General features: G+C 47.3%; 4 protein-coding genes and 1 pseudogene across 6 annotated transcripts; 3 read left to right on the top strand and 2 right to left on the bottom strand.

The window, feature by feature from the left end:
• The first annotated feature begins 12,607 nt into the window (after nt 1-12,607).
• LOC120671339 (UDP-glycosyltransferase 89B2-like) lies at nt 12,608-14,381 on the top strand. The gene has a single exon (XM_039951639.1). The coding sequence runs from the start codon at nt 12,738-12,740 to the stop codon at nt 14,244-14,246; it is 1,509 nt and encodes a 502-aa protein (XP_039807573.1). The 5' UTR covers nt 12,608-12,737; the 3' UTR covers nt 14,247-14,381.
• Nucleotides 14,382-14,653: 272 nt separating this feature from the next.
• LOC120671340 (UDP-glycosyltransferase 89B2-like) lies at nt 14,654-16,360 on the bottom strand. Its single transcript, XM_039951640.1, has one exon. The coding sequence runs from the start codon at nt 16,285-16,287 to the stop codon at nt 14,845-14,847; it is 1,443 nt and encodes a 480-aa protein (XP_039807574.1). The 5' UTR covers nt 16,288-16,360; the 3' UTR covers nt 14,654-14,844.
• A 15,887-nt stretch (nt 16,361-32,247) lies between these two features.
• Nucleotides 32,248-35,440, top strand: LOC120670525 (annotated as a pseudogene).
• Nucleotides 35,441-38,731: 3,291 nt separating this feature from the next.
• On the top strand, nt 38,732-42,658 carry LOC120669587 (calcium/calmodulin-regulated receptor-like kinase 2). Of its 2 annotated transcripts, none has more exons than XM_039949378.1 (8): nt 38,732-39,007; nt 39,258-39,712; nt 39,950-40,103; nt 40,689-40,815; nt 40,998-41,083; nt 41,169-41,240; nt 41,480-41,683; nt 42,043-42,658. In XM_039949378.1, the coding sequence occupies exons 2-8, from the start codon at nt 39,360-39,362 to the stop codon at nt 42,358-42,360; spliced, it is 1,314 nt and encodes a 437-aa protein (XP_039805312.1). In that variant the 5' UTR covers nt 38,732-39,007; nt 39,258-39,359; the 3' UTR covers nt 42,361-42,658. The 2 variants fall into 2 exon arrangements, with proteins under 2 accessions (XP_039805312.1, XP_039805311.1); XM_039949377.1 differs by having other exon boundaries at nt 38,736-39,007; nt 39,160-39,712.
• Nucleotides 42,659-43,245: 587 nt separating this feature from the next.
• Nucleotides 43,246-47,217, bottom strand: LOC120669586 (phosphatidylinositol 4-kinase gamma 5-like). Of its 2 annotated transcripts, XM_039949375.1 has the most exons (3): nt 46,971-47,217; nt 46,679-46,790; nt 43,246-45,871 (listed from the first exon to the last, which is right to left on the bottom strand). In XM_039949375.1, the coding sequence occupies exon 3, from the start codon at nt 45,609-45,611 to the stop codon at nt 43,647-43,649; it is 1,965 nt and encodes a 654-aa protein (XP_039805309.1). In that variant the 5' UTR covers nt 45,612-45,871; nt 46,679-46,790; nt 46,971-47,217; the 3' UTR covers nt 43,246-43,646. The 2 variants fall into 2 exon arrangements, with proteins under 2 accessions (XP_039805309.1, XP_039805310.1); XM_039949376.1 differs by lacking the exon at nt 46,679-46,790.
• Between the last annotated feature and the right edge of the window lie 23,860 nt (nt 47,218-71,077).

Here is a 71,077-nt window from a genome sequence, read left to right as displayed (position 1 = left end):
TCTGAGTGTAAGCTCTCATGAAACCCCTGCATCTGAGCCATCATGGGCTGGAGCATCTGCTGCTGCATGTTCTGAAAGTTGAGGTTCATCTGATTCTGCATCTGACTAGCCAACCCTGTAATCTGAGAGGACATGCTCTCCTGCATGGATGCAAAGTATGAGTCAAGGTAGCCAGCTGGAGGGGCCCACTGCTGTTTTGCTAGAGGATGCAGTGGTGGCATGGCATGCTGAGCTGCAGCTGCTCCCATGTGAGCATCATCATCACTATCATCTTACCCCTGTGCTTCAGCATCCATATCATCTCCAGGGAAGGGAGTCAAAGGCCTCAAGAGAAAAGCATTGTCATTCTTGAATGGCCTGAAAGGTGTGTGCTTGCTTTCACATATCCCTCTGAAGCTAGTCTTAACCTTGATGATGGACATAATATATGGAGCAAAATATAAGTTCATTTCCATGTTTAGCCTCAAATCTGCAAGCTGATCCATGATAAGAGCAATGACATTGATTCTGTTTCCATTCATGATATGAGATATCACATTCCAATAGTGCCCTCTAATTTTATCCTTGTTGCCACTCTTAGGTATGAATGTGACTCTAACAATCTTATTGATCACTGCAGGATGATGCCTCAGACCCTGAGTGCCCCCAAAGCTTCTAGCAATTCCAAGATGTGCAGGCCCATAGAACATGGGGTAGTCATTCTCATCTAGTGCGTTTTCTAACACAACATTCATACTTTGCTCACTATTGATGAAATTATAATCCAATTGATTTGCTTCAGCAAACTGTGCAAATGTAGCACCATAGGTTCTTTTGCCAGTTGTCCACCTAAATATTTCCTCAACCATGTTAATCTCTAGAGTGGCATAGAACTGGCGTATCACTGTTTCATTCCAATCACACCTATGCTGCAGAAAATTAGCTATTCCCATTTGCTGAAATCTATCCACTAGATCAGACATGACTTGATGTTGTCTCATATAGCCTAGGTCAATGGTCTGATGTTTGAATACATTTTTCTTAACTAGATGACCAAAGTAAACATCTTTTTATACCTCGGTTTTGAAGAAGAGAATGTTGGTGTCACGAGGCAAGCTGAACTGATCCACTGCTCTTGCATTTGCATAGCTCTCTGCAGTCCACTGTCGGCTAGGTAGATCTAGCCCCATCAAATCTGTAACATCATTGTCAACCCCCTCAGTATCTTCCTCTGAAGACTCATCACCAACATCTCCCACTGAAGATGCAGCAGCCATATCACTGACATTTGGAGCATAGTCCACATCATCCGAGTCATCACTGTCTCTTTGTCTTTTAGAAGTCATTGCCTTCTTGATTTTAGTAGCTGTGGCCTTGATGATCTTCCGGAGTGGCCTGAGTTCAAGATTTAACCATAAGAACAATTACTAAAGTAATAGGATCAATCCATAATGATATAAGTCAATTCAGCATTTCTGAAAAATCTGAGACAAGCGGACCGTCCGCACTTTTAAACACGGACCGTCCGCGGTTCATGAACTACCACGGTGGACCGTCTGCGTCCAGCAGGCGGACTGTCCGCGACCCATCTGTTATGAGCAGGAACACAAAATCGCCCTCATCTTTGATTCACCCATATTTTGAGTTTCGATTCAAATCCACCAACCAAATTTTAACTATTGCATCTCCTCATCACTAAGAATAAGAACCCCAAAGTATTTTCAAGAAACCATGGTCCAAAAATAGATCGGAGCATCTAACCCTAACTCTTTCCAATAAAGAAATCCAAAAACAAGAGTTAGGGATTCATCGAAATACCGAGAGGACATGATGCACAATCTTGAGAAGAGTCCGGGGATGCTCTCGGACCGTCCGGGAACCACTCCAAAAAGGCTTGACCTTGTTGTCTCCCCCACGTGCTTGAGAGAGAAAGAGAGAGAGCCTTTTGGAGGATATGTGCGGTTTGGTGGGGGAGAGTGACAGGGACACCCCTTATAAATCAAGTCTGGCCGACCCCACCTTTCTGTCCATTCGCGGACTGTCCGCGATAATCTGGCGGACCGTCCGCCTTTTAATTTTTACACTGCCAACTGACTGAAACTGCCTCTGGTAAAATCTGCCCAGCACAGGCGGACTGTCCGCAATGAATTTCTGCGGTTGACAACTTCTCTGCAGAGCCTCTAGTGGACAATCCTCATGAACGGCGGACTGTCCGCCCCATACCTGCGGACTGTCCGCAGTACCAAATTTTAGTCAGCCCAGAAATTTGTCAATTTTCTCAAATCCAACTCCAATTTGGGATCATTGCTCATATAAAAATTCGAAAATAACTCGAGTAAAATCATGAAAACTCATAAATGGCTCAAAAATACCTCAAAAAATCAGAAAAATGAAACAACTAGTGCATGAAAGAACCATATGCCACATGTGCTAGTTTTCAAGCCACATTTGAGAAGTCAATGATATTTAACTCATTTCTTAACTTGCAAAACCGAGATTCATCCAAAGGCTTGGTAAATATATCGGCTAATTGATCATCCGTGCCAATACCATCAATCTTGATATCACCCTTGTTCACATGATCTCTAAGAAAATGATGGCGGATATCAATATGCTTGGTTCTTGAATGTTGAACCGGATTAGAGGCAATCTTCACGGCACTTTCATTATCACACAACAAGAGAATTTCATCAAATTTCACACCATAATCTAGAAGAGTTTGCTTCATCCATAATAATTGTGCACAACAACTTCCGGCCGAGATATATTCCGCTTCGGCGGTTGAAAGAGCCACGGAATTTTGCTTCTTTGATGACCAAGATACAAGAGATCTTCCAAGAAATTGACAACCACCGGAGGTGCTCTTCCTATCAACCTTGCACCCCGCATAATCCGAATCCGAGAATCCAACCAAATCAAAATGAGCACCCTTGGGATACCATAAGCCAATATTAGGAGAATATTTCAAGTATCTCAAGATCCTTTTGACGGCAGTCAAATGACATTCTCTAGGTGCGGCTTGAAATCGTGCACACATGCAAACACTAAACATGATGTCGGGCCTAGATGCGGTCAAATAAAGCAAACTACCAATCATAGAACGATAAAGCTTTTGGTCAACCGGGTTACCTCCCTCATCTAGGTCGAGATGCCCATTTGTGGCCATAGGAGTCTTGATTGGTTTTGCATCTTCCATACCAAATTTCTTCAAGATATCCTTCACATATTTTGGTTGACACACAAAGGTGCCTTCCTTGAGTTGCTTGATTTGAAGTCCAAGAAAGAAACTCAATTCACCAGTCATGGACATCTCAAATTCCCTAGACATTTTTTCACCAAATTCCTCACAAAAACTTGGGTTAGTTGAACCAAAGATAATATCATCAACAAAAATTTGACAAACAAACAAATCTTTACCAATATCTTTAGTGAACAAAGTAGTGTCAACCTTACCAATTTTGAAGCCCTTAGAGATAAGAAAATCCCTCAATCTTTCATACCAAGCTCGTGGAGCTTGCTTAAGACCATAAAGAGCTTTAGAGAGCTTATATACATGATTTGGCTTCTTGGGATCTTCAAAACTGGGAGGTTGCTCAACAAAAATAAGTTCACTAATCTTGCCATTCAAGAAAGCACTTTTTACATCCATTTGAAAAAGTTTTATATTGTGAGAGCAAGCATAAGCTAATAAAATTCTAATAGCTTCTAATCTAGCAACGGGAGCAAAAGTTTCACCGAAATCCAAACCTTCGACTTGAGTGAAGCCTTGAGCGACCAATCTTGCCTTGTTTCTCACAACCATTCCATCTTCATTTTGCTTGTTTCTAAAGACCCATTTAGTGCCAATAACATTATAATTCTTGGGCCTCTCAACTAAATCCCAAACTTGATTCCGGGTGAAATTATTTAATTCTTCATGCATAGCATTCACCCAATCCGGATATCTCAAAGCTTCATCTACACGGTTAGGTTCAAGAAAAGATACAAAAGAATAATGTTCACAAAATGAAGCAATGCGAGATCGAGTTTGGACACCCTTACTAATATCACCCATGATTTGATCCACCGGATGATCTTTTGCAAGAACATGATGAATTCTTTGAGGAATAATGGGTTCTTGAGTTGATGAAGAAGGTGCACTAGATGAACCAACTTGATCTTGTACTTGAGAATCATCATTACTTGAATCTTGTACAATTTGTTGTGCTTGATTATTTGAGATAGAAGTTGAAGGATTAACTCTAATAGAGATAGAAGGACCCTCTTCATCTTCATCTTCTTCTCTTGATCTAACATCACCAATTGACATATTTTTCATTGCATTTCTCAAACCATCATTTCTCACATCATCAAGATTTTCTTGTTCATTATGAGAACCATTTGTTTCATCAAACTCAACATCATATGCTTCTTCAACAATGCCATGTGTTTTGTTGTAGACCTGATAAGCCTTGCTATTAGATGAATATCCAAGAAGAAAACCCTCATCACATTTGCTTTGAAACTTTGATAACCGAGTTCCCTTCTTGAGAATATAGCATTTGCAACCAAACACTCTAAAATATGATATATTTGGCTTCCTTCCAATGAGCAACTCATATGGGGTCTTGTTATGAAATCTATGGCAATACAATCTATTAGAGGCATGACAAGCCGTGTTGATTGCTTCGGCCCAAAAACTATCCGAAACATTATACTCGGAGAGCATTGATCTTGCCATATCAATCAAGGTTCTATTTTTCCTCTCAACAAGACCATTTTGTTTCGGAGTGTACTTGGTTGAGAATTCATGCTTGATTCCTTTCTCATCACACCATTTCTCAACTCTTGTGTTTCTAAACTCACTTCCATTGTCACTCCTCACTTTCTTCACTTTGAGCTCAAATTCATTTTCGGCCCTTATAAAGAATTTCTTGAATGTGTCATATGTATCGGCCTTGTCATGAAGAAAGAAAACCCATGTATATCTTGAGTAATCATCCACTACCACAAGACAATAGCAATTTCCACCAATACTTCTATATGTTGTAGGACCAAATAAATCCATATGCAATAATTCCAATGGTCTCTCGGATGACATGATACTCTTAGTGGGATGAGTATTTGCAACTTGCTTTCCGGCTTGACATGCACTACAAAGCTTATCTTTATCAAACTTCACATTCTTCAAGCCAACTATTAAATCATACTTCAAAAGTCGGTTGAGTTGCTTCATGCCAACATGACCAAGCCTTCTATGCCATAACCAACCCAAAGATGATTGAGTGAATAAGCAAGTGGACAAGTTTGCCTCTTTAGTAGCAAAATCCACAAGATATACATCCTAATGTCTAAATCCCGTAAAGATGTGATCTTTTCCATCCAAATAGTCACTACAACATCATCTTTAGTGAAACTACACTTATATCCAAAATCACAAAGTTGAGTGACCGCTAAGAGATTAAACTTGAGAGAATCAACCAACAATACATTTGAAAGAGAATGATTGCTTGAGATAGGAATTGTACCAACTCCTTTGACTTTGCCCCGGCTATTGTCACCAAAGATGATGTCACTATAGCCACCCACATTCTCATCTAGAGAGGAAAACATCATTTGATCTCCGGTCATGTGTTGAGTGCATCCACTATCAAGCACCCAATGTCTTCCTCCGGACTTGTAATTCACCTACAAAGAGGAAGTAACTCTTTTAGGTACCCAAACTTTCTTGGGTCCTTGAACGTTAGTGACCACATTAGTGACCAAGACTTTTGGCACCCAAATGACATTCTTTTTAGCACCATTTATAGGTATCCCAACAAATTTTGCACTAACATTGCCATTTGAATTTTTCATAAGCATGTAACTTGAATCAAAAGATATGACTTTCTTGTTGGTGCAATTCTTCTCAACATGGCCAACCTTCTTGCATTTTTCACAATATGGCTTGCCACTACTCTTCACAAAGGTAGTTTTGGTTTGCACAAAAGCATTCTTCCCTTTCTTAGGAATATATCCAAACCCTTGCTTGTTCAAGGTGAACTTTTGGCTTGCCCAACAATGATTAAACTTTGCTCTACTATCATAGTATTTTCTCAAATCATTAGTCAAGCAAGTAACCTCTTTCTTTAACAAATCATTTTCCATAATGAGAGATTTATTGTAAGATGAGTTATCAATTTTGGTGCACAAAGAACTAGTAGAGCTAGAGCCATAAGATTTATCATCAATTAAATCACAACTAACACCAATGCTCAATGTTGCTTTTCTTTCATGACTAAGCAAGGTATTGTGAGCTTCCTCAAGCTTCTCATGAGTTTCTTTGAGATTCTCATGAGAAGTCTTTAGCTTCTCATAGGAATCTTGAAGAGAAGTAAACTTCAACTTCAAGTCCTTCAACTTAGCCTTTTCCTTTGTCATGAATTCATCGGCATCATTAAGTATTTCAACAAGATCATCATATGAAAGTTCATCAAGTTCACCATCTTGTTGTACCTTTGCACCACCCTTTGCCATAAGACAATGTGGTGTAGAGAAGAGTGATGGAGCCTCCTTGATGGCGATCCCGGCAACTCCCTTGGATGGCTTGTCATCATCATCATCATCATCATCGGAGCTTGCATCGGAATCCCATTCAACAAAATATGCTTGACCATTCTTTTTCTTCTTGATGAACTTCTTCTTCTTCTTTTCATCATTTTTCTTGTCCTTTTTCTTGTTTGGACAATTTACAATGATATGACCTACTTCACAACAATTGAAGCAAGTCTTGTCCACAAAAGGATTTTTTCTTGATGATTGACCTCTCTTGCCAAAGTTCTTCTTGCTCATCATTCTATTGAATCTCTTGACAAAAAGAGCCATCTCCTCATCCGATTCTTCTTCTAGGCACCCACTTTCTTCTTCATTTTTGCTATCTTGAGCTTTGAATGCCACACTTTTCTTTTTCACATCAATTTCTCCACCATGAGCTTCATCTTGAGATTTCTTGAACATGTCATTGGTGAGAATTTCTCCCAATATTTGTGTGGGAGTTGCGGTCTTCACATTTGACCTTACAAGTAAGGTCACAATTGTGTCATATCTTTCCGGAAGACATCTAAGAAACTTGTGGTTGAAATCCCCATCCGGTACCTCAAGTCCAAGTCCCTTGAGGTCATTCACAATGTCATTTAGCCGGTTGAACATCTCGGCTATACTCTCATCCTTCTTCATGGTGAATTCACTAAAATTCCCTTTGAGCAAATATAACTTGGCCTCCTTCACAGTTGATGTGCCCTCATGAATTTCCATGAGCTTCTTCCATATGTCATTTGCATTTGTGAGGCTCTTGACTCTATTAAATTCATTCACATCAAGAGCACTAAAGAGCACATTAACCCCTTGATCATTTAGTGTCTCATTTTCCTCATCTAGGGGTGTCAAACTCTTTGGGTCCAAAATGACATATCCATCACTTACTACTCTCCATAGCTTTCTACTCATGGCTTTGAGATGAGCCGACATCCTAGTCTTTCAATAATCATAATTATTCCCATCAAAGAATGGTGGCTTCCCAATATGAATCCCATGATCACTAGTCATTGTTCTACTCCAAGATGGTTAAATCCGCAATTAATGTAGTACTTAGCTCTGATACCACTTGTAGGATCAAGAACACCGACTAGAGGGGGGGTGAATAGGCGGTTTAAAATCTAAAGCCAACAACACTAGAGAAATTTAATTAGTAACAAAGGAAAGCCCTATGTCATGTTATTTCTATCTCTAGATGGGTTTGCAACCTAGGGTGACAAGAGACAAATCAAGCTCTAGTAAAATAAATTGCTCAAAGTAAAAGCAAGTATTAAAGTGAGCAAGAGAAGTAACCAAGCTTGACACAAGAGATTATCCCGTGGTGTCGATGACTTGCCGGTCACCCCTAATCCACGTTGAGGTGGATTCCAAGAATCAACCGCTCCTCTATCAAGAACCTCTTGATCTTGAGCCGGCTAGAATCAAGGAACCGCTCCACACCTCGATTCCACTAGAGTTGCTCTTCACCACTCCGGTGAGGTGAGCAAAAAACCTCTCACAACCGAAATCGGGGCTCCTCAACAATCTCCTTGAAGGAGCTCCACGAAATCCACTTCTCCAAGCCGTCTAGGGAGCGGCAACTCCCAAGAGTAACAAGTTGATGACATTTGCTTGAAGTTTCCCTAATGCCACAAAGCTCAAACTCTTGATGCAATGCACTAGGAAGCTCTCACACTCTCAAGAATGCAATCTCTAAGCAAGTGTGTGTGAGAGAGGGATGCCTTAGCTCTAAGAAGTCAAGTATGCTGTCCAAATGGCCAAGAGAGTCACCCAATGGCCGGGCATTGGGTATATATATAGACATCCCTCCAAAAACTAGCCGTTACACTCTTTTCTGCGAAATCGCGGACCGTCCGCAGTTCAAAAACCGGACTGTCTGCCGTTATAAACCAGTGAGTCAGAGTGCATTTAATGCGTGTCAGAACTAGCCGTTAAGCCCTGGCGGACCGTCCGCGCCCCAGGGGCGGACCGTCCGCAGTTAAGAGTTCCACACCACCAGAGACTAACATCGTCTCTGGAACAACTTTGAGATTAGCCTGCGGACCGTCCGCGCCTCAGGAGCGGACTGTCCGCAGTTTAACTTTTCAGCCCAAACCAGAGAAACAACCTCTCTGGTACAAATTTGAAATTAGCTGGCGGACCGTCCGCGCCCCATGGCCGGACTGTCCGCCGTTCAACTTTGAAGCCCACACCAGAGAGACACCCTTTTCTGGTAAAAAAAATACAGTAGCGGACCGTCCGCCCATCTGGGCCGGATTGTCCGCCAGCCCACCAGAGCCTCTGCAAGCTCTCTGGAACGGTCGCGGACTGTCCGCCCCTCTGGGCCGGACTGTCCGCCAGCCCACCAGAGCCTCTGCAAGCTCTCTGGAACAGGCGCGGACTGTCCGCCCCTCTGTTGCGGACTGTCCGCCGTTACTCAGTCAGCTCTCGAACTTAGTCTATTTCAAATCTTTTCAAAACGCCGTTAGCCCTCATGCATGCAACTAGACATTTTGAGCAAAATGGCACTAAAGACCCGTCAAGCATGAGTACACAACCCCTCTTGATAGTACAGCTATCTATCCAACAAATCCGGTCACTTTTCATCCACTAAACGCCTTGTGACCGGTAAAATGCAAAAGCCCTATTTTATACCTTTGCCTTGAGCCCGAGCTTTGCTCATCATCTCCAAAACTCCATACGTTCACAACCAAATCTCTTTCATCCGTGGATCAACCTATACTCATCATCTCGAATGAAATCGTTAATCCACAAACCGTTGTCATTAATTACCAAAACTCGAATTAGGGGCCTAGATGCTTTCACTGTGCCAGCACGAAAAACGCCGAGGCCGGCTGAAAGGAGTGCCGATGCCGGCTGAAAAAGACGCTGGACGGCCACCTCAGTGAAGCAACCAAGCAGGGCGACGTTTATAGCCTTGGACGAGCGCCCCCACGGAGGAAACTTCACACATTCGAGGACCGAAATCCTCTATAGGGGTGACGCTCACCCTTACACCCTCGATCATCCTCTCCGCGAAGGAGAAGGAGACTTCATTACTCTTTACAAACAAAGATTACAAAGGGTTACTGGCTCAAAGCCGTCGAAAAGTACAAACACATTGCGACCTGCGTGGCAATTTTCCCTGTCTTGGGGAGGAGCGAGCGCCGATGAAGAGCACCAAGTCCTTGGCTGACATCACGACCAGGCTGCTCGGGCTTGCGAGGAGCAGCTCCCAGACCGCACAGGTCCGGCGGGATGCCCTCCTCGCAGGCTTTCTTCTAGCGTCTCCTCCATCGAAGACCTTGCGGGGGGTCAAGCTGGCAGACAGCACCCTCTGCACCATCTCCCCGGGAGCGACGTTGTCGCCAAGAGGGACGATGCGAAGAACGGCCACCAAACCTGGCGCCGACACCGTGGTCAGGCATCTCAACGCCCCTTCAGGCTGAGGGACATCGCAGAAGCAGGACCCCTCGGGCCCAGTGTTCTTCTGCTAATCCCACTGAAGCCGATGGATGGTGAGCACGCCCTCTCCAGCTTTCCCCCGCCGCTCGCAAGCATTCTTCTAGCACCAAAGCCTAAAGAAGGCAGGCCACCCCGCCCGGGGGACGACCGTGAAAGGCAAAGGGAAAAATTACTAGACTTAGGTGATGCTAGAAGTAAGAGCAGGGAAGTTGGAGAGGAAAGGGAGTCCCACGATCCCTATTTATAGCTGCATCGGGCGCCAAGCTTTAAGCCTGTCGCAAGGGGAAGGCTTGGACCGCCCGTGACGGTGCGACACGCCACGAGCAAAAGATGCCCTCAGTTACCGTGCCGAGACGTGACCAAACAACACAAAGCCGAGCCCCTGGACGCTGAGCAGCCCAGCATCGACGCTGGCCGACTGCCCTCGAACGGCGCGTCATAAGGCGACCAGGGAAAGCAGGGCTAAGGCCCTGAACGCGGGATAGCGCGGCAATAGCACCAGCTGCAGGGCAGCAGGCGCCATCATGGCCCTGGCCTGCTCAGCGTGCTGACGCGACTCGCCACCCGAATAAGACAAGAAGGCGCGGGAGCGCCTCGGAGCGCTTCTTCCAAGCGCACTACCCCGACCGATGAGTTGTCGCATCCACCAGGCCAGCATCCGGATGCATCTGGCGGAAGCACAACACCGATCGATCACATCAAAGGGTAAATTCGCCGAAATACCCTTTGGCCGAATCCTCTGACTCGACCAAAGGCTCGGGGGCTACTGTCGGGTAACATGATTAGGGGCACCCTAATCATGGGACTAAAATCGCCCTAAAAACGAACGCATGCTGGGCAACCGGGCCCACGAAGCCCTACAGCTTCCATCCAAGCTAGAAGAAAGAAAATGACTCAAAGAAGCCCAACATGCGGCCCGCGTACTCAGTGCGGCCCGTCCGCACCTCCCTCAAACCCGCAGGATGATCTCCGCCTCGCTCGAGGGCTCCCCGCCGAAGCCCTCGACCGCGCCTCTGCCTCGCTCGAGGGTAGCGAGCCTGCCCTCGAGAAAGCGGATCGCCTACGCCCTAAGGAGCTGGGCAGCCGGACCCCTGGGGTCCGCCTCCGTCCCACCGGACCAACGGTACCGGACCCGCATCCCGCTCTGGTACGGGCCTGGTGTCACCACGTGTCCCAGATATGGAAATGCTCGGCACCTGTGGCCAAGGACCTGGACCCCCGCAGATGGGTCCGGGACCCCCACGTACCTATCCGGACCCCCGTAAGCTCTCGGCTCAGCTAGCTGCTCGGGAGGGGTCCGGAGCCGCCACGTGTCACGCGGGCACAAGCCTTAAAGCTGGAAGCTCCCTCACCCTCCCGTATTAAGTGCGAGTGGTTGAGGCGTGCTCTTCTGACGCTGGGGAAGGCCACCCCTCGGCAGAAAGGACAAACGGCCCTTCCGCTCAACCGCCCGCCGTACGAAGGCATTAAATGACAACCACTCCTCCACAGTGCCCGGGTCAGACGACGTCAGGCCGCCACTCCTCACAGTGGTAGTGACCGGAGTCCCGTCCGCCAACTCCGGTCACTGCTCCCCGGCGCTGTGGCGGCACTGTGGGAACCTGCGACGCAGTGCAAGACGTGCTCGGCACTGCTCCAGCTACTATGCTGCCTACTCCCCGTACCTCCTTCGTACTTTCCCTTCCGCGGAACCCCTGAATGGCATGGGCACGACTCTCGGAAGCGACTCCGGCCTTGACCAGGAGAAGACCCTGGCCTGCAGGACCCTCGAAACGCCGCCACGCCGCCCGCTGGAGCCGCCAGGACGCCGGCGTGATCTCTGCAAGACCAAGGACGATGCCCAGGATGACAGCCACGCCCAGCGCCATACCCCATAGTGTACTTCCCACAGTGCTCGAACACTGCACCCCCGCGATTCGGGGAAAAGACGACGGCTTTCATGCCCCCTGTGCATGTACACCGTCCCTTCTTCTGTTTATAAAAGGAGGAGGCGGGCGTTCCCTGAGGAGGGTCGGCTCATTCGGTAGGACGCAACGCTTCGCACTACTAGCAGAGCACGCACGCTCGTCTGAACTCCGATATTGTCACTTGCTTCAATCAACTCCTCCTCTAACAGAGACTTGAGAGTTTCCCTCCCTCTTTCGCCTCGCCTGTACCCCCTACTACAGGCACCTCCGGTGCAAGATAGTACAGTGCTCTCGCACACCCCTTTGCTGGACGTACGGCCCCACGGCCGGAACCAGGATAAACCCGCGCGTTACTGTATTGCCTCTTGCATCAACATCTGGGACGAAGAACACGCAGCATCATCACTAGTTGGGTCCGGACCGCCGGGTCAGGACACCGACAAGACGAATCTAATGAGTCTAATTAATTCATCATTAGAGCATGTTTACTGTAACATTATTGTAGCAATTTAGTGCATAATCACATCCTAATTATGCTCATTAGATTTGTCTCGCGATTCAGTCTATTTGTGTAATGTGATTTATTTTTCGACTACATTTAGTACCCTATACAAATGATTTACAAAAAAAATTTATTTTGATTTTATGGATCTAAACAAAGTCAAATAGGATTCATCTTCACCCGCCATTGTTGAAAACTGAGGCAGAGCAACAATTCATCTTCTTGTCACCTGTCTGCAGTGGACCTGCGTCCGCTCACTTGCCAATTGCCAACAGAAATTGGAACCAACTGAATGCTTCACGAGTCGGTCGCCTGGTCACCGGTCATAGTCCACACTGCACCTAGTGTCCGCCATGGCGGCGACAGCGCCCACCGTTCGCCCCACCACGCCGGCAGAGCCGCACGTCCTGGTTGTCCCGTACCCGGCGCAGGGCCACATGATCCCGCTCCTCGACCTGGCTGGCCTCCTCGCGTCCCGCGGCGGCATCCGCCTCACCGTCGTCGCCACGCCCGCCACTGCCCCGCTCATCGCGCCGCTCCTGGCCGCGCACCGCGACGGCGCCGTCCGCGCGCTCGTCCTCCCGTTCCCGTCCCACCCGGCCCTCCCCGCGGGCGTCGAGTGCGCCAGGGACGCGCCGCCCACGCTCTTCGCCGCGCTCATCGTCGCCCTCGCGGGGCTCCGCGGCCCGCTCGCCTCCTGGATCCGCGAGCGATCGGGCACCCCGGACCGCGTGGTCGCCGTGCTCGCTGACCACTCCTGCGGGTGGGCGCAGCCGCTCGCGGCCGAGCTCGGCGTCGCGGGGATCGTGTTCTCGCCATCCGGAGTGTACGGCTCCGCCGTGCTCCACTCGCTGTTCCACCGGGCGCCGAGGCGAGAGGACGAGGGCGACGACGAGAGCCCGATCGGCTTCCCGGATCTTCCCGGCGCCCCGGCGTACCCGTGGCAGCAGCTCTCGCTGCTGTACCGGACGTACAAGCAGGGCGACGAGGTCTCGGAGGCGGTGCGGCAGAACTTCCTCTGGAACCTGGAAGGGTCGTCGGCGTTCGTCTCCAACACGTTCCGGCGGCTCGAGGAGCGCTACCTCCGCGCGCCGCTCCCGGATCTGGGCCTGAGGCGCGTGCACGCGGTCGGGCCGGTGGCGCCGGAGCCCGATGCCGCGGGCGGGCGCGGGGGGGAGACGGCCGTGTCCGCAGCCGACCTGTGCGCCTGGCTCGACATGTTTCCGGAGGACGGCTCCGTCGTGTACGTCAGTTTCGGGAGCATGGCCGTCCTGCAGCCGCCCCACGCAGCGGCGCTGGCCGACGCGCTGGAGCGGACCGGGGTGGCGTTCGTGTGGGCGGCCGGGACGACGGCGCCGCTTCCGGACGGATTCGAGGAGCGTGTCGCGGCGGCGGGCGGCAGGGGCAGGGTGATCCGGGGGTGGGCGCCTCAGGTGGCAGCCCTGCGGCACCGCGCGGTGGGGTGGTTCGTGACCCACTGCGGGTGGAACTCGGTGCTGGAGGCCGCGGCGGCCGGAGTGGCGATGCTCACGTGGCCGATGACGGCGGACCAGTTCGTGAACGCGCGGCTGCTCGTGGACGAGCTTGGAGCCGCCGTGCCCGTGAGCTGGGGCGGGCTCAGTGCCGTACCGGCAGCGGACGACGTCGCGCAGGTGCTGGAAGCTGCCGTCGGCGGGAACGGTGGCCGGCAACGGGGCGACGTGGTGGCAAGGGCGAAGGAGCTCGCCGCTGAGGCCGCGGCGGCGGTGCGCGAAGGCGGGGACTCGTGGCGGGAGGTGGAGGAGCTGGTGCGGAAGCTGCGCGAGCTCGCGAGCGAGCCAGCAAACAAGAGGATCTCAGACTCTTTAAGCACCTCAATTTGATTCGAGCGATCCATGCGTAGTAATAAGAACTTCATTCGCTGTACTCAGATTCTTGCTATGAAATTTCAGTTGCTTTAGGCAACGACATGGAATGGTGGAATAAACTTGTGGCACACAGATGCATTTGAAGCTGAACTAAGGAACCTAAATTCGTGACAAGAATGCTCAGCTGCAGAGAAATATCGATCTAGCAGAGCGATGGGGCAATCAGTGTAAACACGATGGCCAGGGCGAAACCTGCTAATCATATCCGCTTGTTTCATTCAAAAGCAGGTTTCAGCAAAGCAAAAGCGAAGAATAATCAGAGAATAACTAAGACATGGAAAAATGTTATCGTCTTAGTATTGAGCTGAATACAAACAACCATCAAACAGATACAAACATGTACATCCAGAGCAGTCCAAGGATCATCAAGGCAAATAGGATTTCAATATGTTCTGAATACTGAGTTCAACCGAACTGAATTGCAGCAGCAGGGTACACAAGGAGTTTGTTAAACATGATTCAGCAGTAAAAAGATTATTTGCTGAACTTATTTGTTTTCTTGTTTGTCTTGCGCAGAGAGTTCGAGCTTGACCTTCGATCATGGTGCCTTGTCTTATCCCAAGCTTCCAAGTTCCCGTAGCTCCTCCACCAGCCCATCCAGCTCCCGCCGCGAGCTGCCGCCTTCTCCCACCGCCTCCGCCACCATCAAAGCGAGCTCCTTGGCGCGCGCCCTCATGCCGGCGCCAGCCTCCCCGAGGACCTCGGTCAATGCGCGCGCGAGGTCCTCCGCGTCCGGTACAACCCCGAAGCCGCCCCAGCTCGCGGCCACGGCCACGCACGCCTCCTCCACGACCAGCCGCGCGTTGAAGAACTGGTCGGCGGCCATCGGCCACGCCAGCATCGGCACCCCGGCGGCGCTGGACTCCATGACCGAGTTCCACCCGCAGTGGGTCACGAAGCAGCCCACCGCGCGGTGCCGGAGCGCGGCCACCTGCGGCGCCCACCCGCGGAGCACCAGCCCCGTGCCGGCCGCGGCCGCGCGCTCCTCGAACTCGTCCGGGAGCGTGGTCGCCGCGGCGGCCCAGACGAACGGCGTGCCGCTCCGCTCCAGCGCGGACGCGAGCGCCGCCGCGTGCGGCGGCGGCGGCACCATCATGGTCCCGAAGCCCACGTACGCCACCGACGAGTCCGGGAACGCGTCCAGCCACGCGGTGACGTCGCTGGCGGGGTCGTCTTCGCCTTTGCTCTCCGGCGGCGGGGCCACCGATCCCACCGCCCAGGCGCGCTTGCCAGCCAGGTCCTCGAGCGGCTGCGCGTCCAGGTACTTCCCCTCGATAGGGTGGCAGGTGTTGCACACGAACGCCGCGCTCTCCAGGTTCCAGAGGTAGTTGTCCTTAATCGCCTCGGAGTGCTCACCGCCGCCGCCCTCCACGTAGGTCCTGTACATCCGCGAGATCTGCCGCCAAGGGAAGGCCGGCGCGCCGGGCAGAGCCGGGAACGAGACGGCGTACCCACGCCCCGGGTCGCCGACCGGTGGCCTCGGCATGCGTCGGAACAGCGAGTGCGTGGCGGCGGTGGCGAGCACGCCGGACGGCGCGAACACCAGCCGCGGCACGCCCGCCTCCGCCGCCAGCGGCTGCGTCCACCCGCAGAAGAAGTCCGAGATCACCGCCACGACGCGGCCGGTTTCCCCGTCGCCGGAGTCTGGACGGGCGGCTCGGGACCGCAGCCACTCGCCGAGGGGGCCGCGGAGCGCCGCGGCGTGCGCGTGGAAGTCGGCGCCGACGGAGGTCGGGCCCGAGGTATCGTGGTCGGCGGCGGAAGGGAATGCGAGCGGCCGCACCGAGGAAGGGTGCTCGGCGAGGAGCGGCGCGAGGAGGCGAGCCGTGGCGGGCGTGGGGACGACGACGGTGAGGCGGAGGCCCCGAGCGGCGAGGAGCGAGGCGAGGTGCAGGAGCGGCTGCATGTGGCCCTGCGCGGGGTACGGGACCACCAGCACATGCGGCGCGCCGGCGGTGGAGCCGGAGGCGGCCTGCGCGGGGGCGACGACGGCCATGGCGGGCGCCGCGCTGGTCCTGGTTGGCGACTTGGTCACCCGTCCGTTACTGGACTGATGCTACGGAGCGCGGTTCGAGTCGTTCGACGGCGATACCCCAGTTCGTTGCCTCCCCTAGGTGTCGTTTCTGGTGGGGTGTTTTCTTCTAGTCCCGCTTAGGCGTTGGAAGGGACTAAACAATACCCCAGTTCGTCGCAGGTGTCCCGTTCTGACCGTTGACTATAACCTGCAGTCCTGCACAGCTGCACTGCAATTTGGAACGACTTGTTCCATTTTAAAATAGGGTTAATTGAATTCGTGCCGATCTGCCATTATAATTTATTTATTCTGAATGATCCTATTACAATTTTTATCTTCTTTGACCTGCTATTTTATACGTATTTGATACTCTTGGACCCACCCGCAGACCAACATATTTTCGTATCGCTTGAAATGCCCCTCCTACAACCAGACTAATGTGTGGACCCGACCTATCATCTCCTTCCTGCTCCCTGCACCTCCCTGAGACCGATAGCGGTGCCAGTGGTCGGCAAGAACGCTCCTCCTCCCCGCACCGCATCCAGAGTGCGAAGAACGCCGGGCTAGCCCCACAGTACCCCTCCATCGCCGCCCCGCGGAACATCCAGCGAGCGCCGCCGTCGGCAGACTCCCCATTCCTGACCCCACCGCAGTCTTTCTCTCGATGGCCGCGGGGGCAACACGAGCATCGCGTCCGACCTCCGCGCGCTCACTGCGGGGCGCACCTCGTGAGGATGCCTGCGGCGGCGCCACCGCCGCGCATGTGCTCGGGCAGGTATACACCGCGGGGCTCCAAACCCTAACGCCTCTGCTCTCATACCCTGGTCGCGCCTCCTCCCTCGCGCAGCTCCAGTCCGACGGGTCAACACTCGCGCGCTTGTCGCTGGAGCCTGTAGGAGCCCGCGGACGAGGATCGCCGCCTCGTGCTACCCTACCACGTGTACGCGCCATAGATTCAGCTGTGGCAAGCTCCGATTCGGCAGCGGCGAGGTCGATTCAATACCTTTGAGATGCATGAGTAGGCCCGGGGAGGGGGGGCATGGCCGTAGCGCCGTACGCGACGATGAGCAAAGCGCTCGCGTGAGGACTGGCCGGTTGAAGAAGAAACGGAAGAAGAAGATGACGTGAGGCCCACCCATCAGCGAATGGAGAGATGATGGCCGCGGGGGTATTTTGGACCATACGAAAATACAGAGGTCGGCAAGTGGATCTAAGAGCATCAAAGACGTACAAAATGACATATCTCAGTTGTAATGGTAAATGACATATCTCAGTTGTAATGGTATATCTCCAAATAAATGAATTATAGTGGTAGATCGGAGAATTGAAAATTTTTAACGGCATGGATCCAATTAACTTTTTAAAATATCCAGTAACCATTTAACCGAATTATAAGCATATGAATTAGTTGACGCCGTTTTCTGTCACGCGTCAAGAGGATAATAAGGGAAAGAAATGTCGGTTTGGAAAACGGTGATGGTGTGCAGGAGAAAGCGATCGGTCACGATTTGGTGCCGATTGGATGTCTCGGCATTGATTGACAGATTTGGTTCGAGACGGCCTCGGGTTGGAAGGTGGTGTTTTGGTCTATTAAAATAGGTTTATTAGAGATTGTGCTTTGCCGTAATCAGTTAGGATTGTGATAGCATGGGGTATAATATGAGCCCTCGACCATTGTAAAAGATTGATACACATCCAAACAGACAAATTTTACTACTTGCAATTTACTTTTCCGTCGGCGACTTCGCCATCCTTTTCTTTTTCCGCGAGTTCTTTCAAGGTGATCAAGGACGCCTCACATTCGAGCGACTTGATTTGCTGGTAAGACTTCATTTAGCGAGTAAATCTGAGCTTTAGCTTCTGGGCGCATCGCTGTGGCTTTGTTCGGATCTATTCAAAATTTATCGAATTTATCTAAGCTTTGATCTCGGGCGCATCGCTGTTTTCTTGTTTAGATCTATTCACAATCTACCCGGCTTAGTAATCTGTTTGATCGGTTGTAAGCTTTCTGTTTATCACAGTAAATCCTGTAAAGCTGATTAGATCGGTTACAAGCTTAGTTTTGTTCAGATCCATACATTCGTGGGTTTGCACATTGTTACCTGGCACGAGTCGGCTTTAGATTTAGCCGTCTAGTTGCATATCGGTATCGGCAGCTCATTGCTGTAACACCCGGTTTATAAAAGAACATAAACCGAGCAATCATATACGTGCCAGGATCAAGTCACACGTATATACAACAGAATGAACAGTATATCACAGCACATATCACGAATAAGATATAATAAATCGAAATACGAATGTTATTTATTACATTAATGACAAAAATGTCTGATACAGCGGAAGCGAAGTACAAAATACGAATAAAGCTCTCCGAAGCTGAAGCAGGGCGCCACAGGGACGTCGACTGGGAGACGAACACCTAGAAGTCCTCGTAGTCCTGGTAGCGCTGGACGAACTCCCTCGTGTCGGCAGGAACTGAGCAGCAGTAGCGTATCCAAGAGGAAAAAGTAGAGAAGAGGCAAGGGTGAGTACACAACTTGTACTCAACAAGTATAACACAAACTATGAGGCTCTAAGGTTGGCTGACTCAACTGCATTAGCTTTTAAGTGTTGGCAAAATTTTATTAAAGCTATTTACTACGAGTTGATGAATTACCATTAACCCAGTTACATAGTAATTAATCAAGTTTAATCATGTCACTACTGAGAAACCAAACCAAAACCAAGCCACCAAGGTAACCCCGAGAAGCACCTCCCTCGTCGGAAAGAGATAACTTCACTAATCAAAAGGAGGATCTGGGCCGCTCATAACCGTGAGCACGGCTAGTATACCAGTTTTACACTCTGCAGAGGTTGCACATCTTTACCCACAAGTCGTGAGCTACGCCAGTTGTTCATCACACTTCCTTAGGTGAGATGGCCAGCGACTCACTACGAGGCCTTTACAAAGAATCTCGTTGGTAGGGAGTAACCGCAAGGTTGGATCGGCGTCTATGGAGCAGGTCTAGTGGGCGTCAAGACACGAAGCACAGACGAGGCCACTCAGCACGAGGGCCATAGAAGCTTACCGCCCCTGCCCCGCAGGTAAGTTACTCCAAACCAAAAAGATCTAATTATTACGCCAAGTCTATCCCATTCTAGCCTTGTGGTAGCGCTGTTGTCCCAGGTTGTCGCTCTATGAACAGGTCCTTATGGAGAGTGGCCAACCAAGCACTAAGCACCGTGCTGGCCCCCTAAACCATGTTTCTACAAAAACCATATTTTAACGAGACGTGAGTCACTCAAGCACGAAGCACAGAGGACCACTCTCAGAATTAAGTTCAAGTAAACCATTAATCAAATTAATTAAAAAGGACCAAAGTATGTTATAGCGCAGCAACCTAGCACAACTAACCAAAATGCAACCCAAAGGTATATATAAAGGATATAAAGTGGCTAGGAATGTCCTTATAGGCATACAGTATTAAAATGCAGTATGAAATGGTATTTAAAAGTGATGGGTTGTTCATGTTATACTTGCCTTCCTCGTACTGCTCCTGCTGCTGCTCAAAGTGCTCGGAAGACGGCTGCTGCTCCGGGTACTGGTACTGGGGCTCCTCAGATGGATCAACGTCTACTCACGAACACATGGCCAAAACAATGCACAGAAATAAGCATACAAGCAAACACTAACAAAAAGCTAAGAAACAGTACATCAATACATAAAAACAGCACACTAAACTAGTCTAAAACTATTCTACGCGTCACAACGATCGCGTGGATATAAAGAACGCTAAAAACGGAGCTAAAACGCGTAAACTAGGCCTAAAACAAGGTTCAGGGGCTTAATTGTAAGAAAACTGATGTTTCAGGGGCTTTTCTGCTAAAACCGAGGACTAAAACGTAAATAAACACTAATTCCAGGGTCTAACTCGCAAAAACTACCAGGCTGGACGGCGGGTTCAAAATTTAACAAGCTCAGGGGGGTCTGCGCAACAATTTGGGCCAAACTGTAATTATTTTTGAAAGGCACAGGACTGCGGGTTGATTTCTAACAAAAGGAGGGGCTCTTTAGAAAGATTGTCAGCCGAAACGGTATCTTTGATTCAGGCCCGTTGGATCGCGATCTGACGGCTCAGATCCGATCGATGGGGGTTCTTATCTCCTGCGTTCATTTTAGATCTGACGGCCTAGGGCCATCGGGCGAGGGGGTGGCGGCGCTGACCGCCGGAGACCAAGCTCCGCGGCGGCGCTGCGCGGGAGCTCGCCGGACCTGGCCAAACGTGGCCGTCCGGGGGTCAAATCGACCCGTTTTTGGGTCTGGGGTGACCTACGGGGCATGTGTAGTTCACCTGGGCTCTAAACGGAGCTCGGTGAGGCTCGGGGCGGCACGTGCTGCGTCGGCGGCGGCTCTGCGCGGCGGACTTCGCCGGCGAGCGGAAATCTAAGGGCGCCAGGGGCTACGGATCACAGAAACTAACGCCAAAAGGGACCGGGGAGGGTTGTGGGTTCTCACCGGGGCTTCTGGTGGCCAGAGACGTCGCGCAGGTGGGTCGTCGGCGAGATTCGGCGGCGGGATCGGTGCGGTGGCCGTGGACAGGTCACTGCGGGGGTGCTCCGAGGCTGCTGACTCGCCGGGAAGACTCGAGTGGGCCCTGTGAAGGTGTTCCAGGGGTCAAAGAAGCCCTGAGGTCGACGGTAGCGGGGAATTTCTTGCGAAAGGGCTCACCTGCGGCGGCACCTTCGCGAGCAATTCCGGCGGGGATGGCGTCCGGAGTCGGAGCAGCGGCTCGGTGCGCGTCTTGGGCGTCGAGGTGGGGCTAAGGCGGGGTGTTGCAGGGGTGGGGCTGCAGCGGAGCGGCGCGGCGACGTCGGCGCAGAGGTGCGGCACGACGGGGCTGCACGGTTGCGGCGGCTAGGGTTGTGTGGGACGGCGCGTGGGTGGATGGGATGCAGGGGGAGCCGTGGGGGCCAATTAAAGGCCTGCGGGGATCTTGGCGTCCGCGCCCGATACGGAAAGCCGGCGAGCATCCCGGGCGGGGATCGCGGCGGGCCGTTGCGCGGCCGGGAGAGGCGGGGAAGACGGGTCTGGCCAGGCGGGGCCCACGGGTCAGCGGCGGGGCGCACTGCGAGCGGCTGAGCGGGCGACGTGGGCGACGCGCGGGTGCGCTGACGTGCGGGCCCAGGCGGTCAGTCGGGGCGGGGAGCGCGTGCGGGCGGAGCGGGGCGCTGGGCTGGTTGAAGCGCTGCGCTCCGGGCCGGACCGAGCGGAGGTGAGGGCGAGCGGGGTGCTGGGCCGGTGTGAGGCGGGTGCGGGAGAGGGCCGTGCGGAGGAGGGGGTGAAGCGGGCCGGGCGCAAGTGATGGAGGGGAGTGGGCCGCGGCAAAGGGGTGCTGGACTGGGCCAGGCTGGCTGGGCTGAGTGCTGGGTTTTGGGTTGAGTTAGTGGGCTCCCTGGGTGTGGGTTTAGGGGTTTGGGCTCTTTTTCTAATTTCTAACCAAAACTCCACTACTTGAATTCAAATCAATTTGAATTCAAAACCTAACCACCCAATCAAAAGAAAAGATGCTCCAGCATGAATGCATCAACAAGGATTTAAACCTAAGATGGATTTTAATTATTTAAGGAACAAAATTGAATTAAAATGCCAACTAAACACAATAAACCTTAGAAATTAAATAAAGCCAATTAAATTTATTAATAAATGCTGAAATTTAAATTAGGGTGTTACATACCCTACCCCCTTAAAGAAATCTCGTCCCCGAGATTTAGCTGGGCTGGCTAGCAAAGAGATCTGGATATGTCTTCTTCAACTCATCTTCTCGCTCCCAAGTAGCCTCAGCTTCACTGTGATGACTCCACTGAACTCTGCACATCTTGATGCGCTTGTTCCGAGTAACCCTCTCTGATGTCTCCAGAATCTTCACCGGATGCTCAGTATAAGTCAGATCTTCCTGCACATCGACTCCATCCAGGGGTGCCTGCTCCTCGGGTACTCGTAAACACCTCTTCAGCTGAGATATATGGAAGACATCATGAACTCCTGAGAGGCTGAGAGGTAACTCCAGGCGATAAGCAACTTCGCCTTTCCGCTCTAGCACCTTGAATGGCCCCACATACCGAGGTGCTAACTTCCCTTTGACATTAAATCTGCGGATTCCTCTCATCGGAGACACCTTCAGGTACACATAATCACCGACACTGAAAGTCAGGTCTCTCCGTTTGCCATCAGCATAGCTCTTCTGTCTGCTCTGTGCAATCCTCAGATTTTCTCGCACAGCCTGAACCATCTGCTCTGCATCATCTATGATCTCAGGGCCAAAGAGCTGCTTCTCACCAATCTGATCCCAATAGAGAGGAGTTCTACACTTTCTGCCATACAATGCCTCGAATGGAGACTTCTTCAGACTGGCCTGATAGCTGTTGTTATATGAGAACTCAGCATAAGACAGGCACTTATCCCAACTAGTACCGTACTGAATAGCACAAGCTCTCAGCATATCTTCCAACACTTGGTTGGTTCTCTCTGTCTGCCCATCTGTCTGAGGGTGATAAGCCGTACTGAATCGCAGCTTCGTATCCAACGAATCATGGAGCTGCTCCCAGAACCGAGAAGTGAACTGAGACCCTCTGTCAGATATAATCTTCTTAGGCACACCATGCAAACAGACAATCCGAGAGATGTACAACTCTGCAAGTCTAGCACCAGAGTAAGTAGTGTTCACTGGAATGAAGTGAGCAACCTTCGTCAGGCGATCCACTACTACCCAGATGGAGTTGTACCCTTTCTGAGTACGAGGCAATCCAACAATGAAGTCCATAGTGATCTCCTCCCATTTCCACTCTGGAATCTTCAAAGGCTGTAATAGACCTGCTGGCCTCTGATGCTCAGCCTTGACACGCTGACAGGTGTCACAAATAGCCACATACTCTGCCACTGAACGCTTCATCCCATACCACCAGAAACGTTCCTTCAGATCGTAATACATCTTCGTGCTGCCCGGATGAATAGAGTATGCTGTATCATGGGCCTCACTCAGAATCAACTTCCGGAGATCCTTCACATCAGGCACACAGATCCGGTTCTTGTACCACAAAGTACCCTGATCATCCTCTCTGAAATGAGGAGCCTTGCCCTTCTTGAGCAACTCACGAATCTCCTGCAGCTTCTCATCATCTTTCTGATGCTGCCTGATCTCTGACTCTAGAGTCGGTACTGCCTCAAATGCTGCACTCGAAGTATGATGCAAGAAGCCCAGACTCAACTGCTCGAACTCCTCGCATAACTCTGGAGGCATCTGGAAAGCTACGGCCATGTTGACATAGCTTCTCCTGCTCAAAGCATCTGCTACAACATTGGCCTTGCCCGGATGATAGTGAATCTCCAGATCATAGTCCTTGACCAACTCTAACCATCTCCTCTGCCGCATGTTCAGCTCATTCTGCGTGAAAATGTACTTGAGGCTCTTGTGATCAGTGTAGATATCGCACCGCTGCCCATACAAGTAATGCCTCCAAATCTTCAGAGCATGCACAACTGCGGCTAACTCAAGATCATGAGTAGGATAGTTCAGCTCATGCCGACGTAACTGCCGTGAAGCATAAGCAATCACTCTGCCCTCCTGCATCAGAACACACCCAAGACCATCCTTCGAAGCATCACAATACACCGTGAACCTCTTCGTCTGGTCTGGCAGAGTCAGGACTGGCGCCGTAGTCAACCTCTTCTTCAGCTCATCAAAGGCCTTCTGACGCTCATCAGTCCATACGAAAGCCACATTCTTCTCCAGCAAAGAAGTCAAAGGCTTTGCGATCTTGGAGAAATTCTCAATGAACCTCCGATAATATCCAGCTAAGCCCAAGAATGATCTGACTTCCTTCACTGTCTGTGGTGTCTCCCACTCGAGTACATCCTTCACCTTACTCGGATCGACAGCAATGCCTCCCTGTGAGATGACATGACCGAGGAATGGCACCTCGTCAATCCAGAACTCGCACTTACTGAACTTGGCATACAACTGATGCTCTCTCAATCTCTGCAACACAAGCCTCAGATGCTCCTCATGCTCTTCTTCTGTCTTGGAGAAGATCAGAATGTCATCAATGAAAATCACCACAAAAACATCCAGATAATCCATGAAGACCATGTTCATCAGATGCATGAAGTAAGCCGGGGCACTAGTCAAGCCGAAAGACATGACTGTATACTCATATAGCCCGTACTTGCAGGTGAATGCCGTCTTCGGAATATCTCCAGGACGAATCCTCAGCTGAAAATAGCCCGAACGAAGATCAATCTTCGAGAATATACGAGCACCTCGAAGCAGATCGAAGAGATCCTCAATACGGGGCAGTGGATGCTTATTCTTGATAGTAACTGCATTCAGCTCCCGATAATCGACACACATCCTCTTCGAGCCATCCTTCTTATCTACTAGCAACAATGGAAAAGCCCAAGGAGAGAAGCTGCGACGGATATAGCCCTTGGCTAGCAACTCATCAATAGTTTTCTTGACTTCCTCATGCTCTATAGGTGCCATACGGTAGGGCCGCTTTGCAATAGGAGCTGTGCCAGGCAAGAGATCAATACAAAACTCAATGGCGCGTTCAGGCGGCATACCTGGCAGATCATCCGGAAAGACATCCGAGAATTCAGACATCACGCGAATACCGTCCGTGGGTCTAGCCTCCATCTGATGAAGAAATCCAGAAGGCTCTGAAGCACTGACTGTCACCTCTTGGCCATCAGATGCCGATAAGTGAACTGTCCGCTGAGCACAATCAATACGGACTCCCCATCTGGTAAGTGTCTCCATGCCCAGAATCACATCTATCCCCGAGGAGTCAATAACTAACAAGCCAGTGCGGAACTCTACCCCCTTTATGACAATACTAACTCTGGAACATATAGAGCAGGTACGAATCTGACCCCCAGGTGAGGTAACTACCATAGCTGTCCTCATACAAGAAACCGGTATACCATGCTGCTCGGCAAATGACTTGGAAATGAAAGAATGGGTAGCACCGGTATCGAAAAGCACTGTAGCGGGGTGAGAGTTGACCATGAACGTACCAATAACCACGTTAGGAGCCTCGGCCGCTGACTCGGCCGTCACGTGGTTCACTCGAGCCTGTGCTGGCGCCCTGGGCTGAGCTGGGCGCCCCTGCTGTCCCGCCTGCGCCTTCCGGGGGCAAGTGTTGGCGTAGTGCCCCGGCTGGCCGCAGTGATAGCAGACGCGTGCAAGTGTCGAAGCCTGCTGTCCGGTAGGAGCTGCCGGACGTGGAGCCTGCGGTGCTGGCGGAGCTGGTGGAGCAGCACGAGCCGGAGGTGCCGGTAACCTCGGGCCCTGACCTGCCTGCTGCTGTCGAGGCGGGTACTGTTGCGGGGGCCTCTGCTGGTACTGCTGAGGAGGCCGGTACTGCTGCTGGTACGGCTGGGGCTGCTGGAGTCGAGGGCGAGTGTTGCTGCCGGAAGCAACGGGGACAATCTTCCTCTTCTTGTCCTCCATCTCCAGGTGCTTGCGCTCAGTGTTGAGCGCGCTGTCAACCAGATGGTTGAAGTCGTCGAAGCGGAGGTTGAGCAGCGCGTACTGGAGATAGTCCTCAAGACCCTCCATGAAGTGCTCCTGCTTCTTGCGGTCATCCGCAACATCGGCAGGGGCGTAGCGAGCCAGCTGAAGAAAGCGATCACGATACTCCGTGACCGACATAGTCCCCTGAATTCACAAAGACATATAGATATCGGAAGATTAACTCAAGATTCATAAGGATAGAACAAGGGGCATTAGCTCAAAAGAAATCGCTGACTGATTATACTTAAGATTACCTGCTTCAGTGCAAGGAACTCCTTCTGCTTCATCTTCATAACGCCCGCGGGGACGTTGTGGCTGCGGAAACGCTCCCTGAACTGGAGCCAAGTAAGAGACTCGCGGTCGTGAACTGGGTGGGACTCCCACCAGTCCAAAGCTGCCCCTCGCAGCTGTCCTGCTGCGTACAGAACTCGCTCACGATCATCGCACTGGGCGATGTCCAGCTGACGCTCCACTGCACGGAGCCAGTCGTCGGCCTGAAGGGGGTCGGACGTGTGAGAGAACGTCGGCGGGTGACCCCTCAGGAACTCAGCACGCCTGTCGCGAGGCTGCGGCGGTGGAGGAGGCGGAGGCTGAGTGTGAGCCTGCTGAAGAGCCTGAACAGTGTTGTTCAGGGTAGCCATCATCTGCATCTAGAGCTGAAAGTACTACTCCGGAGTCAACTGCATTAGCTTTTAAGTGTTGGCAAAATTTTATTAAAGCTATTTACTACGAGTTGATGAATTACCATTAACCCAGTTACATAGTAATTAATCAAGTTTAATCATGTCACTACTGAGAAACCAAACCAAAACCAAGCCACCAAGGTAACCCCGAGAAGCACCTCCCTCGTCGGAAAGAGATAACTTCACTAATCAAAAGGAGGATCTGGGCCGCTCATAACCGTGAGCATGGCTAGTATACCAGTTTTACACTCTGCAGAGGTTGCACATCTTTACCCACAAGTCGTGAGCTACGCCAGTTGTTCATCACACTTCCTTAGGTGAGATGGCCAGCGACTCACTACGAGGCCTTTACAAAGAATCTCGTTGGTAGGGAGTAACCGCAAGGTTGGATCGGCGTCTATGGAGCAGGTCTAGTGGGCGTCAAGACACGAAGCACAGACGAGGCCACTCAGCACGAGGGCCATAGAAGCTTACCGCCCCTGCCCCGCAGGTAAGTTACTCCAAACCAAAAAGATCTAATTATTACGCCAAGTCTATCCCATTCTAGCCTTGTGGTAGCGCTGTTGTCCCAGGTTGTCGCTCTATGAACAGGTCCTTATGGAGAGTGGCCAACCAAGCACTAAGCACCGTGCTGGCCCCCTAAACCATGTTTCTACAAAAACCATATTTTAACGAGACGTGAGTCACTCAAGCACGAAGCACAGAGGACCACTCTCAGAATTAAGTTCAAGTAAACCATTAATCAAATTAATTAAAAAGGACCAAAGTATGTTATAGCGCAGCAACCTAGCACAACTAACCAAAATGCAACCCAAAGGTATATATAAAGGATATAAAGTGGCTAGGAATGTCCTTATAGGCATACAGTATTAAAATGCAGTATGAAATGGTATTTAAAAGTGATGGGTTGTTCATGTTATACTTGCCTTCCTCGTACTGCTCCTGCTGCTGCTCAAAGTGCTCGGAAGACGGCTGCTGCTCCGGGTACTGGTACTGGGGCTCCTCAGATGGATCAACGTCTACTCACGAACACATGGCCAAAACAATGCACAGAAATAAGCATACAAGCAAACACTAACAAAAAGCTAAGAAACAGTACATCAATACATAAAAAACAGCACACTAAACTAGTCTAAAACTATTCTACGCGTCACAACGATCGCGTGGATATAAAGAACGCTAAAAACGGAGCTAAAACGCGTAAACTAGGCCTAAAACAAGGTTCAGGGGCTTAATTGTAAGAAAACTGATGTTTCAGGGGCTTTTCTGCTAAAACCGAGGACTAAAATGTAAATAAACACTAATTCCAGGGTCTAACTCGCAAAAACTACCAGGCTGGACGGCGGGTTCAAAATTTAACAAGCTCAGGGGGGTCTGCGCAACAATTTGGGCCAAACTGTAATTATTTTTGAAAGGCACAGGACTGCGGGTTGATTTCTAACAAAAGGAGGGGCTCTTTAGAAAGATTGTCAGCCGAAACGGTATCTTTGATTCAGGCCCGTTGGATCGCGATCTGACAGCTCAGATCCGATCGATGGGGGTTCTTATCTCCTGCGTTCATTTTAGATCTGACGGCCTAGGGCCATCGGGCGAGGGGGTGGCGGCGCTGACCGCCGGAGACCAAGCTCCGCGGCGGCGCTGCGCGGGAGCTCGCCGGACCTGGCCAAACGTGGCCGTCCGGGGGTCAAATCGACCCGTTTTTGGGTCTGGGGTGACCTACGGGGCATGTGTAGTTCACCTGGGCTCTAAACGGAGCTCGGTGAGGCTCGGGGCGGCACGTGCTGCGTCGGCGGCGGCTCTGCGCGGCGGACTTCGCCGGCGAGCGGAAATCTAAGGGCGCCAGGGGCTACGGATCACAGAAACTAACGCCAAAAGGGACCGGGGAGGGTTGTGGGTTCTCACCGGGGCTTCTGGTGGCCAGAGACGTCGCGCAGGTGGGTCGTCGGCGAGATTCGGCGGCGGGATCGGTGCGGTGGCCGTGGACAGGTCACTGCGGGGGTGCTCCGAGGCTGCTGACTCGCCGGGAAGACTCGAGTGGGCCCTGCGAAGGTGTTCCAGGGGTCAAAGAAGCCCTGAGGTCGACGGCAGCGGGGAATTTCTTGCGAAAGGGCTCACCTGCGGCGGCACCTTCGCGAGCAATTCCGGCGGGGATGGCGTCCGGAGTCAGAGCAGCGGCTCGGTGCGCGTCTTGGGCGTCGAGGTGGGGCTAAGGCTGGGTGTTGCAGGGGTGGGGCTGCAGCGGAGCGGCGCGGCGACGTCGGCGCAGAGGTGCGGCACGACGGGGCTGCACGGTTGCGGCGGCTAGGGTTGTGTGGGACGGCGCGTGGGTGGATGGGATGCAGGGGGAGCCGTGGGGGCCAATTAAAGGCCTGCGGGGATCTTGGCGTCCGCGCCCGATACGGAAAGCCGGCGAGCATCCCGGGCGGGGATCGCGGCGGGCCGTTGCGCGGCCGGGAGAGGCGGGGAAGACGGGTCTGGCCAGGCGGGGCCCACGGGTCAGCGGCGGGGCGCACTGCGAGCGGCTGAGCGGGCGACGCGGGCGACGCGCGGGTGCGCTGACGTGCGGGCCCAGGCGGTCAGTCGGGGCGGGGAGCGCGTGCGGGCGGAGCGGGGCGCTGGGCTGGTTGAAGCGCTGCGCTCCGGGCCGGACCGAGCGGAGGTGAGGGCGAGCGGGGTGCTGGGCCGGTGTGAGGCGGGTGCGGGAGAGGGCCGTGCGGAGGAGGGGGTGAAGCGGGCCGGGCGCAAGTGATGGAGGGGAGTGGGCCGCGGCAAAGGGGTGCTGGACTGGGCCAGGCTGGCTGGGCTGAGTGCTGGGTTTTGGGTTGAGTTAGTGGGCTCCCTGGGTGTGGGTTTAGGGGTTTGGGCTCTTTTTCTAATTTCTAACCAAAACTCCACTACTTGAATTCAAATCAATTTGAATTCAAAACCTAACCACCCAATCAAAAGAAAAGATGCTCCAGCATGAATGCATCAACAAGGATTTAAACCTAAGATGGATTTTAATTATTTAAGGAACAAAATTGAATTAAAATGCCAACTAAACACAATAAACCTTAGAAATTAAATAAAGCCAATTAAATTTATTAATAAATGCTGAAATTTAAATTAGGGTGTTACCTTAGAAATTTAAATTTAAACAAGGAAATTAAGACTACGCCTTTATTATTACAATTGCAGTACTATTAGAGACGTGTTTATAAATTAATTACGATTTAGAATAGAATTTCGCATATGCAGTATAGAATTTGAGTGTCATCACGTAGTTATGAATACTTAAATATTGTAGTTGAAATCCATACTTAGTTTTTACGGATTATTGAATAAGGTAGTGAAGTAAAGAGTATAACTCGATAAGTATTCTGTGATATACAGATATGTCGAGCAAGACGCAGTTTCAAATATTTTTTGGTGACTACAAAGTTTTGTATGGGCCAAATGGAGTAGACCTTTCTGCCTTTAAATACACATCTAGCGCCATAGATAAACCTCTGGAGAGGAGTTTTAGTTCCATATATAAGTGGCTGCAGCGTGGGTTCCGTGTTGATTCGGAGACACATGTGATGACCGTCCATTCTCTTGTTAATTGGGAAGTAGAAAGTGATTTAGGGAATTGATGATGATACACAGCATTGATGACTGGAAGAAGTACATGAAAACAGCTCTAGAGCGTGGGTGGCCTCTGGTCATTATTGTTCAAACTCGGGAGAAGACACAAAATGAAATCCAACATGGTGCAGATCAAGTAACTCCGAGTATTCGAAGAGAGACCAACTATGTTGAGCAAGATGAGTCAGAAGAGATAGAAAACCAAAACATCGGATCACAGGGCCTTGCTGATGAGGGAGAGAGGATACATAGCATCGTGGACGAGATAGAGGCAGAAGACCAAACCGCAATGAAGATGGAAGAATATGAGGGCTCATCTGATGACGAGCAGTACTCATAGCCAAAAGAGTGGAAGGAGCATGGTTTTGGCAACCATGTCGTAGAAGACGTACGAAATCAGGAGTGGGAGTACAGAGGGAATGAGGTAGTGCAAGGTGCAACATATCCAAACATTGAAACCGTAAAAGATGATGTGAGAGTATGGGCAATATCGTTGAAGCGAGAATTTAGAGTCGTGAAGTCTGGCAGTAAAGAATATGAGGTGAAGTGTGTGAATGATGGATGTCCATGGCGAGTACATGCATTCAAGGGAAAATGGAAGTCGAACTGGAAATATTCTAATGTGACAGAGCACACTTGTTTGCTGTTAGAAGTTCAGCCCTCGCATCGCAATATATCATGCGACTTTGTTGCAAAGCAAATATATGGGTTGATTATGGACAACCTAAATTATGAGCCAAAAATGATTGTTCGACACATTGAGCAGACTTACCAGTACACCATTAGTTATTTGAAGGCATGGCGTGCTAAACAAAAGGTGTTCGAGATGCGGTTCGGCATATACGAGGCATCATATGATAACCTACCTCGTATGTTATCCCAGGTTGCTGCTAGAAATCCTGAAAGCTTTTATGACACATATCTCGTACCAGCCGTGACTAGGGGGCAAAGCATTCTGCAACAAATTTTCTTTTGCCTAGGTGCCTGTGTTAGGGCATTTCAGTGTTGTCCTCCTGTGATCTGCATTGATGGCACATTTCTGACTGGAAGGTATAAAGGTCAGATACTCACCGCAATCGGGGTAGATTGCAACAACCAAATAGTTCCGCTTGCATTTGCATTTGTTGAGAATGAGAACTTAGACAATTGGTATTGGTTCCTTGAACGAGTGAAGGTTCATATTATTGCTGCACGTCCATATGTGTGCCTTATTAGTGATAGACATGCAGGTCTGCTACAATCAATAATGAAATTGCAACGCGGAACTGCGACAACGCCTCCATCCCTATCATATCATCCGCTAATGGATCCAACTTCTTACTGATTAAAAGATGTGTCATGATATCAAGTATTATACTAGATTTTTCTTCGGTCCATGAAAATTCTCCAGAATTGGAGGCAGCCATTAACTTAGGCTGTAATATCAATAAGGTATTGTTATTATAAATTTACAATTCTATATTTCACTATCCAAAAATTAATTCTATCCTCGAACTCGTACTTAAATTTTTCTACTATAGCACTAATTATATTAAATTACTATACAATATCAATGGATTCAAATATAATTACCTGCAGATCATAAGTGCGTAATCCGGCAGGGTTTCGCCGCTTCCCTTCTTCTCACCCATCTCTTTTTTTCCATGATTTTTGGTGGAAGTTCCTCTCTTTTTTATTTGGATTTTTGTTGGAATTTTTGGACTCAAATGAGGAGAGAATGGTGGGGGGCTTATATAGAGGAGGGACCCTGTCGCCCCCCCCCCCCCCCCCGCTGCCGAGCCCCCGCTCGCGCTGACCGAGGACCGGTTTGTAATTTTTTTTACAAAAAAGGCATGTCGCCCCCTGCCTGGACGACAGGGGCCTGTCGCCCTCCCCATGGGCGACAGGGGCACATTTTTGAAATTTCTTGGAACGGCCATATATTTTCGAAATTTTAATTTTTTTAAATATAAAAGTGAAAAAAGGCGTCAATAAGGCAAAGGCCCAAGCCACACACTCCAGAGTCCGAGCCCAACACAAACCGTGTCGGACTCCGACCGTTTCAACACCCGAGCCCAAATAGCAAAAGGCCTCGCATCTCGAATTCTCGATCTCGTCGTCCCTCTCTCTATCAAAAATAAAAAAAATCCCATCTCGTCGAACGAGACGAGCCCTCCTCTCTGACCCGAAGCTGACGCGCCCAACCCACAGCGCCCAGCCACATCCCCACATGGCCGCGCTCGCCGGCGGCGACTCCCCGCCCCTCCCGCCGCCGGCGCCGTCGTCAAAGGGCAAGGCCAAGATGGACGGAGAGGCGGAGGCGGAGGGCGCGGGGAAGATGTGCGGCATCTGCTACGTCGACGGCCGGCGGGTCATCCGCGGCGAGCTCGACTGCTGCGCCCACTACTTCTGCTTCGTCTGCATCATGGCCTGGAGCCGCGTCGAGTCCCGCTGCCCCTTCTGCAAGGCCCGCTTCCGCACCATCCGCCGCCCGCCCGTCCCGGGGCGGTTCCCCGACGAGCGCATCGTCTCCGTCCCCGAGCGCAACCAGGTAATCGTTTGTGATACCCTAAATCAAATATGATCCGATCTAATCCGGTAATCCCACGACTTTTCGGTATCTCCGTAGTAGAAATCCTCTTGCCCATGACTGCGGATTCCGGCAAATTCGGCATTGGTTACTCCGTACCACATGCTATTCCGCTTCCCTGTCAATTCGCCATGCCTGGATGCTATGAATTCTCCGCGGGACGACGCTGACGTGCTGTGCTGGTTGGTGCAGGTATACCGTCCCCAGGGCAACGGGAGCACCACGGTGGGCCGGGATCCGTACGCGGACACCATCTGCACCGTGTGCAACGGCTCCAGGGACGACGAGCTGCTGCTGCTGTGCGAGCTCTGCGACTCGGCCGCGCACACCTACTGCGCCGGGCTGGGGACCGTCGTGCCCGAGGGGGACTGGTTCTGCAAGGATTGCGCGACGGTCCGGGAGGAGCAGTTGAGGTGGCTGGCTGAGAATGAGGGCCGGGACAGCCGGGGTGAATTTGAGATCGGCATCGATGTTCCCGGAGCTGAGCCAGTTGCAGCTCCTTCTGTTTCTGATGTTGTGGATGATGAGCATGATCCGGATAGGACAGATGTGTGGAGCGGTACACTTTGGAGGGATATCCGGTGCAATCACCGAACTGGTGAAAGCACCGTGAAAGCAAACTAAAAAAGTCTTCAAAAAATTCTGAAAAAAATCATGAATGTACATCTCGGTCTACCCCATCTACATATAAAATTTCATGATCAAATTCATCTTACTCTAACAGTTACAAAAAAGACAAATTTGGGCTGCATTTGAACGTTAATGATTGTCAGAAAATTTGTCTTTTTTGTAACTGCAAGTGTAAGATGAATTTGATCGTGAAAATTTATATGTAGATGGGGTAGACCGAGATGTACATTCATGATTTTTTTCAGAATTTTTTGAAGACTTTTTTAGTTTGCTTTCACGGTGCTTTCACCAGTTCGGTGATTGCACCGGATATCCCTCCGTAGACTTTCCATGGATGACCCGGTTCCTTCCGTTTATGACATTGTGGGTGACGATTTCGCCACCAGTGCCGGGATCTTTAGGATGCCTGCAAGGAATGCTGAGGATTTTCCATCACAGGGCACTTCGTCAGCAGGATCTCAGTGTCCTGGATTGACCAAGGGACGAGATAATGGTCTCGGGGCGTATCATGCCCGCATTCGCCTTGAAGTTGAGAGAGCTAGAACACTGCGGAACTCCCGCAACCTTGATAAGCGCATAAGGGAGCTGAGGGACAACTGGGCTGCTCTGCGTGATGGTTCTATGGGTTTTGCTCCACGTGTGCCTAACGGAAGAAGGAAAGATATGAATGGTTATGTTTCTGTTGCTACCGAGCAGCGACACCCGGCGCCTGGAACTGTCAGCTACAGAAATGGTGCTGCTGCTACTTCTGTTCAGCTGCCATCGCCTTCCCCTGAGGAAATTAGTACCTCACTGGGACATAGTAAAAAAGTCTCGCACAAGGATGCTCGTGATGCCCGTAAGGCATGGAAAAGGTTGGAGATGGCAAAAACTTCTAGTGGGAAGAAGATATCTACAACCCTGCCTCCCTTAGCTGCAGCCTCCCATTTTCCATGGGGAACAGATCAACTTCTTACAGTCCGATTGATACAGTCTTGGGACACAAGAACCGTAACCAGCCTAATAAGGTGTCTCAACAAAATACCACAAACTGTGGTCAGGGTACAAAAATGGAAAGTACTCCGCCGGCAAAATACACAGGAGAATGCCGTAGCTTGTCTGAGGGCAGTCGGATTCAAGAAAGGATGATTTCTTTTCGGAATCGAATAAATCAGGATAGTCTTAATGGTGCAGTTGCCTCATCAGTTCAAGATCAACGTGCTGATCAATCATTAGCACCTTCATGTAGTACAGGCATATTAGAGAAATCCAAATCGCTGCATCCACTAAAGTGCAGTTCATCATCCGGTCAGTCCCCTCCGACTTCATCACTACGGTTGGAACCTAGTGCTGGGAGCCAGTCTGCTATGATGGTAAACCCTGAGAATCTCCCAGCTGTTAGTGCTGTGACAACCAATGAAATATGCAGTGCTGCAACCACCGAGGTTAGAAAAAGTTTTAGAGCAGACCGTCATGAGCGCAAAAGGAAACACAGTTCTGAAAAATGCAATGCTGAAGGATCCAAAAGGTCCAGGTCAGCCTGTAAAATTGCAAAAAGTGAGATCTCTTCCTTGGCTGTTCGTGAGCTGAAACTACTCAAGATAGACAAAATGCATGGTACACATCCTCCTCCCAATTCTTCTGTTCCCCAGTATAACTTTCTTTTGCTGTCACATATTTAATCTCATAAACCACCGTCTGTGATTCAGGCTCTGAAACATTCAAGGAAGTTGCTCGGACAGCAACACGGTACCGTCTTGGCTGCCTGCGGATTTGAGCACTCACCATCGCAATCCCTTGCACTCTCAAGACCGATTTGCAAACATAGCCCCAAAGTCAAACAGCTGAAGTCATCAGAGATAACCGATTCTTGCAGCGAATGCTTGCGTCTCTCTGTGAAAGAAGCCATCAGTTTAGCCTTGTCAGGTAGGCATATGGATCAAACCAGTGCCTCCTGTTAGATTCTAGACATATAGTCTTGGGATTCTCTCTTGTCTGGTCATTTGTGAATATCTTACAGCACAAACTAGCGACAAGTTGTACATTTCATATTTTCATAGCATGTTAATGCCATCCTATAGTGTAGTTGCTAGGTCTGATTAGTCCTTTAACAACTACTCCCTCCTTCCCCACTTATAAGGCATACACATATATCAAGATTCAAACCTTCTCATCTTTGACCAATAATTTGACTATTAATTTTTTGTTTTTATAATGCAAATTTCATATGATTGGATTCATAATCAAATATAGTTTACAATGATTATAAGTTTATAATCAAAAGTGATATAATATATGATAAATAAATGATCAAAGTGTTGTTTAGAAGACCGTGTCATGTTCCATCATGTCTTATAAACGGGGAAGGAGGGAGTAGCATTCTCTTTATTTTGCCATGACCATGGTTGTAGTACTAGAACCAAACATTTTCGGGCTCATGAGGTGTGGTTGGTGCACCTAGAGCACGGAATGGGTCTCGCATCATGACATGGTTGGGTTGTAAATGTTGGCTATTAATGGGTTGACAAAAGTCTCTTGATGAAGAAAAACCGGTGAAACTTGCCATAACTGCTGATCTCAAATGTCCTGATGCCGATTGGAAAAGCGAGGAAAGCACGTCTTGTTGAGATTTTGTAGCCTGTCTATTTCCAAGCAATACCTAAAATGTTTAAACAAGTTGTTGCTCAACTCGTAGTGTTTATCTTCCTCAGTAATCAATTGTGAGGCAAACAGGGGGGTTGGGGTTGGTTGCTCCAGGAGTTACCTGTCAAGTCTTCACAAAAACGTGTCCGTATGAGCAATGCAGAATACCATTTTTTTTGAGAAACACAGTACAGATGCAGACGCTCACAAACACGCACGCACACTCATTCCTATGAATACACGCACGCAACCCTACCCCTATGAGTATCTCCGAGAGACTGAGCCGGCAAATCCTCGAGATTGACGAAGTCACCACAGGCGCTCACAAACACGCACGCACACTCATCCCTATGAATACACGCACGCAACCCTACCCCTATGAGTATCTCCGAGAGACTGAGCCGGCAAATTCTCGAGATTGATGAAGTCACCATAGGTGCTCCGCTGTCGACGGGAACGTCGCCTACCACTGAAAGCACAAACACCGTTAAATCCTAGAAAATTCGTTCCCACGGGGAGTCGAACCCAGGATCTCAGGTGCTACTGAGGCTCTTGTAACCACTAGGCTACAGGCCCTTTCGCATACAGAATACCATATAGTTGCACACCTATGCTTATTTTATGAATGACACGAAACTATTTAGGCCTAGAGGGGACATTACTATTGCAAACCCTAAGTTAAGTACTGTAATGTAGTTTTCTAAAAAAAGGAAAAGAAAAAGAATGAATGCTGGTGTACTACAATTATGCAAACTATTTTCAACTTAGCATTAAGGATTCGTAACAAGTTTGAGTAGTCCATTTGTGCGTACAGAGCGGTGCAAGTTTTTTTTTTTGGGAGGTACTAGTTGAAGTCCGATCTTGAAGCTAGTAAAGGAAGAACATTTTACTTTGCCAAAAGGGTATTGTTTCTTCCGTCTTTTCACCTATTAATTTTCGTTCTGAGAATTTTAGCTAGGCATACGGTAATTAAAGAACTTGCTTGGATATACATACGTAGGCCCTGGTCATCGACCACTGGAATGTCGAGCTCTGTCCTCCTCGCGAGGTTTGCCTACCCCGCGCTCATCACCAAATGTGCAAAAGATCAACCAAATCCGACGCGATTCGGAGAATTTCAGGAGAGACTGGTGTGTGGCCAGCCGCCAAATTGCAGGCGGTACGTTCAATTCAACGCCGCGCTGCACTAGGAAGATCGTATCTTTTGTATCGCAGCTGCCAAATGCCAAACCAGCAGACCCAATCCAACACGAGCATCCTACGCGCCAAAGGGATAGGACGGGACGGGGACGCGTCCAAAGCTCCAAATCAATGTCTCCGGCGGCAGCACCACCACACCGGCACACCCTGTACTGCTGGTGTGGTGTGTGCTGTGCTCTACTGCTGGCGTGGTGTGTGCTGCGGTGTAACCGTGTGCCTTTATTCACCGCGTTCGCAAGCTGGAGCTGGAGGCTGGAGCTGGAATGCTGTGAGAGAAAAATACAGTTGGACTGGCTGGAGCTGGAGCTGGAGGCTACAAGACCAGCTGAACGCAGTGATTGCTGCTGGTGCTACCCCAGGAGAAGCCTTTCTGCCCGATGCTGCGGAGACGGTACGGGAATACGGCACACCGTGTACCGGACAGGGTAGACGGTGTTGTATAAATGGAGGCATGGATGACTATACCTTGTATTGTATAAATGGAGGCATGGATGGAGCTGTCACTGCCATTTCGCTGGCAGAGGAGAAGAAACCTTGGTAATGGATTAAGCGCACCCAACAAATTAATGGGCAGAGCAAAAATAATAAGAACAAAAAAAAAGGAGAGAAAGCAAAAGACAAAAATCTGCCGAGTCGGTCACCATACCTACGCAAAATGCTCCGCGTACCAGGATCATACACCATCTATACACAACGCATCAGTTTAGCCGGTCCCAGCCCAAACCTAACCAGTCCGCTTTGCTAAATCAGGCCCTGTTTAGTTCTCACCACATAACCCCCGTAAACAAAAAAACGTCACATCGAATGTTTCAACACATGCATGGAGTACTAAATGAAGTCTATTTACAAAACTTTTTGCATAGATGGACTGTAAATCGCGAGACGAATCTAATGAGACTATTTAATCCATGATTTACAACAGTGATGCTACAGTACCATCTGCTAATTATTGATTAATCATGGATTAATTAGCATCATTAGATTCGTCTCGCGATTTACAGCCCATCTGTGCAAAAAGTTTTGTAAATAAACTTCATTTAGTACTTCAAATTAGTAAGATTCTAACACAAATTTTTTTGCGCCAGAACTAAACACAACCTAGTATATACCGGAAAAACTTGAAAAGTCAGTCTGTATTAGCATAAATTGTCTATTTGAAAGAGCAATTTCTTTTAAATATTTAGAACCACCACACATTACAAAAACACTAAATTGCCTCTCCACCATCATGGGTACCCATGGCTGTACACCCACGAGCACGAGCCGTGTGCACATGGCAATTCGACAGGGTCTCGCCTCAAATCTCAACGAACACGGCCACCAACTGCTCCCGTCTCGCAATCAAGAATTCAAGAACCTCTTTCATTCAAAAAAAAAATTAAAATTCAAGAACCCATCTAAGATGTAGGCAGCTTCGTCGGATTCCAACAAACAAAAGCCGGAACAGAGACAGACGACAAAGGAGGAAACAGGAGCGAGGTCGACGGTTCACGGATACCAGTCTCCCCTTTCGCGGTCTTGCGAGCGAGCCCGGCCATGGATGCCGTCCGCACCGGTTGTTTTCGAGCCAGATATTAGTTGCGTGCGCTTGCGTCTGCGTGGAGGGGGGTTGGACTCCGTCTGCTCCGGAACAGGGGACGCGGCCCTTTTCCACGCGCCACTCTGCTCGGAACCCATCCTGCCCCGAGCCCTCTCCCTACTCCGCCACGCGGGGGAGAAAAGCAACAGAGAGGATTTCCACTCGGTCGTCTCCTCGATCCATTCTCTGCTGCAGTTCCTTGAAGCGAGGTGCTGGGGATCGGCTCCGTCTCCATCCACCGGAATTCCACGGCATCGAGGTATGGTGCAAGGCCTAGCTGCCGCCTTCGTTCAGACTCGTCTCAATTCCGCAGTGTTACGGCTAAGCTGCTCTGCAAAATTCCGGCTTGCCCCCATGGCGCCGCGAAGTTGAGGTTGCGTCTTACTCTTACCGCGTGACGCCGCCGCGCAGGGCCGCTTCACCCGTTTTGGCGCGTCGTGCCAGCGAGATGCTTCGGTGAAAGACCGCTCCTTGACGGGTTCTGCTGGTGCTGCTGCTCCCCATGGCAGGGGCAAGAGGAGGAGGAGGCTAGGACAGCCCGGCACCGAGAGGCGCGCGGTCCGTGCTCCCTAGCGTGGCCTCGCGCGGCATGCTCGTTGCCTCGCCGGGGGATGGTCGACAGAACGAGGGCCGTGCTCATCGGGGTCACCGCCGGCGTCGCGGCCGCGGTGCTCGCGGCGGCGTGCGTGCTCCTCGCCATCTGGCTGTACCGCCGGCGGGCCAGCGTCGCCGCCCGGACGCGTTCCGTGGAGTCGCCCTCAGCGACGCTGCGGGCCGATGGCGACCGCTGCGCCAGCCTCGACTCCAGCGTCTCCGTCTCGGTGGTCTCCGAGAGCGTCGCCGACTGGGGCCACCCGCCGCCGGCGAAGCGCGCCGCGTTCTGGGCCTGGAGAGGCGGCGCCGGCCACAATGGCAGGGAGCAGCCGCCGCTGACCGTTTCCGGGATCCCAAAATACCACTACAAGTATGACAATTTTTTATCTTTAAGTTTTCGTGTTCATATATGCTCTCTTGCAGTTTTACGCCTGTTTGGAACATGTGCATTTTCCACAACCTTACGCAATTGAAATGTTCCCTATGAAATTCCTGCGAAAACTGTCACTGAATAGAGTAGCCACTTGTATATGATCAAATCTTCAGTTACAAATATCACATCATTTTCTGAATTGCTTCCATCATGTTGCTGGTGGTTGCTGCTCAGGGATCTGCAGAAAGCTACCAGCAACTTTACTACAATTCTGGGGCAAGGATCGTTCGGTCCTGTGTACAAGGCTGTAATGGCCACCGGTGAAGTGGTAGCTGTAAAAGTGCTCGCGAGTGATTCAAGGCAAGGGGAAAGAGAGTTCCAGACTGAGGTATGTTACTCTTTTCCGAGTGCATATTTCTTTTGGTTTTTATTGTAAGCAAATTATCTATTTTGGTTGGTGTGATAGATGTGGTAAGAGGTGCACTTTTTTTTTTTGCCTAATCCTAAGGATATTTTGTACTTCAGGGAACAACTTCCTTGGAAATTGGCTTGCCTATTGGCATGCTGTGTCCTAAGTTATGTTCCTATCGGCATAATGCTGCCGTTGCAATCTAGAGTACTCGCATAGTATGATGAAGTAAAAAAGCAGATGAGAAATGCACACGTTCGCCTAAAAAGAATAAGTCTCACGAGTCTAGAGAGAAGTGCCTTTGAAAAAGAAACTTTTCTTATTTGTTTTCAGTCCCATTCCCATGATTAGCTAATCTGAGGGTTATCTTTTTCTTAGACACATCCATTTGTCGTTACAATGTAATTATGTTCTTGAATGATGGAACACGCTTTGCCTCAAAAATTGAAACATTATTTGCCTCCAAAGAAACATGCTGTGGGCAAAGCAAGTACCTTTAATCTGTGTGAAGTAATTTTCTAATGAACTGATCAAAGTGCAATCGTGACTACATCTTATTTGCAGGTAGCTTTGCTTAGCAGGCTGCATCATAGGAACCTTGTTAATTTGGTTGGGTATTGTGTGGAAAAAGGTCAGCGCATTCTGATTTACGAGTACATGAGCAATGGGAGTTTGGCAAGACTTTTGTACGGTAAGGGAGACATTTTTCTCTATTTTTGTAAAAGGGAGCATGAAACAAATAAATGCAACAAATGACTTGCATATTAGTTTCGCACAGAGCATGTAGTATGTCAGTGCACTGCATATGGAACAACAATTGTTTCATCATTTCAAATACTTCACCGTAATTACATTTCATATAATGTTGTTCAGGCGACAATAAACGGAGTTTGAGCTGGCAAGAAAGGCTGCAAATTGCCCATGATATCTCTCATGGGATTGAGTATCTGCATGAAGGGGTATGCTAACAGTTCATGGCTATTGAGTAAGTAACCTAATCTTGGCAATAAATGGAAGATATATGACTATGTTTCATGTGTGCAGGCTGTTCCACCTGTTATTCACAGAGACCTAAAATCTGATAATATACTTTTGGACCATTCAATGAGGGCCAAGGTTTGACAATTTATGATGTACTTTATATTGATAATTCAACTGCTCCACATGCACTTTTAAGTATTATCCTGTCAGTTGATTTAACTGAACCAATACTGACTCATGATGAGTATAAAGTTCAATGATTCAACTCCACCCGGGTATATGCAACTAAAAGCAAGATTTAAATCAGGAGACAAAATACTTGGCCTGAAAACTACGCTCATATATTCTAATTTACCTTCTGCTTGTGGGTGCAGGTTGCAGACTTTGGTCTATCAAAGGAGGAAGTATATGATGGAAGGAAATCGGGCCTCAAGGGCACCTATGGATATATGGATCCGGACTACATGTCCACAAATAAGTTAACAAAGAAGAGTGACGTGTATAGTTTTGGCATTATACTTTTTGAACTGATAACAGCCATAAATCCGCAGCAAGGTCTAATGGATTACATTAATCTGGTAAGTCATTTTAACGTTACCCGAAGTCCATACAGAATTAGAAAAACATTTTTTTTCTACTTATTCCATAGGTATTATCACTCAATATTAGCAGGTCGATCACTTATTTTATATTTGGCTAGTTTTGCCTGGTCCACTTTTGAGTCACGCACATCGGACCTATGTATATTACTACAGTTCATTTAGTCCTTTATTACCTGTGAAGCATGATGTTAGGCCACAAATTTTGTTCTTTAGTACAACTACTTACTACTGTCTTGCTGTAAGATGATGTCTTATTAAACCAGTCTGTGAGCACAAATGCCATCAGTAGTGCTGTGGAGTACCAAACAACTTATACGATGCATGCTTCCTTTCAGGCAGCAATTGGAGGGGAGGGAAGGGTTGATTGGGATGAGATACTCGACAAGGACCTCCTAGTAGGGAGCATCCCTGAAGAGGTCAGGATGCTTGCTGATGTTGCCTACCGATGCGTTAACAAGAGTCCAAGGAAGCGCCCCTGGATATCAGAGGTCACGCAGGCCATCTCAAGGCTCAGGCAGCGCCAGCTGACAAAGCATGATGCTCTGACTTTACCAAGGAGCGAAACTAGAACCGTCCTGAGGAGGATAGAGTACCAGCATGTCGAGCTGAGTGACCTTACCAGCATGAAAGAACTGACGCCCATAAGGGCATGAGCTTGTTCTAGTAATGTAGGTTCCTTGTAGAGTTAGTTTTTAACTTGATCAAAAAGTTAATCAAAATGTAAAGAGGGTTGAAGGAAGCTGTAGCTGTTTGATGAAAGCATCAAGTAGTTGAGATCCTTGAAGATGTCTTGGCTGCAATGAGAGTTATCGACGTCCCATTAATTGGAGTTCTGACTGACCTGAGGTTCGAAATCGTTGTATATAATCAACAGTAGTTGCTGTAGCATTTGGCAAGATAATGACATCCATATTGTATATTTACGTAAATCAACAAGGAATTTTTTTCTAATTTATAAAACCATACTCAGTTGTTTCGAGAAACATAAATGAAAGAATCGGGGATGTATTACTGAAAAGAAAAATCAACTCTTATTACCGTTCCATCAGTTGCCATTATTCTTTGATCATTCTTCTTTCTTATTTTTCCTCAGTCATAACTGTGCAATAGCAAAAGTACCTTGGAATACAAACACTGCAGCAACAAAGTAACAGATGGAAATTGGTAAAACAATACATGAATTACACATGCCATAATCGAAAGTACCTTAGAGTACAGACACAGCAGCAACAGAAGTTATAGCTTTGTTTTTTCTGACAATTTTCTGGACTACCGTCGCATTTATTCTGGTCGTACAACATACATGAGAGAATTAATTTCACACCTCAAGACTGCATTGCTGAGAACATTTAACTGTACCATAGCTTTTATTTCATAGATGCAGTTCAACTACACTGAAATATAGTTTTTTTTTTACCATGCCCATGTGAACGAGAAAATGAATACTCCAGCAGCAGCAGCAGCAGAGCAGCAAACAAAAGAGTTACAGCAGAGCACAAAAAGACTTATACTCAGCATGCCAATACAACACGACAAAATGATTGTAAGTTGAGCTTTAACATTCATCTGAGGTCTGTCACAATGTTTAATTACCACATCAGAAACTTTCTGCTGAATGTTTATTTGAATGGAACATTTGAATGCATATCATGAGTGGAAGAGTTGGGTGGCCAAGAACAGGGTTGACATCACATCCCAACATCCTTCAAGCAACTCATGTCTAGCAACCTAGCTAGAAAATGAAAAGACAAAAAAAAAACTATGTACAGAGCAAGACCATCATCACGATATGGACCTCTGGATCAGGTGCTCAATCAGTCGAACCCTATTGCAATGCAGTGAAGGATGGCTTTATTCTAGAACTGGATACCTTAACACCTACAAGAAAGCCACAGCAGACAGCAGCAGCTGGACAGGTGCTCACCTCCCTACTCCTGCGCTAACTCAAAACTGGGCAAGAAGTGCCAAGCCTCGGCTTTGCCCTTTGTGCTGTCACGCTGCTCTTGCGTGAGTGGAATGCCTCAGGCAGCAGCTCCTGGAACTTCTCAAGGAACGACCCCCACATCTCAGGTCCCATGTCAGCCAGTTTGACGAAGCTCACACTTGCTGGGAGCATATCATTTGCACTCCCCCAGTTACAAAGTTGAGAGCCATGGTCATTGCTACTGCTCTTAGAAGTTTTCACAGAATTCACAATCTTAGGACCAGCAGACAGTTGACGCTGGGTTTTGTCTGTTAGACTGACACCCTTTAGTGAGGTCGACAGCTTCGAAATGTTAGCAAGCCATTTATTGACAGGCTTAGGGCATGCTAACTTTCCTGCACCGCTTTCTACCTCCTCAATGTCATCTTCCTCTTCCTCTTCTTCTTCATCAGCCTCATCCAATTTAGAGAGTTGGTTTCTGGAGTTTCGCCGCTTAAATTCAAACTGATGGGCAGATGGTTCTTTTGGCATTTCATGATCTTCACCATCCAGTTCAAATTGAGTTAAATTCTCATCACCAGAGTCATGTTCTGTTGACCTGTCTTCTTGTTCTGTTGCTAGCCTCCTTGCCTCCATGCAGACAAACTCTAGCTCACTTGGCAGATCTTCCATCCCAGTAAGTTCCCTGCTCATCATCTCCCCAATCTCTGCAAGGCACAGACCAAATGCCGTGGCTTCTTTCAGAAATATGGTTGAGAGTATTAGTACTCGCAGGCATGCTTCGCGGATCATAGGCAACTCCATACGCAGCATGTCAGCATCTTTCACTGGATCAAGATTTGCAATGTACTGGAGTTCATCCTCAGAGAACGGTACTGATGCCTGAGGCCAGTGGATCCATTCAAAATAAGGATCCTCCAAACACTCCGGAAGGCTGAGACCATGATCAATAGGAATAAGCTCAGTTTGATTCCCAAATGTTCCTGCTCCAGTCTGCTTCCTTACCAGAAGATTTCCAGCATGTCTATCAGTGTTGAAGATCCTGATATCAAGAATACCAATCCTATGGACAGCGGAAACGGGAAAGCTTGAAGTGCCATGATCACTGGCATCAAAATCATGAGGAATATACTGCTGAAATGATGCAATCTTGCTAACAACTTGAGTATCACCATCAGCAACATTCTTGTTAGAACAGTTCACGCCTTCATTCATATGAAACACAGGATGAGAAATCTTAACGAGAACTGTTGGAGGGACATTAGCAGAGTTATCATGGTCCAAAAGGTAGGCAGCAACCTCTCTGAAACCAGTCTCACCAACTCGAACTGATCTTTTGAGGCCTGGCTGCCCAAGAGATTTTCCTATAAAACCTTTTGGGTTGTTGGGTGCAAATGGCTCCTCGTCATTTGGCTTCACAATTGCAGCATTCTCACCTTTGCTGTTCCTGAAATAGTAGGCACCACCAAGCCCGCTATTGACAGGTACTGGATCCACACCTTTTCTTATAGCCCTAGCAACATCCTTCACAAGCTGCCTTGTTCGAGAGCAGCGGCTCGGGCATACTAACAGTTCAATTGGACAATCCCTATCTCTTAGTTGCTGGAGATCCTTGCCTGTAGGAGACATGCATGGTGTGGAGGAGCTTCGATGCATGAATGTCTTGGTGAGAAGCAATGGGGAATCATTTCTGATGGTGCTGAGATCATTTTTTAGGACACGATCACCTAATGTCAGAGAACTCTCCTCGGTCGGAAAATTGAGGGCTACCTGCAGCTTTCTCTTGACTGTGTGCACATTGTCACCGCGATCCAGTTGAACAGCCAGGACACAACCAGTGTCAGTTTGGACAAAGAGACGTTTCCATCCACCAACCTTGGACTCACTTACACTTTTGGTAGGGTACTCACTGCTAAGAGCTCGGTCCAAGACTGAAACTGCCATCTGAGTTTGCACTGGGCTCTCCAAGTTGCGAGACATAGTGGACACTGAAAGAGGAATTGAGGCCAATGTACTAGGGGAAGCTGCCAGAATGCAGCCCTTGCTTCTCTCTTGTTTTCTTCTGTGCAACTTCAGCAGATGAGTGCGACAGAGATGTCACTGCATTGATCATCAGGCAATGACATACATCTTGTACACTTGCTAGACGGCACCAGGAAGCGACAACAAATAAGGAAGGTGAAGATAACAGGGGGACGTAACTGATGAAACTGAACAAGTTGCTTGTTGATAGTTAGATCCTGCAAGAACAGACAGAATAAGAGGATGTTATCATCATATTCCCAAGTCAGAGAAACAAACAACTAACAAGTATAAAAACAAGACAAGTATTATGTCCTCAACTTAAAAACAACTATCATTCCTGTTCGGCTGTTCCACATGAAGCATAGAACAGAAAATAAGGAAGCACACTCATGCAGTCACGCAATCAAGAAACCCCAATATTTCACATGGCTAAAGTAAGCATCCATAATTGTAAAGGAAAAGTTGGCAGTCGGCACACACAAGGAGTTGATCATTAGGTTGTTTGTTTAATGTACACATGTTGAAACTATGACATGTTAGTTGAAGATAGGTGCATCTTTTTGCAGTGTTATCATTTCAGATTCTAGCTGTCTCCACATCATCACTCTCCCATCAATAGTACCTGTGTTTTCTCACCCTGAACCTCTGTCAACCGAGATGAGATTTAGCCATTTCAGCATGCCACTAAAATTCCAGGCGGCAACTGAAATAAGGAACACCAAAACCCACATCTTAGTTCTTCCTGGTAGCTGAATGCATCAGCCACCTCATCTCATCTCGGACAGATTAGTCAAAACTGCATGCAATTGTCCAAGGTGGCCTTTTTACTACAGGAATATCATACTCCTCGAGCTGAATCTACACTACTCCGGTAGCTGCACAGGCACAAATTCTGCTCCAGCTCCACAGCTCGATTGACACAGATCCGCTGCAGCGCTGCTGCTAGAAGCAGATGAAAAGCAAACGCCTAATATGCTATCAAGTCAAGAGGTAGAAGAATAACACAAACATGAGCCCACTACCATCGATTCACCATGCTGAGGAATCAGGTACAGTTGTGAGCTTGGCGCAGCGTCGTAGCAAAGGAAACTATCATTCCGGTAACTAATAGAAATGGAGCTGTGCTGCATCTAACTGCAAGAAAGCAGAGTTTTTCCAGCTAAATATGCCAATTTTCGCTCTCCCAGCCAGAGAAACGAGGCAAAAACGGAGAAATAATAAATAGAGGCGCCAGAATTAGTGAAATGAACACCAGCAGACCAACGCGAACGGAGAACCCCAGGAAAAATGCGGAGGAGGAACCCCCAGACATACTTGATCCAATGCGGAGCCTCGGGGATGGTGGCCTGCCGCCGGCGGTGCCGCAGATCTGGTCCTGCGCCGGCGCCGGCGCTGCGCACTCCTAGAAGGCACCACCTCCCGTCCGTGTCCAGCGGCCGGCACAGCACCACCAACTCTCGGTCGCTGGCAGCACGCCCCCACCTCCCGGCGCCCCCACTGGCCTGCTCTGCCTCCCGTTCTTGGCGTCCGTGCGGTGTGTTCGTGCGCAGGGGTGGTGCGCCTCAAGTAGGGGGGACATTTGTAGGGGGTGAGGGATGAGTTAAGAGAAGGGTTAGGGAGGCGGGTTAACAAATAACCATGGTTAGAGAGACGTGAGTTGTGCGTGGGGGAGATTGGTCGAGGCAACGGGCGTCTCTACATTTTTTTTTTCTTTCTTTGCATTTGCCACCATTTGTTTCCCTGTAATTGAATCTAGGTTGCATGTAGTTATTTTCTAATTTTGAAAATAAAAACCTTAGACCATCTGGGAAGGAACCTGTGGCTGGTGATTTGCAAATAAGACCCTATTTGGTTTTTTAATGGACATATTAGGGGCAAGTCCTTAAGGATCTTATTTTGCTTACTGCCTTGAACTAAAATGATTAGTTGTAGTTTTGGCTCGGCATTTTTGGAACACAATCACTTTGCGGTGTAATAGTTTCTATTACATGTTGTTTTTTTATATGCGCTACAATTAACTACCATGTAATGGATCTATAGGAAGCTGACACCTATCAAACCTATGCACGTTTTACATAAGGGTTCCATATAGGAAGGCGACACCTCACACCTAGGCACCTTTTAATTTCAAGCCATCATCTCACTTTTCTTAATATTATTCTTGCTGCGTCACCTTCTTACGTATGATATGCTTTGCGAAGTAATAGTTTACGTTATGTGTTTTTTTTTGTTTTATGCGTGCTACAATTAATTTCCATGTAACGGGCCCGTAGGAAGCCGACACCGCTCAAACCTGGGCATATTTTGCATATGAGGTCTACGTACAGAGCTGACACCACTCAATCCTAGGAACCTTCTAAATTCAAGCAATCATCTTGCTTTTTCTTAATATTCTTTTTGTTGCATCCCCTTCTTATACGTATGATACGACAATAAGGCAGGCGTTACATTGAGATGTGGAGGAAGCGATATACCTATTACAAGGAAAGAGATATGACGTGATTACTTGACTGTTTTCCTATCTACGAATCTATATGGAAATGTTCATCCTAAGTATAGGGTATGACATCGTTGGCAAGAGCTTATTAGCTTGGATCAGTATTCTTGCACTGCAATAGCATTGTTTGATGACTAGTGAATGCTTTTGATGTGAGCATGATAGGTTAGCATGTTGTGGATTCCTTGACAGTGTCAGTTACACCTCATGAACATTAATCAGCAACAGAGGTGTATCACTACGTAATACCATTCATTCCATGTTGGATGTGGCGGCTCTACTACGCTACAATGGATGTGGCGGCTAATGCTAGGGGAGGTCCTACCATTGACCCTAGTGCTGCCAAAGAGAGATGGCCTTCAGTGCCGATCAATTTCCATTTTCTTTACCAAGAGAACCAAATGATGGCAATGTTCCATATATTCTTTAATTTCTAGTCCTAGCTTCTTTATGTTTGCATCAACATAGGCATTACCTTAGTTTCATTGTATCTATAGGTAGAAACACTAGTTGTACATATGGTGGAAAAGGGTGCTTTATGTATTACATCCATTGATAGCATCTAGAAAGGCACTTCTTCTAGAGCTCTTGTCAATAGAAACCACTTTGGGTAGCCTATGTGCTAGTTTGCTTCCCTACATTAGTATTTTTCCGGGTGAATCTCCTATGTCACCAATACCACTCTAGCCATCCTAACTACTTGGTGCACCTGTAGCATCTTGACTAAAATGTTTATACCGTGATCCCTACTATGTACAACTACCACCATACATAGAGAACAATGTGACCTATTACAAAGACCAAAGGAAGTCTAGTTTGTCCACTTGCACAACCATCCCTCCTCCCTCCACAGTTCATGGTTTCCTCCTCATCATGTGTTGTTGTGTTGACTTTGTGTTCTCTCTCCTTTTATTGGCTTCCAATGTATATATGTTGTTGAGGATACATCTTCCTCGCGTCGTCTCTCTAATCCCTAGATCTCATTAAAAGATTTCAATCCTCCTCTTCAAAGCACATACCTAGGTGTATATCTATCTCACAACTCTTGTGTGTCATAGTAAAATGTGCAAGATAAAATGCCACCATCCATTAATTTCTCTATTGTGTGTGGGGTTTTATTTCCCCCTGAGAATCCTTTTTTGTACCAGTCTTGCCCCAAATTTATACAAATATGAACATTTTTGCAGTTATCTCATACCTTTTGTTTGAGCACATCATATTCTTAAACATTTCTTTGATTTTAAATTTCCATCCATGTGTTCTCTCTAAAGTTTTTTCTACAATTAGTAAAGCTAGCTTGTTCAGGATGCATGTAGGCCTCCTTTTGGCAATCGGTCTAAGCTGTGGTTTTTCACATGCTCACTACTCTTGTTAGATTAGGATTGGATGGAGTAGATTGCTAACCAATTTCAAACCCAAAGTACTTTTGAATATTCCTATTGGCCGAGACCCTCTCTATGGGCCATCCACTACTTTGTCTGACATGCTATCTAAATTAAATATTATTTATACTCCCAATGTTAGGCTTTAAGATGTAATCCATTTCTAAGGTTTTAGGTTAGGATCGGACTAGAGATGATTGTAGGCATACTAGTCAACCACTTTACCTCCTTAGCCCATAGTAGCTATTCACTTATGGTATGGATCACATAGCTAGCACTTGCTACTAAAGTTAATTGGGAAAATAGAATAATCAAACCTAGCTCTAATTTGCCTCCTACTTGCTATTGACTTGTTACCGTGTGTGAATGCTGTTTCATTTCCATAAACATAGTGCGTCCTATGGTGAATTTTGGGGAGCAGTTAAACACATATTCCTTATATATCCTCACTGGGCACACACTAATATGAGCTTATATTTTATCAATATTCCATTCAATTTTTGATAGGCAACTCCAAAACCACCGAAAGATGTTCACCTGGAGATCATTTTCCTTCTACCAGGTTACATAAGTGGAAAGTTGGCATAAATTGGAGGGGGCCTTTCACACATTCGCTCCAACATTCCATACTTTCGATGATTTTTTTTATGTCTGATGCAAGATTAATACACCAAGTTGAATTTCCCCTCAAATTTTGTGTTGGCTTCATCAATTTCTCTACTGCTATTGCTTAGCAATGCTATGAGCAAAATTAAATATGCCCCTTTTAGTTTTGAGTGCTCGTGGTATATAGATGATATCACTTCTTAACGAGTTCAAGGACATAATGTTTTATGTAGTAATGGAAGGAAGTTTTCCATATTATAGCACCTATAAGAAAAAAAAAATGAAAATCTATACATAGGTTGTGTGGTAATAAGGTCATTTCAATAACTATACTTGGTAGGATGTTTAGTTTGCAACTATCACAACACTTCCATATTAATTCATATACAAGTAACCTAATCTTTCCTTTATCAACAATAAAATAATCAACCAATAGATCATCAGGCACATATCACTAAAGGCGTATAGAATAGTTGCCTATCTAGGTTTACCTGAATGAAGGCATACTTCACTACGAACTACAAGTCTATGTTGGAATCATAGGGGAGAAAGTTGCATTGATGAAAACTATGGTGGCTCCAATTATAAATTGTATCATGGGACCTTCATGGCAATAACAAAAAAAAAAGATGAAACGACCCCCACTGATCTAGCGATCCACTGCTCATAATATCCCCATTGCCTCTGCTTCTCCACACCTTTGTATCCGGCCACAACACCTGGCCTACTCCATACCTATCATGTATGTCTTAGTCTATCATCTTCAATTTCGGATATTACATATTACCCTCGTGCTCTCAATGCACCTTAGGGTCCATTTGGATGTCAATATTGAGAGGCATGGTATTGAACTGGGTTCAATACCAAATCGATCTAGTATTGGAAATGAGCAAAATACCAATGCAATTGTTTGGATGCAGGTGAAATTGTGCCCACCACCGTGCTATCTCTCCCATCCCCTCCTTGCGCATCATGTCAAGCTCATCACCAGCATGCTGGCGAAGAGCCTAGGTGGCGCGAGAGCAACCCATAGCACGCCGGTGAAGGGAGCAGTGTGTAGCACGCCATCGGCAGCGGGGGATTGGCCGGCGCCTGGCGGCATGCCGGTGGAGGGGTGGGGAGTGGCCGATAGCACGCCATCAGAGGGACGGTGGTGGGGCGGGGTGGGGAGCAGCCAGTGGAGGGATGGGGCAGCGCGGGAGCGGCCGAGCGACATGCCGGCGGAGGGGCAGGGCAGTCAGGGGTAGTCGGTGCAGGTGGAGAGGTCGAGGGAGAGACGAAGGGATGCAAGATAGGTTGATTCAAGTGAATGCGGAGGGGGAGGGGGAGGGAGTGTGGGAGACGGTGCCGCAATGTGCCCAATACTGCTCGGTATTGGAAGAATTTTCCAATGCCAATTCCTAGACCATCCAAACAACTGTTATTGGATGCATTAAATGCCAATTTCAAATTCTAGGATTCAATATCTACATCCAAATGGGATGTTAGCATTCCTCTAAAGCATGCCACTCTCATGCCTTACCTATAGCCATCTGTATGCAAATGGGACCTCGGCGATGCTAAAAATCTCATCAGCTCATGCTTTTCAAAAAAAAAAACCATTGATCAAGTTCTTGTTGTTGATTGTGGTCCATTCGGTATGTGTTTGCAATCCACGCATCTAGAGGGAAGGGGTGTGCATGTAGAAGGGATATGCGGTTGTGCTTTTCCAATCATGCATGATGATGGAGATAGCTTGAGTGACATGCATCACCAGTGATTGAACCTAGTGTGAAAACCACATTTTTTCCATCCCTTCTATTTCTTTTCTCACTCTCATCCACCACATGGTTAGAAGAGCAACATACTAGTGTACAATTGTGCTAGTGGATCCTTTTTTTCTCATTTTTTTTTGCTTTGGCAAGAACAAAAAAATGTTGCAAGCAAATTACCCTATTGATGGCATTGTCCAATGTCAAAATTGAACATATTTCTCTCCTCTAGTTGTTCAATTTGGTGACACAATATCACTGACTAACCCATAACATGACCATCCAAGTATAGATCTACGATTGTCCTCCTACTTCAACATATAAGATCAATTGAAATAAAATGAAGAAGCTGAGGAGGCACATATCTTCTAGATGTTAAGAACATTTGTTGAGTGGCAGGTACTATATTGTTCTAATAGCAGTTTAATTCTAGTTTGGGTGCATTTCCATAGCACAATTTTTGATGTGCTCCTACATTCTTGATCTTATGTTATTATTTTATAAAGGTCGAAGGACCTTACTATAAATTTATAATTTCTACACATCTCCTCATCAAAGGTGGGATCAATGTACTAATTGAGCATTTTCTTGGGTCAATCTACAATTAGGTCCAAGTACTTTCAAACAAAAAGCTAGAGTCTCTTTTTCTTTGGCTTTAAGTGAAGTTGTTTTGGTATTTTGGAGCTTTTCAAACCCAAGGGAGAAAGATGCACAGTGACTTGTCCAAGTCTGGTTTAGTTTGTCTCTATTTTAGTACAGTCATGATCTATTTATCTAAACATTACGTGTAAAGGTGCATACATTTTCACTTGATATGCACCAAATTCAGTTAGCTATGGCTACCTTACTTCGCCTAATAACACAGAAGGTTCGTTCACACCCCTGCTCCATGCTGCCCTTTTTTAGCTTGGATATGTGCACTGCATGGTTTTGCTCATCGTGACAGGCTAGCAGATGCAGATCATGCATGCAGGAGTAGGTCCATAGCATTTGCCCCCAAGCAATTAAACAAGCAAAGGTTCTGTGCACACAGGAACTGCTGTGTGCCGCTAGCGTTTCAACATTTGGTTACTCCACGTCAAGTGTGTCCAGCCCATATGCCGGTTTCCTATCAAAGGGTCAGAGATAAGGCACAAATGATGTGGTGATCTGAGTTGTTTTCTCTTTTCGTTCACGGCAGCGAGTGTGAGTGCAAGCGTATATGGTGTGATGATGAACATACCTTGTGAGTGAATAGTGACAAAGTTAGCTTTTTCATGTTTGTTTCTTTAGACTTTATGCTACTTTTCTTTTTGTGAATCATTGCTTGTTAGTTTCAGTTTTGTTAGTAATGTCTTTTTAGTTACCTTTTTCTTTATTTTGTTGGAGTGTTCATATGCAACAGATATCTCTTGCTGTATGGTGAAAATAAAGTTGTTTTAAATTGGGATCCACGTATAATGATGTAGCTTAAGGGATTCACCTTGTCTGACAAAAAAGGCAGCTTAAAGTGAGATTCACATGGAATTAGGTGTCTAATACATATCTAAGATGTGTAAGGTTTTAGCAGGTGAGTCCGTTCAACCAATCTCTTCCATGCAAATATACCCCACCCCGCTTCTACGCCATTATTTTCTATACTAATAAAGAGGTACGATACCTTTTTTTTGCCAAATTCAGATCAAAGAGGGTAGAAATAATCAAATAATCAAAATAGTGTTTGATAAATGTAAGCCTAAATTTTTTTTTGCAGGTACTGTTCCGGGGAACCTACTGGCTCCGCCAGTGGGCGCAGCTACAACAGCTTGATAAGCGAAGGCAAGAGTTAGAGAACGCTTGTCGACTCCTCAAGATTTTGAGCCTCCAGTTGTTTGCGTCGTGCGGATGGTTTTCCTCGCTTAGAATTTTGTCGGCTTGATTTACTTTCTCAAAATTGTGAACTTTAATGTGCTTGTTCAGTTGCTTGGTGCTACGACCTGTGGTCGTGTGGTCTATGGCGCATGTGCCATGTCGAGAACTTGGGGCTTGTAATAATGTGGCCTGATTTCGTCTCTAGAGACGAATGAAGCTGGATCGACACTCTATCCTTTATCTAAAAAAAACCTGTCGAATGGAGCTTGGAACCACCGGCGGCTGGCCCCGGGGCCTGGCTTTCATTCCCTGCGCAGACTGCGGCCGATCAGGCACAAACAAGTACTAACTTGGCTGATTAGCGATTGTAATCGAGCGGACCAAGCAAGTATTCTGTGGTCTGGTTGACACGGTCCTTTTTTTTCATTTAGGAAAATACTTTGTGTCAGGATCTTCCAGTACCAATCTATATTTTGGTCTCCGATTTGATCATGTATTTCATAGATTTTGACAAAATCTACCAAATTTAAATACAACCCCCTCTCCTCAGCGGTGGTATGGTGCTAGAAGGGAAGCCCACGACCATAGCTGGCGTGATGGAGAGACGAATGGTGCTTTGGAGGAGAACCACATGCCGTGAAATTGGAGATGCTGCTAGGTGCGATGTTTCTAGGGCGGGCGCCACTAGTTTACGGTCGACCGTAGGGATGAGTTCCCTACGGTCGATCTTCAGACCAGGTGTTTTTTTCTTCAATTTTTAGTAAATTTTGTCATTTTTTGGTAAAAAAAGTTAAAAAAAAAATTAAGACAAAAAATAGAGAGAGGGAAAACTTTTTAGGAAAAAATTCAAAGAGATAGAAAAAAATTTCAAGAAAATTTTTAGAGAGATAGAAAAAATACAAGAAAATTTGAAAAAAAAGTTTTACAAAAAAAATTGAAAAAAAAATTACATAAAAATATAATAAGCTCAGGTACAAATGTTTTTGAATAAAAAAAAGAAAAAACAAAAAAACCTACCGGGCGGCGGCGGGCCTCCCCGCCAACTGCCCCCGCCACCGCGCCTCCCGGTCGCCGCCGCGCTGCCACCGCCTTGCCACCGCGTCGCGCCGGTCGCCGCCACCCGCAGCCGCTGGAGCGCGCCGGCCGCAGCTGCTGGAGCGCACGGCTCAGATCCGCCAGAGGAAGAAGATAAAGGGGAAAGGCGAAGGAGAAAGGAGGGAGTGAAGGAGAAGCACGCGCGGAGTGGGTATCGACCGTGAGATTGGAAACTCACGGTCGGTGGTAAAATCATCATTGGGGGTCAAGCCAGCCATGTCACCAGGGTTGTCACGTTTATACAATGAGATCAATAATACTGATGAACAGTAGATTTTTATAGGATTTATAAAATTTTATTAGGATCTTGTGACCCTAGTGCCAAAGTAGCTCCGGATCCGGCCCTGCGGCGTCGGGTGGAAGTGGGCGTGCATCGCGCTTGCAAGAGTCACATTAAGCAATATGTTCTCGAATCTTCCACCGAAATTAGGATTGCGCTGGGGGCTGGGGCTCTGTTGGGTTAATCAGTTGGCCTAGGGTGGGGCAGCCCACCCGTGTTTGAGGGCCGGTTGGCGCGGGCCAGTGCTCCTAGCAGCTGCTTTCAAAAAAAAGAGAAAGAGAGAAAATCTTCCACCGAGATACTTTTCTCAAGTTGTATATATCTAGTATATATCTAGTTCTAGACACAATGATGATATTTCTTGGCGATGATTTGAATCATCCCCGGTAAGAGTTACTCCCTCCGTCCTGAAATGTAAGTCTTCCTGAGAGTGTTTTACTGTGTCCAGATTCATAGAATGTTCAATGAATCTGGAAATACAGTTTGTCTAGATTTAGAGAATATTCAATGAATCTGGTAAAATGCCAGAATGACTTACATTTCAGGACAGAGGGAGTAAGACCAGAGAGACTGTCTCTAAGACCAGACGGTGACAATTAATCAGATTTGTTCGATGTATGTACATAATTTGTTGATGTTAAAAGAATATTTTATGGGTAGGAGGGTATCTTTTCATATTGTCCTATTCGTAGGTACCATCCGCACACGAAGGGTCTCTTAGTGGTCAAGTAAATTATCCTAGCACCGTTCTGTTTTGGTAAGTTATAACAACATCGTCCTATTTTGGTGATTAATACCATGACAAATATTTCTCAGAGCATGGATTCCATTCCTACCGTTAGGTGGTGAATGCTGGTGGCTTTGATAATTGATACCGGACAGTGTAATGTGCAGGATTTTTGAGCGGGGTTGGGTAGGGGGGGGGGGGGTTCCTGTGCCTCTGTTCATAGGTATATTCTCTGAGAGCATCTCCAAGAGCTTTTGTATCTTGGGTGACTTAACTAAAAAAAGAAAAAGAAAGACAAAAAACTTCTATCCAATAGAAACTCTATCTACCTCGTTTTCTATCCAGAGGGTGGCACTGGGCATCTTTGCCTAACGCTGAACGCTAGCCATCCCTTTTTGGATTTTGGAGAAGCTGTTGGATTTCATCTCTTTTTCGCTAGTTATTTCGTTTTACATAATAGCTATATCAAGATTTTAGCTATTCATAGATACAAGAGCTCTTGGAGATGCTCTAATTCGCCAAGTAAGTTATAGTATTATCATTCTATTTTATTTTATTATCATTGTACCATCATAGTATCATTCTATTTCAGTTCAATTTATTCCCTTTAAGTATAGCCAAAGTCTGAATAACACTTTAAACTGTAATTTGGTTCAATTTACCCCCAAACTATGTTATTTAGTTCATTTTACCCCATAATATAATTTATCTTTTTTGTTTCTCCATACACAAGTTGAATTTGAATTTTAAATTTTGTAGGGCGGTAGTGGATATCACAATGCATATTTTAAAATTTTTTTATAATCATTCATTGTTATTTCTCATATAATATTGAAATCCATTGATTAATATATTATTAAATATCCTAACCTATCATAACAATAATAAAAAATTATAGTGTATTTTTTCTAACATGTGTTATAATGTGTACTATTATGTTGAATAATTTTAACTTAACTCAACCTATGCATGGAGAAATGTGAAAGATAAATTGTATTAAGGGGTAATTTGAACCAAAGGGCATAGTTTGGGGTAAAATGAATCAAATGATACTTTGAATAATATCCGGACTTTGGTTATAGTTAAGGGGACTAATCTAGACTTTCTCTTTTTGGTCATATGCCATGTATTCCAGTACTCGTAAATTAATGGTAGTTTCCCTGAAATGAGTTGCCGGTGGATAGCCCTGAAGCCCAAAAAAATGTTATAGATCCAAGTACTAGTACTACATGTCTTTTTTAGAGGAAGTATTATCTTTTTTATTCGTCTCGACTCTACACACACCTGTGGCCTGTGGGCATCGTTTCCAGCATGGTGACGACGATGTGAGGGAGACTGCAGATTTCTGAAACTCTGTGGGTGTTTGGTGAAATCTTATGGGCTGCCTCCCCGACAGGGACTTTCCTGGTTTGGCTGATTTGGAGCCGTCAACCTCGCCGCGGCCTACAATCAGGGGACCAGCCATTCCATTTCTTTCTCTGTTCAATGAACAGAGATGAGGGAGATGCCGATGCGTTGTTGCACTTTGTTGTCGTGGCGGTTGAGGCGGCGATTAACGGCTATAGGGACGGTGCTGGCTGAGGTGTCAGTGGTCGCTGGCACAAATATCCATTCCACGTCAGCAAAAAGTGCAGGGACGAGGCAGGCTCTTGTGTTTGGTTTCCAGCCAGGCTGTGTCCCTCTTGATGATATCACCACTCACCAGCTATTGCCTGTGGCCCTGTGCTGTGTTTGTGTGTGATGACCATGCCAACAGTAAAAAGACAAAGAACCTAATACTTGTGCCATCATATCCATATATCTAGTTCTGCACTCACTGTATAAGAAAGGTAACATGTTTCACATTTGCATGAACCTGAATTTGATCTCATAAGACTAGTGTCGTTTTGTGAATAGTTTCTTAAAGGGAAAAGTCCGATTTACACACTCAAACTAATACAAAAGTCTAATTTTAAATATTTAACTATGAGTATTATATTAAACATAGATTAATTATAAAACTAATTACACGGATAGACGGAAAATCGCGAGGCAAATCTATTAACCCTAATTAATAATCCATCATTAGAGGTTGTTTACTGTAGCACGACATTATCTAATCATTGCATAATTAGGTTCATTAGATTCGTCTCGCGATTTCACCCGAGGTTTATAGAATGAGTTTTGTCAGTTATCCATATTTAATACTTCTAATTAGTGATCAAACGTTTAAAGTACTGTAGGGTGTAAAAAATTTTGAGAAGTAAACGGGGCCAAGTTCATTTCAACCCAACCCATTCGCAGAGCTACCTATGGATCTCCTACACTTCCTACGCCAGAAACTCTTGTTTGAGACCTCGGATTAATAAAGATGATTAGTTTAAGAAAGAGACCGTTCGCAATGTAAAAAGAAAAAGAAAGCTATAAGACGTAGTTATAGGATTTGTCAACTACCACTAACAAGAATCTGGGAAAATATTCGCAATATTATGGCAAGGAAGAGATAATTGGACGGATACAACTGGATGTTAGCAAGCAAGCGTGATAGCTACATTTTTTCGGGCATGCAAGACATGTCATGAAATCTAGCTTGATTCTGTCTTAGCTTGGGTATGCAACAATTTATTCGATTTCGATAACAAAGGAAGTACTCCTATCACGTATGGGCGGTACATGTAACGAGCGGGCACTTTACATGTGTCCAGGTGGAACATCTCAGAAAGCTATATTTGACTTAGTACAGGCTGATCTTTTCGGAAGATGCGAAATCGTTGCTCACATTTGTTTATATGCTCATCTTCCCCAGACAAAATAGACAAGCACCTGCAGAAGTGTTTAAATATGCTAGATTGCATCCCTTGTCAACTCTGAGCTGATAAAGAAGCATACGATTTGGAAAATAAAGAGTGCGGGTGTGGCAATGTATATAGAAAATACACAAAATAAAAGATAAGAAACACAAAGCTTTATTCATATTTCATAAAATACAAATAAGATTTCCGATACAAATGCGCTCCGTATTAATTACCTATTGGCGGTGATTTGACTTGGGCGGCGTGATCTTCTTGCTCCCGATTAATTACCTCCACAAGCTTGCTACAGTACTTCCGATTCTACTGCTGTGGTCGTCATCTTCGGCCTTCTCGTTCTCCATGCATGTGTTGTGGTGGTGGTGTAGACGGTGTCGGCGTCGGCATTGTCCATAGCCTCGTCGGTCCATGAGCCCGCCTAAGTTGTTCGGCCTTGTCGGTCAGAACGGCGTCGTAGTCGTAGTAGAGGTGGGTAGTTGGTGATGCATGACGGCGAGTCAGATCGTCGATATTTCGCGGCAGCTGATCGTGGATGGTCGAAGTGATCGATCTACAGTGGCATGGCATCAGCATGTGCAACTTGCTTCTCTGGTGGCGCACACATACGCGCATGCTCTTAGCTACTCCCTCCGTTCCAAATTATATGTCATTCCAAGAATCTTGGAGAGTCAAACCATCTCAAAGTTTGACTAAAATTATAGAGAGAAACACAAAGATTTATGACATCAAATAGATATACTATGAAAATATAGTTAACAAAGAATCTAATGATACTTAATTGATATTATAAATATTATTATCTTGTTATATAAATTTGGCCAAACTTAAAAAACTTTGACTCTCCAAGATTCTTGAAATGACTTATAATTTGGAACGGAGGCGTGTGCACTTGCATCTCTGGCAATGCATGCACGGACTTGTATGCAAGCGCGCGTTCAGGTGTGCGCAGAGGTGCAGATTGCCCCCGCGGCTTCGTGCGACTTCTCGGGCTACCGGCGCGCCGACGCCGACGCCGTTCCTGTCTGGACGTCGCTTCCGCGGCGGAGTCGTCTTACGACGGCCCTTCATCACGGAGTCGTCGCCGTCTGGACGTCGTCGCTTCTCATCCCGGCGTCTGTCGCCGTCTGGACGTCGTCGCTTCTCATCCCGGAGTCTTCGCGACGGCGGCGCTGCAGCGGTGATGCCATCGTCGTCGACACCGGCTTGACATGCAGCGCCGGCCTCATCACATCATGCTTCAGTGTCGTCGTTGGTGTGGCGGCCGAACTTTCAGTGACTTCGCGGCGGCGCCGTTGTCACCGGTTCAGCAGCAGGACCTCAACGTGCAGTGTGGGCCTCGCCACCAGCCGTCGCTGTGTCTTCGCGGTGCCGTCGTCGTCGGCCGGCAGCCAGGCTTGACGATGCAGCGGTGTGTCGTCCCAGACCGATGCCTTCATCAACCGCTTGGCGTCTCCACCATCAATGTGCTTGTGTATGGCACCACGGCAACATGAATGGGCGACGTCTAGACGGCACCAGTGGACGTGCGTGCGTGCGTGTGAATATGTAAAAGAAGATGAGAAGGGGCTATGGATCAACCTGCTGCGCCTCCGAAGACGAACAGGGGCGCCATGACCTTCTCCTCGTCGCTTGACTTTCTTTGGCCTCTGCTCGACGCCGGCGCAGTTGCCAACTCCCAGCTCCGGCCCCTTGCTGATGACGGGTAGCGAGCTTGAGGACGACAAGAGGACGAGGGCCGCCACCGGCTTGGAAAGACCTTTGCACAACACGACACATGCCTTTATATAGGCAGGGGCTAGGGTCAGGCGCTCCTCCCATCCGACGCCGCCGGCCTCCAATTCTTGAGAAAAAAAATAGGACGACAGTTCCTATCGAGAAATAGAGTCCTATTTATGCGGACTCGTCCTTATCCAGCCAGGCCTCCAAATCTCTTTGCTGCTTCTAGAATGTTCTAGTCCTTGCCGGCTGCCGTGCGGGCGCGAGCATATGACAGGATGTCAACGCGTATCCTATAGGCATGTTCAAGTATATGTACGTACGCATGCATGGGCGCCATGCGCTCCGGCTGCCGTGCACACACGGATATGTACGCGCTTGCTAACTCCCTAACGTGACATCTTGACAATAATTAACTCGTGAAGTTGTATTTAGAATTAGTTGTACAAAATATCATAAAACAACCAATTTGAGATTGGATGCGTAGCTAATCCGAACTCAAATTGGTGAAGAATCCGCATATTAACAGACCCGTCGTCAAGGTGTGCGCAGCCGGATACGCAATAGTCTCCGTCGGTTGGCGGTTGCCTGTATATATATGGCCCCGCGGTGTTCATTGATTCTTTCATCGTGCGATCTTTCCCCGGCTGGGTTCAAGATTCACATCTCCGCCGACAAGGAAGTTGGCTCTGACCTCCACCGACTTTCCGTCAGCAGGCAAGCCAATCCCTACGTTCCTGGCAACAAGCTAATGCATCTTGTTTGACATGCTAGGAGGCCCCTCGTTCAAGGAGATCCTATGGCGACGGTGACGATCAAGGGTCTTCCGGCCGATGCGATCGTGATGCTGGAGCGCGCGACGGCCCGGCCGGCGCGGCGTGGAGGCCATCAGGATTGGAGGCGGGTCTTCCCAGCATCAGCGGGTCCTCAACTACGAGTCATCTGAGGCGTCGTCCCCAACAAATCCTCCTCCGAGGAAGAAGAAGGGGAGGAGAGCGAGCAGCCGTGAAGGTGCTCGTGGTAATGGATCTACCGGCCTGTCCCCGGAGGGTTCGTCTAAACTGACGCACCCTGCTCACGAAGAATTACAACGCTTCAATCTTTGCTTCCCCCTTCGCTTGGTGCATCCACCAAGCTGAACCCTTCAGCAGCTCACGAGGGGAACACGCCCTCTCAAGCGCAGGTGGCCATGCAGGAGGTAACTTAATTATTTCTGGGTTAATTATTCTAAACAAAGGAGCATATCACTATCATGCATCCTTTATAATTGTCTTCCGGTTTCTGATTCAGGGCAAGGACGCCCAGTCCACAATGATGAACGAGCTGCCTAGCTTAGCCCATCTTCCACTTTGCCCAGAGGTACGTGTCCTATCGTAATTCTTCTTCTTTGTATGACTTTGAAAGTGACTTTTTATGTATCCTCGAAGTGGCATGAGGACGTGACTTTGGATAATCTTGTGTCCATCCTCGAGCTGCCTGAGTACTTACTTTCAGATGATGGTTCATTGAATGATCTGCTGTTGTACCAGGACGCCGCTCGAGATGCACAAGCCAGTGGTGGCGCATGCCCGCTTCAGATTTCGGCTCCATCTTCGGCCGCAATAGGGGCGCCTTTGGCGGCGGCCAGCGTGTCATTAGCCCCAGCTCATGTCCCTAAAGCTCCTGCTCCTCCTACTAGTGTGGCGAGCCTGCCTAGAACAGACAGTCAAGCGTCTGCTCCAATTGGTGAGCTTCATGGAAGGAAAATGCCTGCACAACTAGACGGTGAAGCTGGAAATAGCAAAGGTTAGCAAGCATTCAGAATCCACTCATTTCTAGCTATTCCATAAAGTTTTAGCTTGCTTTTGCTTTTATCAATCCTGCTGTTAACAAAGGCGCCGATGGCTGGCTGGCATCTCTCTCGAAGCTCGAGAAGGCAAAGGAGAATGAGGTGCAAACACTCCTGGAGCGAGCCCAGGAGTTCAAGGCCAAGTCAGATGCTCGCACCTCAGAGCTAGTCCTCAAGCGTCCACAGTGCCTTGCTGATCTCGTTCACCCCCAAGCTGGAGCTGAGGAGAATCTCCTTCTTGATCTCCCAGTAGAGTCGGAGCGTGAATGCTCCAACATGCACGGCGTTCACATCGATCCGAAGGACATTCAATGCCTCTTGCAGGAGGATCCCATCGACAAGGAGATTGCTGCACGCCGTATCCGCATGTGCACCCACTATTGGATACGTAGCTATAAGGGAGCGTGTCCAGAGAGTTTGAGCAAGCTCATCTCACATCTGGAGGCTCTAGCGACACACATGAAGGGCGCTCCCACTAGTGAGGGTCCTGTCCATCCAGCTGAAGAGGAGGCGCGCTCATACTTGGGAAAGCTGGACGCTGCCTTCACCGAAGCCAACGATGAGATAGAACATGTGTTGTCGGGACGTGAGGCCCTGGATTCTACACACTTGCAGACTGCTTCCCAGTTGCAGGAAGTTTCGAAGAAGGCAAAGGAGAATGAGGTGCAAACACTCCTGGAGCGAGCCCAGGAGTTCAAGGCCAAGTCAGATGCTCGCACCTCAGAGCTAGTCCTCAAGCGTCCGCAGTGCATTGCTGATCTCGTTCATCCCCAAGCTGGAGCCGAGGAGAATCTCCTTCTTGATCTCCCAGTAGAGTCGGGGCGTGAAGGCTCCAACGCGCACGACGTTCACATCGATTTGAAGGACATTCATCGCCTCTTGCAGGAGGATCCCATCGACAAGGAGATTGTTGCACGCCATATCCGCATGTGCACCCACTATTGGATACGTAGCTACAAGGGAGCGTGTCCAGAGAGTTTGAGCAAGCTCATCTCACGTCTGGAGGCTCTAGCGACACACCTGGAGGGCACTCCCACTGCTGAGGGTCCCGTCCATCTAGTTGCTGAAGAGGAGGCGCACTCATACTTGGGAAAGCTGGACGCTGCCTTCACCGAAGCCAACGATGAGATAGAATGTGGGCTGTCGGGACATGAAGCCCTAGATTCTACACGCTTGCAGACTGCTTCCCTGTTGCAGGAAGTTTCGACGCATGCTGTAGAGTATGAATGGATGGCAAAGTCCGCAAGGCTGCGTGAGGTAGAGCTCCAAGAACAAGAGGACACTTATACTCAGCATCTGATCACCTGCAACAACGCCATCAACTCGCAGAGTGAAAACGCCGACAAACTGGAGAAGCACATAGCAGAGGTGAAGGCGGTATTCAAACTATCTTCAAAATAAAGGGCGATGTTCAAAGTTGTACTAACTACCGCAGGATTAAGCTGATGAGCCATACGATGAAGCTCTGCGAGAGGGTTATCGAGCATTGCCTAAGAAGAGTGACAAGGGTGATCCAAAACCAGTTTGGGTTCGTGCCTGGAAGGTTGACCATGGAGGCGATTTTCTTAATACGACAATTGATGGAGAGATATAGGGAGCAGAAGAAGGACTTGCACAAGGTATTTATTGACCTCGAGAAGGCGTATGACAAGGTACCAAGAAATATCATGTGGTGGGCCTTGGAGATGAACAAAGTCCCAACTAAGTACATTACCCTCATCAAGGATATGTACAAGGATGCGACGACGTTTGTGCGGACATGTGATGGCGACACCACAGACTTTCCTATTAATATAGGCCTACACCAAGGGTCAGCATTGAGCCCTTATTTATTTGGTTTAGTGATGGATGAGGTCACAAGGGATATACAAGGTGATATCCCCTGGTTTATGCTCTTTGCTGATGATGTGGTGCTAGTTGGCGAGTGTAGGGTAAGGGTTAATAGGAAGTTAGAGCCGTGGAGGTGCACATTAGAGTCGAAAGGGTTCAGACTTAGTATGACCAAGACCGAGTACATGATGTGCGATTTCGGCGTGTCTAGGCGTGAGGGGGGAGATGTTAGTCTAGATGGGTAAGTGGTGGTCTAGAAGGATACTTTTCGGTATTTAAGATCGGTGCTACAAAAAGATGGCAAAATTGATGAAGATGTTAGGCATCGAATTTCAACTGGCTGGTTGAAATGGCGTCAAGCTTCTGGCATCTTTTGTGACTAGAGGATGCCAGAAAAGCTATAGGCAATTTCTATAGGACAGCGATTCACCCGGCGATGTTATACGGTGTTGAATGTTGGCCTAAAAAAGGTGATATGTCCAACAACCGAGTGTAGCAGAGATGTGGATGTTGTGGTGGTTTTGCGGGCACACAAGGAGGGATATAGTTTGGAATGAAGCTATTTAGAATAGGGTCGGGGTGGTATCAATTGAGGATAAACTTACCCAACATCGGTTGAGATGGTTTGGACATGTTCAACAGAGGCCTGCTGAGGCGCCGGTGCGTAGTGGGGTTCTAGAGCGGGTCGATAATGTAAAGGAGGTAGAGGTAGACCTAAACTGACATGGGATGAGTCGGTTAAGATGGACCAAAAGGATTGGAATATCTCTAAAGAGATAGCTTTGGATAGAAGTGCTTGGAGACAAGCTATCAATGTGCATGAACCATGACCTTTGTTTCGTTTGGGTTTCAGCTTTAGCCTACCCCAACTTGCTTGGGAAAAAAGGCTATGTTGTTGTTGTTGTATGCTAGGTTCAATGAACAGAAATTTCACAAGAACAATGATAAAGCAAATGGTTCACCAAATCAAACTAAACTTTTGTTTTCAAATAAAATAACATTAAGCTATTTCTAATTGGATAGGCGAGGAGCAACGATCTTTGCTTGCATAATCTGATAGTACTACAACTGTGTCGGGGTCAATGAGGATGAGGTCATGTCCTCTGACATAATCTTGTCTTCCTTCTCTATGATATCTGCCTCCACCTTTTTCTCCTCTAAAGATAGACAATTCTTCTCTAGCTCTAGCGAAGCCAAGTACCTTTCCTCTTTCTTCTTTTCTTTCTCCCTATCAAAAGCCTCCTTATTTGCCCACATCTTATCCAAAGCCTCCATACAAGCCTCACCACCTCCTCGCTTAAGAGCTTCTTTTGCTTCTTCTAACTAGGTGGCCTCTTTTCTCCTTCTTGTGCAGATGCACCTTCTGTTTGTGCGTGCACAGGTGCATCGTCATTTGTTTGTGCTTTAGTCTGTTGACTCGAAGTGGGTTGTGCGTGGCACCTTTTGCTTCTTATTTTTGTTCCTCTTCTCTTGCTCGGCCATCTCCCTTCTCTTTGCCTTCCACTTGTCTTCATCCTTCAACTTGTTCCAACAATGCATTAGAGTGAAAGTCTTGTTCTGCGTTAGAGATCTAAAAATGAATATAATTACTTTTTAACGTGGTTGTTGTTGGTATTTTGTAACATCTACTTCAGAAACATGGTCGTTCAGCCTGGTTTCAGTAAAGGCTTTAGAAATGCCGACATCAGTGCTAACAAATACCTTGACATTTCATATAGCAATTATTGATAACCAAACTAATAAACCATGAATCATTCCGCAAGCAGACCGAATAACCGGTGCAGCATTTTACCCAGTGAGTATACCGGGTGTCATTTATAATTCCATAGGGAAGGCAGCGACTAAGTAGTGTAGGTAGGCAGCATGAACTTATCTCAATGGAATATTTAGATGCATAAACATGGGTAAGATAAATTATGGATAGAGGTAGTGTGAGAGAAGACAAGCAACTCTTAATTCTAACAAAAGGGTAAAAGAAGGCAAGGAGCTAGGCCGAAGTTAGTTAGTCAAGGTCTATCTAATGTTCTTTTAATTATCTATACCGTTTACTAGCATTACATACTTTGCACAGGTTGGTTAGGCACTATCAAGTTATGCCTAAAACACAGGAGCACTGTGCAAATGGCTGACAGATATGACTGTCAAACCATCACAGACATTTATACCCCCTACCCTCCTAACCGAACATGGAGGATTATGATGGCACAAAACATGGCCGTCACCACCTGCAGGCTACCTCTACAAACCGTGGGAAAGGGCGACATCCAGCAACACTTAACTAACCCAGACACCATGTCTACACTAGTAAGCGATACTCTAGTATACCGCGCGGAGCCCCCACCCTTCGGATGGACAGACATCATACTAGAGCAAACATACGAATATTGGAGCATATAGAAGTTAACAAGAACTAAATCTCTAACCAGGCAAAGCATATAATAACAAAGTAAACTAATCATGAAATCTATGTCTGCAACGACAGGACATATATCATGCAAATATAAATAACTATAAGATAAGTCAAGTATACACGACCGAACATACAAAAGAGATCTAGTAGAGAACCCATACCTATTCCCTGACGAATGTCCGGCGACCTGACAACTACTTCGCCTAAACTCCACTAGCCTTACAACTACTCAAGAGTGAAAATGAGAGGAGTGCTCTTGCTTGTCTTGCCTTCTCTACATCATTTCTACCCCCGTCTCATATTTATAGGGGGAGCTCAATGACCTGCTTGCACCCCGTTGCTTGACACGTGGCACCCTGAACCGACATAAGGAAAGCAGTAAGAAGCTTCATGCAGAGGTTGGAGGTCAGTGCGGGCCGAGCCCACTCGGCCGACCATGGTGGTCAGCCAAGTGGCAGGTGGGCCCCACCGGCCCCCTCTTCTCTGGTGGCCTCCCACGTGTGTTCTTGTTCCTTTCCCATGTGTCTAAGCTTCTGGTATGTTGGTTTGGTGCTGCATGTGGGTCCTTTGATCCATGTGAGCTTGAATTCTGCGCTCTGATTGGTCGATTTTTCCCGTAGATCATAAGGTCATTCTAACCCGCACTTTAGTCTCATTTTCTATTTTTGCATAATTTTTAGAACATAGTGAATTTCTACTTTATTTTAGATAAACATGCATATGAAATATTGAAACTCTAAAGATTTTCTTATCAAATTGTCGTCTCATCAATTTGCTGGGTCTCATTTGTTAAAGGAAAATTGAGATCCTCCAAACCAAGAACATCTTCATCTCCCTGGGCCATGTTTGTCCAAAACAAATCATTGGACATTTCCATTTTGCATAAGAGTGCTAATGAATGATAGTGCTAGTACTAGCTCATCCAAACGGAAGTGCTAATGGATAGGCTATTGAATTCTATCAGACTAATTGGAGCATATTGGGAAAGCTGATACAACTGATACCGTTGATCTTTTTGAGGAATTCCGTAGTGCCATTAGTGGATTGTTAAATTACGGGATCGTTACTTTTCTTGCCAAAATTCTAGGAGTTGGGAAAATCACACAGTTTAGTTCCATCTATATATTAAAGTGCCTCTATAAGCTGATCACCAAATGCTTGACTTTGATACTAGAAAAAATTGCTGACAAGCTTATCCTCATGAATAAATCATCTTTTATGAAAGGGCGCAATATAATGAATGGTGTAATGGCTCTACATGAAGTCTTGCATGATACTAAAACAGAAAATATCACCTAGGTAGTGCTGAAATTACACTTTGAAAAACTTATGATAAAGTCAACTGGGAGTTTCTCTTCAAGAGCCTGGAAATGTGAGGATCCTCTCACACATGGTGCTGATGGATTAAAAGAGTATTGTCCAATGTGACACTTAATATGAAGCTCAATGACAAAATTAGCCCCTACTTTGCTAAAAGGAGTTAGGCAGGGAGATCCCTTGTCCCCCGTTCTTTTTAACTTGAGTAAAATCCACGAGCGGACCTTAAACTTGCACTGATGTGTCACCTGGGTCCATGTACTCCCAAATCCAAGATTTGGCTCCCTAATCTCAATTACGGCCACATCATAGGTCCTAATGGGTCCGAACCCGCTAGAGTTGTCGATGTGGCGTTGCCAGCGTGGAGGGGGTCTGCATGCAATCAATTGATGCCTACTTCAGAGGCTTAATTTTGCATATAGGTCCAGCAATTTTTTGACATTTCAAAAGTGTTGGCAGCAAATTGTATAGGCTTTATTTGTAGTGAGGCACAAGAATTATTTGACATGTGAAATGATAAAATTTCAAGTAAATTGTTCTTTGATTGACTTAGAGATTTCTTGTTCTTTGCTTGGCATGACTACATGAGCATGACTAACAGTCGACAGAATTCACATTAAGTTTGACACAACGACTTGGATAGAATTCACACAATATCACCAAACATGGTTCACACAAAGCATGACTAAAGCATGAGTAAAGTTCAGTTGCCATAAAACTAAGCTGCAGTATAACATCAATTTGTCCCAGATGTTGCAGCCTTCTTCTTGGTTCTTGTTGTTCCACTCTTCTTGCTTGTTGCAGCACCATCAGTGTTGCCCATCTTTCTCTTCTTTGCAGCAGTAGCCTTTCCTTTCTTGGTACACGTTGTAAGTGTAGCAGGTCTTGCTATTGGTATGTTGTCCACAACAAATTGGGGGTCTGGCAATGGCACTTGTGGTTGAGATAGCATGCTGGGCTGGGATACCTACACAAATAGAAGTAAGTATTCAGTCACTGTTTTCCCTTTGATGTTTTTTTACAAACTGCAGGATAACAAATACAAGCAGGTTTGAGTAACAGCTACCTCTCCCATCATCTGAGATAACATAGTTGTACCACTGAGTTGGGACATTAACTGAGAACCAATAGTGTCTTGTTGCATCACATCCTGCATAAGAAATTTGGCAAATTTTGAAGATGAATTTCAGAATGTCACGCACTCAATTTACAGAAGATTTGCACATAAGAAGGTCAGTACCTGGGTGATAACATTTGTAGCATCAATTTGCACAGGTTCATCAATTGGTGGCTCAGGTTGCAGTTGTGCTGCTGCTGCCACCATTTTTTTGCAACTTCAGAGCTTATACCATCCTTCTTCAGCTGGCAACCTTTTGAGTTATGGCCATGTCCTTTACAGTGGCTGCAAGTCATTTGCACCCCATGCTTGGTCAACTTTGGCCCATTTTTTCCCTGTACTTCAAATGGTTGCTTCCTTCTGGACTTGGTTGGTCGACCAACCTTCTTCTCATAAACTGGAGGCTTTATCTCTGGCCCATCCATTTTCTCCCATAGGGTCTGATCTCTACAGGGCCAGATGTTAAAACCATATGCACTGCCAAATGCCTCAGTTGAGTAGCAGGCAGGCAACACACTCTCAGCTGGGATTCTTTCATGCCTCAGACAAGAAATAGCATGATTACAAGGAATCCCTGTCACATTCCATCTCCTGCAATCACATGTCTTAGCTATGATATCCACTCTATACTGATAATCCCTTGACTGCACTTGAAAAACACCTGCTCCTGCTGGTAATGCAAAGCACAAGTTTGCATATTCAGAATTTTCCAACATTTTTTTCCTAATCTTTGGGCAAATAGATCCTTGCATTTGTTCCAACTCCTTCTGCTTGTTGTAATATCTAGTCATGAGTTGCCCTCTAATCTTCTCAAACATACTCAAAATGGGCATCTCTCTAGCATCTAAGATATACTTGTTGAAAACCTCACAACTGTCATTCAACAATATATCACATTTTGGGTACTCAGAGAAGAAAGCCCTTGCCCATGTATGTGGTGGCATCTTCTCAAGCCACTCATAAGCCTTCTTGTCAAGCACCTTCATCTTCTCCATCTCTCTATTCCATTGTTGCTCTAAAAAAGATCTTGCACAAGCCCATAATTGGTCTTTCAGAGTATCTCCTTTGAAACGTTGTTGAAAATTTGAATACAGGTGTCTGACACAAAATCTATGCTCTGAGTCTGGAAAAACCTGCTGCACAGCTGGAATAAATCCCTATCAAATAACAACAGGTAGTGTCAGTCCTCATTGCAATAATAAGTACTACATTATGAAGTATTAAAAGGTAATGCCAAGAAGCAGAACTGACCTTTTGTTTGTCAGTCATTATAGTCCATGGAGAGGTATTGTCAATGCCAAGATCACTGACAAGTGTTTCCAGAAACCATTTCCATGTCACTAGACACTCCACTTCAACTACAGCCATTGCAATAGGGTAAATACAATCATTTGGATCAACCCCCACTGCAGTCAACAATTGGCCACCAAATTTAGTCTTGATGTGGCACCCATCCAAGCAAATTACAGATTTGCATCCACTAAGAAACCCTCTCTTGTAGGCATCAATTGACATGTAACAATGACTGAATAAACCAGCCTCAAGTTTTAGGAAAAAGTAGAACCTAGGTTACTTGTCCTGAGTTCATGTGCATAATCCCATAGCTTGTTGTACTGTTGTATCTCATCCCCATAGATTTCTTTCATGGCAATCCTTCTAGCTCTAGCCAACTTGCTCCTAGAGGGTGTCAAGTTCCAGTCCTTCTGCACTGTCTTTGCAAAATTGGTGAGGCTCATCTTGTCATTAGCTCTAAATGTCTCAATGTACTTTCCAGCTAGCCACTTTACTGTACATTGCTTGATAGCCCACTCCCTTGGGCAGTTGTGTTCATCATAGTAGGTCTTCACAATAAATGCTTTCACTTGGCTATCTTCTGAAGCATAAAAGTTCCATGAGCATCCCTTAGCACAATGAGCCCTAATTCTCTTCTTCTCATTCCTTGTCATTTTGATCTGCACCCTGTTCCTGATGGCATACTCATTAATAGCTGCTCTCAATTCCATAGCTGAAGGAAACACAAGACCAACACTAAAAGTTGAGTTTCTCATGTCCTATTCCTTCCATTTCTTGAATTTCAACTTCACTCCATCATCTCCATCATTAGAAAGTTCGAAGTCTGACTCATCACTATTCAGATCACCCATTCTTGGTTGTGCTGCTTCACCCTTTAATCTGCTACCTTTAACCTTCTTTCCCCTTTTGGCAGCCCCCTGATCATCAAAATATGCATCAACAAAATCTGCAAA

This window comes from Panicum virgatum, chromosome 4N (genome assembly GCF_016808335.1).
Source record: "Panicum virgatum strain AP13 chromosome 4N, P.virgatum_v5, whole genome shotgun sequence".
In the NCBI taxonomy this organism is placed as follows: domain Eukaryota; kingdom Viridiplantae; phylum Streptophyta; class Magnoliopsida; order Poales; family Poaceae; genus Panicum; species Panicum virgatum.
The sequence above is the reverse complement of the archived record's forward strand: the minus strand, read 5'-3'. Positions and strand labels throughout refer to the sequence as shown.

Excerpts from the sequence above, each read along its gene's own strand:
- LOC120671339 (XM_039951639.1), top strand. The coding sequence starts at position 12,738 with ATGGCGGCGACAGCGCCCACCGTTCGCCCCACCACGCCGGCAGAGCCG.
- LOC120671340 (XM_039951640.1), bottom strand. The coding sequence starts at position 16,287 with ATGGCCGTCGTCGCCCCCGCGCAGGCCGCCTCCGGCTCCACCGCCGGC.
- LOC120669587 (XM_039949378.1), top strand. The coding sequence starts at position 39,360 with ATGGTCGACAGAACGAGGGCCGTGCTCATCGGGGTCACCGCCGGCGTC. Across the intron at positions 41,084-41,168 it reads TTGAGTATCTGCATGAAGGG|GCTGTTCCACCTGTTATTCA; the intron begins GTATGCTAACAG and ends TCATGTGTGCAG. Across the intron at positions 41,684-42,042 it reads TAATGGATTACATTAATCTG|GCAGCAATTGGAGGGGAGGG; the intron begins GTAAGTCATTTT and ends GCTTCCTTTCAG.
- LOC120669586 (XM_039949375.1), bottom strand. The coding sequence starts at position 45,611 with ATGTCTCGCAACTTGGAGAGCCCAGTGCAAACTCAGATGGCAGTTTCA.